General features: G+C 42.2%; 2 protein-coding genes and 1 pseudogene across 2 annotated transcripts; 1 reads left to right on the forward strand and 2 right to left on the reverse strand.

Moving 5' to 3' along the window:
* Positions 1 to 15,072: 15,072 nt before the first annotated feature.
* Positions 15,073 to 20,675, reverse strand: LOC123819590 (protein FAM205A-like). The gene is given in 9 exon segments (XM_045839998.1): positions 15,073 to 15,254; positions 15,257 to 15,815; positions 15,817 to 16,095; positions 16,097 to 16,237; positions 16,239 to 17,627; positions 17,629 to 18,865; positions 19,047 to 19,107; positions 19,626 to 19,671; positions 20,532 to 20,675. Coding segments are annotated over 9 exon segments (4,038 nt in total).
* A 13,770-nt stretch (positions 20,676 to 34,445) lies between these two features.
* On the forward strand, positions 34,446 to 35,883 carry LOC123820160 (annotated as a pseudogene).
* A 10,026-nt stretch (positions 35,884 to 45,909) lies between these two features.
* On the reverse strand, positions 45,910 to 52,287 carry FAM205C (family with sequence similarity 205 member C). The gene is made up of 5 exons (XM_045839999.1): positions 52,144 to 52,287; positions 51,593 to 51,638; positions 51,004 to 51,064; positions 49,500 to 49,987; positions 45,910 to 46,364 (listed from the first exon to the last, which is right to left on the reverse strand). Exons 1-5 carry the CDS (start codon positions 52,285 to 52,287, stop codon positions 45,910 to 45,912), a joined length of 1,194 nt encoding a protein of 397 aa, XP_045695955.1.
* Between the last annotated feature and the right edge of the window lie 19,802 nt (positions 52,288 to 72,089).

Raw genomic sequence — 72,089 nt, forward strand, 5'->3', positions numbered from 1 at the left:
TGTCCCTACCCTCCCAACTTGGCAAAACCCAAACTAGGAGTGACGTTAAAGGAAAAGAAATTACTCATGATAATTATTAAGGAATGGAAAGTCAGACTTTATTCAGGGGGACTATCACAATAGTGATGTCACTGTCACCACAGTGGAGTTTTGCAATAGGGGAGGGAGATTGGGCTCAACTCTGAATACAACATGGAAAAGTATGTTTTTATAGCCAAGGTGGACGGTGGGGTGGGGGACAGTGGGTAAGGAAATATTAAGGGGAAACATCAGTAAAAAAGAGGGGCAGGAGGATTCTGGCTAAACTAACCAAACAGGCTAGTTGAAGGCAGGCTAAGATTAGACATCATGTGGGGGAATACTGGAAAAGGGGGAATCTAATCAAATACTGAGGGTGATCAGATATCAAGGGTGGGGGAGTCTGGTTAAGGTGACTCAGCAGAATTCTTGCTAAACCTGGACAATGCCGGGATGAACACAAGAGCCCAAAAATCAGGGCTTAGTTGGAAAGAGAGTTCAGAGGAGCCTGACTAAAGTTTGGTAAAGGAGCGACTCTGTCAGTGAAAAGAGTCACAGAGAGGAAATTTGATCCAAGACTGGAGGAAAATTAAATCTTTTGTACATTTGAACCAGCTGTTACTGGCTTTTCTTCCTGTGGTTCCTTGGCGCCTCATTCCCACGCGAAGTCACCAGCTGAGCCAAGAGGGCCGCGCCAGGAGACGCGGGGGTCATGGCAGTGCGGGGTGCGCCCACAGGCCTGGAAGGTGGTCCCGCGATGGCGTGGAGGGGTCCTGGGAGGGTTGGCGTGCTCGGGGCACACCCCTCTGACACCTCAGCCTGCTGCTCACCTCTTGAAGTCAGCTTCCTTCACGGGTCCCAATATGCAGTCTATCAGCAGCCATGGGCAGCAGGGGGCTCGGGGGTGGGGCAGGGACCGCCCCCCCCCAAGCAACCAATGGGTCGGGTCTGCGGGCCTCGAACAGGTGGGAGCCGCCCCCAAAGGGGTGCCTGTGCATCAAGAGAGATTCGCAGGGCCCACTCTGCGTTTGCTGTCATGGGGAGGGTGGCCCAATGTGGAGGGGACCATCCTAGAGTGACGTCTGTGTAACTACTATTGGAATTGCCTTTGTGGAAAGACCATTTGGGAACACAGGGGAACCCCAGGAACCTGCGCGGTGGGGATGGACCCCCACAGAGGACCCCTATATAAAGGAGGACCTTAAAATGTGCCCTAGAACTGTCTGGAAGGAACCTCTGCTGGGAGGTGGGGATCCTGCCCTGGGACGCAGGCCAGCAATAACTTCCAATATGCTGGCCTCCCTTCAGACTCAATGGGCCCTAATTCATGTCCCTCCAATGTGGTCAAAGTCGGGGGAAGGAGGGACATCGTGGGACTGATGTTTTTGTCCATTGCCCCCATTAGGATTTTTATTGTAACTGGTAGCCCAGTTGGCTGCAAGCTGGATTTTAGTGGAGGCAAGAACTTCTACAAAAGCATAGGGCGCAAGGAAGGGGAGGACCAGTGAGGCCTCTGAAGCAAAGATAGCAGACTGAGGGCTCTGGGCCTGGCGATGCAGAGGGAGCAGCGGGGTAAGGTGGGATAATTGATGCTGGAAGGTCCTGGAAGAGAAATTCCTTTGAAGGAAGGAAGAGAAGAAATGTAGGTTTATTGGGCACCTATGTGCTTGGCACTAGACTAGCTATGTTTAAACATAAAAATCTTGCCATAGCCTTGTGAAATTATCTTCTGAGGGATAATTAAACTGAGATTCAGACTAAACAGCTTGAAAAGGGTATGGTTTGAATCATGAAATCTGTTTTTTCAGATTTTATTTGGGAAGAAATATCAAAGACAGGCAGAAGGAAGAATGTACGTTTGCCTAAGTTTAAGAGCTAGAACCATAAAACTCTTAGGAGAAAACAGGGGAAAATCTTCATGACCTTAGATTTGGTAATGGTTTCTTAAGTATGACACCAGAAGCCAGACAACAAAATAAATGAATAAATAAATTGGATTTCATCAAAGTGTAAGACTTTTGTGTGTCAAAGGACACTATCTAGAGAGTGAAAAGACAACCGATGGAATGAAGAAAATATTTGCAAATCATATATCTGATAAGGGATTAATACTCAGTATTTATAAAGAACTCCTACAATGAAAAACACCTGATTAAAAAATGGGGAAAGGATGTGAACAGACAATTAATTTAAAAAGACATACAAATGGCCAACCAGCACATGAGAAGATGCTCAGCACCACTAGGGAAATGCAAATCGATATCAAAATATGATTCAAAATATTACTGCACACTCATAGATGGCCATTGTAAAAAAAGAAGAAAGAAAGAAAGTAGTGTTTGCGAGGAGAAATTGATTAGAACCCTAGTGTGGTGCTGGTGGAAAGGTAAAATGGTGTAGCTACCGTGGAAAATGTTTTGTGGTTCCTCAAAATTAAAAAGAATTTCTGTATGACCTAGCAATTCTACTCTGAGGTACATATTCAAAAGAAATGTGATGTGGCATGGAAGCAGGCTAAATTCCAAACTTTGGTAGGTCTCTTGTGTGGTCGGAGAAGTCCTCCATATCTGTTACGTTGGTTACCTGTCATCACGCCTGCTAACCTCAATGCACCACTGAGGCTCTGCCCCTGAGGAAGCACAGTGGATATGACGAGCTCATTACTACATAGTGTGTAGAGGCGCATTCTGAAGAACAGGTCTTCTCAGCCCTCTCCGACCCACTTTGAACTAGAGAGAGGGTATTGACACTGTGATCTCCATACCCTTTGTTTCCCCAGTCATCTTTGCAACATTTCCTCAAGGAAGACTTATTGAACACTTGCCTTATGTAAAGCAGTGGGAATTATCCTGATTGTTTCTCCTTCCTGAACTCAAATAATAGCTAGAGCTCCTTTCTCTCCTTGTGAAACCCACTGACTTGGGCTGCTTTCCCCTTTCCCTTTTCAGAGGTTTCTTTTGTTTTATTACTGCCATGTTCTACAAGATCACTGTTAAGTTACATTTTTGGGCCTTTTACAAATATCTGTCACTCCCACATCAAGAATCAAATGAAAGCATATAAGGGTAAATTTACATTTAACATGAAGGATAAGGTGGTTCTAGCTAATTAGGAGGGCTGCAGATTCTTCACAGCTGTGTGTCTCTATGGAATGAGCTGAAAAGGAGAGGAGTTCCCTGGATGCCTTTTCCTTCCCTGGCTCATACTGTGGAACGGCCTGCACTCGCCCTTGTAAACCATCCCACTGCATTTTTAGCAGGTGCTCTACAGAGGACGAGTGTGTGTCTTGCACACTCACAAAGTCCACGCTGCCCACATACGCCTTATTACCTGACACACTTCTCTTATCTTCATGGCTACAGCAGTGTATTAATTTTCTGTTACTGTGTAACAAATGACCACCAATGTCACAGTGATTTAAAACAACACACAGTTTGTTATCTCACAGTCTCTGTGGGGCAGGAGACCAGCTTGGTCCTCTGCTTATTATGGCCTCACAGGCTGAATCAAGGTCTTGGCTGGGTTGTGTTCTCATGTGGAGGCTTGACTGAGGAAGAATCTTCCAAACTCACTCAGGTTACTGGCAGAATTCATTTCTTTGCAGGACCAAGGGTCCTGCCCTCTTGCTGAATATCCCCTGGAGGCAACCCTCAGCATCTAAAGACTACCCACAGTTTCTAGAGGCCAATTGCAGCTCTTTGCCACATCTGCTTTTCCACCATGGCTGCTTCCTCAAGCCAGAGAGGAGAGTCTTTAGGGTGATTATACTAGCGGACAGTCTGTAATGTAATGTAATGTAATGTAATGTAATGTAATGTAATGATGTAATGTATGCATGGGAGTGACATCCCATCACTTTTGCCTCGTTTTGTTGATTAGCATGAAACCTCAGGCCTGCCTACACTCAGGAGGATGGGGGTTACACAAAACATGAATGACAGGAGGTAGAAATCGTGGGGGAGAGACCATCTCCACAGACAGTACAAAGGGAGAGTTGAGGTTGTCATCTCTTCTCATTTCTTCCATTTCAGTCAGCCAAGTGGGCCTGTTCTTCTTTCTTGTTCCCACTCTTATTCATCACCACCTGCTCCCTGAAGTCTTCTCCACACCCTTCTCAAGTTACCACAGATTCACCAGCATTCAGATCGTCCCCAGGATGCTATCTTCTCTCTTTTCCTCCTTGATAAGGAAACAGAACACCCAATTCTACCTGCCAGTTAAAGAGTAAACGTGAAGCATAATTCACGTTTTTATTTATCGATTTCCTTTTTAACTTGAGTGTCTCTCCTAGATTTCTTTCAGCACAGGGAGAGCCTGTTTTCTTCTCACCAACCATCTATTTTTACCCATTGCTAATTACTGTTGGGAGAGGCAACCCACCATGGGTCTCGTGCATTCCTATATGTTCTTACTAGTATGCCAAAAATGCAAGGTCGAGAATGTTTCCCAGTCTGTTTCTCAGAATTGTATTTGCAACAAGCAACCTTGACAGATAACATAGTACATCCCCCCTAGACAAAGATCAGGCTTGCTTCTTCCTATAAGAGCAGTGAACCCCCAAACCTCAGCATTCCTGACCTGTAACAGCCCGCTGCATGTGCAGGCATCTCTCATAGATCCTGTGCCACCCTCATGGCACTTGGTACACATGGGGAACTGATGTAAAAAGTCATACAGGCTTTTGGTAAGGCTGTGCTACAATAAAGTCCTTTATATTTGACCCAGGAGTCTGCCAGCATTCATGAAACAATAACAAGATAACTTGTTAACTTATAATAAATAGAGTAAAATAGCAGACCCTACAGAGCTCTTGACAATTACTATCACTTGTTTTTCTAGAAGTTAAAGCTGATTTTATTCATTTTTATAGCACCTCATGTGTATATCTTGGAGCCCTGAACCAAGCCCCTGCCTTGGTGCTATGGCCAAACTAAATGCAGACTTTGGGGAACAGGACACAGAGACTCAGTGGCTGCACCTCTGAGGTGTGAGTGTCCACCCAGTATTGTGGGTGGAGGTATGGCTTGGTGAGCTCTTGAGAGAGCCTAGGAAGTATTCGAGTCTCTGGGGTAACAGAGGAGTGCTGCACTGGAGGGCCTGGTGCCTGGGGTGAGAGGTGAGGGGTGAGGGAGGTACATGTGGCTGACTTACCTCTACAGTGAGTGCAGAATGAACACACCTATCACAGGCTGAGATCCTGAAGGTAGGGAGAGCAGGTGTGCTAATTCACCCCTACTCACTCCCAGTGTCTGAAGACCCACTACCTCTTAGGACAGGCACCAGGGCCAGGCTCTGGGAGAGCAGCCCTAGGAGCAGTGTTGCAAGAGTCTGGAAAAGCCCACATTGGGAAGTGGTCACTTTCCCTTTGGCCCCAGACCTCAGGCCCATTTGCTTGGCCAGGTGGGGGGCTTCAAGGGCAACAGATGCTCCCAGCTTGGCAGGCAGGAGCTGGGGAGGGTTATGGCAGGAATTTTGGCCCAGAGCTGGGCTAGTCCCGGAACAGGGCTTGGGGTGGGCTGGACCACTGCAGACTAACAAAGGTCAAAGGGCTGGGCGCCTTGGTGCTCCTTGGTTCCCAGATGATCCTTGAACCCTCCAGGGACAGGCTACTCTGATACTGTGCATCTGTTACTGAAGGAGCCTCTGAATTCCTGGAGCACAAATGACCCATACCTTCCTAAGTGTGTGACATTTGTGTACCTAGTGAGGTTGAAGATACTAGCCATCGCGTAGCCATCTGGGGTTAGGGTTAGGGTTAGGGTTCTCCTTAGATCAGCATTGACACAGTGGTTACAGTGGGAGGTGGTAAGCATAGGGCTGTGTAAAGATTATCGGGGTAACACCCACCAGCATTACCTTGACAGGGTGTGTCTATCTGGCTCACTCTTTCCTTAGAGGCTGTGTCTGCTGTGTCAGAGGAGCTGGGGGATCAGGGCTCTGCAGTAAACTGGGGACACTTGGGGATGAAGATGGATGTGTAGGTTAAGGATGGGGCTGCTGGAGAGGACAGAGACTCACTTGCTGACCTTGACATTTTTTTAAAAGTACACGGCCAAGTTGTGGAGACCAAGTGTATGCATGTGAATCCCAGACTGTCCTTTAAATTAAAGGGCAGGCAATGGGGCAGAAATGAGAAACTGGAGTTTAGAGGAAGGATCAAGAGTCCTGGTCTGAGGTGGCTAAGGAGGATTTAGAGCAGAGAGCGGCTTTGAAGGATGGATTTGGAACGTGTTTGTGTTTGTGGGTCTGCAAGATGGGCTGTGCAGTTGGCATGTGTGCAAGGCTGTCTCAGTGTCTGCATGTGTGCTGGTGCCTGCTCAAGCGCATCCACCTCAGGGCATTCCTGCGTCTGTGTAGGTGTGTTTCCTGGACATGTCTCTTGTAACTCTAAACTGGTTTCTGTGTGGCATTGTTGAACTTGGGTCTTTCTGTTTATGTTATCTGCGTGGCTGGGGGTCTGTGTCCAAGTGTCTCTGAGTATGAGATTCGGCCTGGCCTCTCACTTTCCCCTGCCCTTTCCCCTGATGCACCCCAGCTGTGAGTGCTATTTACACAACGGATAGCTTCCCGTCTGGATTCCCACGGGTCTTGCTGTCTGCTTAAGGCCTTGCCCCTGTGGAAAGCCCCCAATATGCTCCTTGCTTGGCCATGGACCCAGAGAAGTTACAGTGCAGGAGAGGAACAAGGCGGGAAAGGCAGCCAGTTGGCAACACCCACCCTCCTTCTGGAAAGAAGTCTGCGTCTGGCCCATTCCCAGGCCCCCCATTGCTTCCCCATGCTATCTCATCCAGACCAAGTATTCAGGGTCCTGGCCTCACTGTCTCTGGGGATCTGGGGCATTATGTTCCCCAGCATCTCATGTTGTGCTCATTCCGCCATCCCCGCTTGGACTCAAGGTTGTTCTCCCTTCTTTCCTCTCCCTGCAGGGGACATAGGAACCATTCTTGTGCTTCATTCCCTGACAGCCCTGGCCTATGCCATGGGCCCCTGAGCCCAGGTAGAACACTAGACTTTGGATGGCTGGTTAAGAAGCTGAGGCCCAGCCCCTCTCACATGGTGCAGAAAGCAGTGTCTCCATGGGGTTTATCCCTGTGCTCATCCTGTGTTTGTTGGCCTCCCAGCATGGGTGATGGTGAGCAGGTACAAAAAGGAATTAGATGTGGTCTCTATCCTCTATCCTCAGTGTTTAACAGAAGGAGTAATTTAGTGGAGAAGCCACTGTCCTCCTCTGCAGGTGGTCAGTTGCCTGCAATTCTCTCTGTAGAATTCTGTAGTGCCCTGTGCAGAGGTCAAGGGAAGGACTTCAGAAGGACAGAGCCATTCACTATGATGATACCTCAGAGGGCCAGGGGCAAACTCCAGTGTTTCCAAGCAAGCATGGATGTATTCCTAGCACCGACCACCCATTCTGCAGTAGTAAATTCGAGTTTTGGCCCTCCTTCAGGTTTTTGTTTTTATCTCTTTTGAGCCTAGGTGACCTAGTGAGCAGGGTTCATGCTAGAGTTTGGGATGGGATGATCAAAACTTCATTCCTCAGGAGCCTATGTGAGTCACAGACTCTGATCATGTCTTCTCTCAGCTCTTGACTTTGCTGAGAATTGAGAATTCTGAAGGTCTTGATTCTACCTCATCTTTCTGCTCCTGGCTGTTTGTTACTGGACTTAGCAGCAGGAGCCAGTACTGACATGTGGCATGTAGGTTTTTCTGTATCCTAAGTTAGGATGTGTGCACATTAACCTCTCCTTCCCCCCTGACGCTGCTGTGACCTTCTGGGTCATTCCCTTCATTCTGGGCCTCCCTGTCATGTCTTTGTTCTGTGGCCCTCTGCCCAGCTCCCACCAGACAGGGAGTATATGCCTGTCACAAGACCTTCTATGATCTTTGGGGAGGCTTTAGGAGAAAACACCTGTGACTTCTTGTAGAGGCCACACTAGGGGCTAGGCCCCATCCCTTAGGCACAGAATCACCACCATTCAGAGGAGGACACATTCCTGCTTCTTCCCATCCTGGCTTTTCTGCATCTGCTAGCAATGAACACATTGTGCCAAGTGGGGTCCTATCAGAGGAAGGGAGTCCTGCCACCACCTCCTCCTCATCTGATGGAATGTTGAGTCATCCTGGATTTCCTTAGGAATCAGTGAGGCAGGGGCATCCTACAGTCCCCCCACCATGTTATAAGGAAGTGACAGTACTTCCCATGCTTCCTCAACTTTTGACTCCTCTGTGGTGGATCAGATGTCGGGAATGCAGTGGTGCCACCTTCTGAGAGATATGAGGTGTCCAAAACAGAGGTCCATCCTATTCACTCAGGGCAGCCACTTTGTCTTTCTGCTTCCCAGTTTTTTCCCCCCCAAAACTACATTGTCCCTTGCTGAACAGTAGGATGCCACACCTGCCCTCTTTCTGTGTCTCTATGCTCCTTGAATCTAGAACTTTTCTGCAATCTGTCCTGAGGCTCCAGTCTTCCAAGAGCACCTGCATCACATTTGTGATCAACTTCAATCATTTTTTATGCCTACCTGGACTCTCAGTTTGACATACACTCCTTAAGCCTAATAGTAGTCTGCTATGGTGACTTCCAGAATCCATTTCCACCTCTGGCTTTTGGTTTTTGTTCTCCATTTCTCTGCTTTCACCCACAGCCATGGTCCCTTCCCAGCTTTTCTCTCACCCATTTTTGTTTTTGTCCACACTCTCTTTCTACTTACCAGCAGCAAAGTGTCTGTGCTTTTAGCCAAGACCACCCCTGACCTGGGCCTTCCCTCCCAACTCTTATCTCTACACCACATTGCTCTAGCAGTTCTTGCCTTGCCTTCCTGCATCACCAGTTTATTCCTCTGGTCTACATAATTTTCAGCAACATTCAATGTTCTATGCCTGTCCCCTTAAAAAACCTTCTCTGGGTCTCACTTTCTCCTATAGCTGTTCTCTCATTTTTCTGCACCTCTGTGGAACCAACCTCCTTGAAAGAATTGATTATACTTTTTTATCACCAATCACTCTCCTTTCATTCCCTTTGAATTTATTCCAGTCACACCTACACCTCCCTCATTCACCTGAGTCTGTTTTTTTCGATGCCATGAGTGATCTCCATGTTGCTAAGTCTAATTATTTGGTCAGTTCATAACTTTTCATGCGTTCTCCTTGCAATACCTTGCTGTATTAGCTTCCAGTATTTTACATTATTCTAGTTTTCCTCCTTCCTCCCTGGCTTCTCAGTCTCTTCTGCTTATCTCTTCCCCTTTTTTTCTCCTAGTTTCTTAACATTGGACTGTCCCAGAGCCCAGTCCTTAGCTCTCCTTCATTTACACTCATTCCCTAGGTGATCTAATCTGGTCTTATGGTTTTATATACATTAATCAATCTATCAACCAATTATCTATAGCCAGGACCCTCCAGAGGACCATTAGGATTCTGTGGTGGCATAGGCTCTAGAAAAAGCAGGAAGATTATTTATACAATTATTGCAATAATTGTAGCAGCAGAGGAAGTAAGAAGTGGTCATGTTCTGAACTCATTTTGAAGGTAGAGACAACAGGATTTTCTGGTGAATTGAACGTGGACTGTTAGAGATAATACATCAAAGACATTTTGGGCCTGAACAGCTGGCAAGAGAAAAGTACCGTTAATGGATGTGGGAAATACAACAATGGGAACAGGTTTGGTATGTGCGATTGGGTGGTGGGGAAAGACACGGGAAATCAGGGCTTCACTTTTGAGATGACACCCTGGACCTCCAAGTGTTTATGTTGAATTAGACAATTTGGGCATGTGAGACTGTCTACCCCACAAGACAAGGATCTCCATAGAGGCAAGGCCTGTGTCTTGGTGACTGCTGTGTCTGGCATAGTTCCTGGCACATAGTGAATACTCAGATATTTTAATAATTGAGTGCAAGATGACTCTGAGGGTCATTATTTTTGTGAGCGTTTTATGTGACCCTAGGGTTCTTCTCATCAGTTGGACCCCACACGCCATAGTACTCATCATGCTGATGTAGTAATTGATCTGCTTCCTCAGTCCAGACTTTGGACTCAAGTACTATTACGATATTACTATATGCAGCCTATTTTAACCCCTGGGTATACAAGCATTACAGTAATTATTCTAGAAAGAAAGGATTAGAAAATAAAGTATAAGCAGAGGCATTAAAAGTAGAGGGAAGGGGACAACTTGAGATACACCAGAATTGGAACCTAGTGACTGACTTGATGTATGGTCTGAGCAAAACGGTGGATGTATAGTGATACCATTCCCTGACATTGGAAAATGGTTTGATGGAGTGGAGGGTGTTTGGAAATTTTGAATTAATTTACATTGTCTTTGGAACAAGATGGAGCTTCCCCTCTTGTTATTGGCTCTACAGGTGGAACTCAGAAGAAAGACTGGCAGCGAGAAGTGACTTTGGGAATCACCAGTACATTAATAGTAATTGAGGTTTGGGGTATGGATGTTCAGTTATCCCCTTTTCCCAGATGAAGAAATTAGGGCTCAGAAATGTTAAGTAACTTGTCAAATGTCAGGGTTAGGATTCTAACTCTGATGATTTTTTTCCATATTTCATTTTGTGACTTTGACTTTAAAATCTGCATTCTCTCCAAGGGTCACACATTTGGCTTGAAAATCATAAAAATACAGGCTCGAGGATTTTGTAAGGTTTTTCTTGTACTGTAGTTTTGCTGCCCTGTGTTCATGCTTATCATCTTTCTTTGAAATCATTCTCTGGCTACTTTAGCCAGAAGTTTCCTTCTAAAGAGGACCCAAATCTTTTACTCATACTTAAGCTTACATTGAGTGGAATAAGCACAGTCTTGAGCTCTGCTGTTCTGCTGTGGCCTCCTTAAGGGTCCAGGGTTCCAGTATTCCTTCCAGGGAGACTGATACCTGCTCCAGTCCCATTGAAGATAGGACAGGGTCCACTTCATGGCTCTTCAGGAGGTCAAAGGAATATGAATACAATGTTTACCATTAAGAGATCCACTCTGGGACTTCCAGCCAAGATGGAGGCATAGGTAGACACACTGTGCCTCCTCACACAACCAAAATAAGGTCAGCAACAATTTAGAAACAAGATAACAACCAGATATGACAGAAAATTGAACTTTATGGAAGTCAGACAACCAAGGAGTTAAAATATACATATTCATCCAGACTGGTAGGAGGGGTGGAGGGTGGAGAGGGGTCGTAGCACAAAAAAGTGGTGGCACTGGGCACATAAGGCATCCCAGGCCCATAAGGCATCCCGAGTGCAAGACTGCAACGGGTGGACCCTGGGCGTGCAGGCAGCTGGCAGACGCAGCGAGGCTGGGACTGTGAAGCAAGGCACTGCATGCAAGGCGCCTGGCTGTCTGGGCAATCCCACATTCATGCGCAGATAAACCAGGCAAAATCAGGCGTTGAGACAAACCGCACAACCCAGGGTCCCAGCGCTGGGAAATAGAACCTTGGGACACTGATTGAAAACACCTGTGGGAGTTGAGGCATAGGGAGAGACTCCCAGCCTCATAGGAGAGTGCGTTGGAGAGATCCACGGGGTCCTAGAATGTACACAAGCCCACCCACACAGGAATCAGTACCAGAAGGGCCCAAGTTAGCTTGGGAGAGGCAGCGGAAGGGACTAAAATCCCATGGAGAGAGGAGCAAGCACCATTGTTCCCTCTCATACCCCGCCCCCACATACAATGTCACAACTCAGTGACTGGGTTGTCCCGCCCTGAAGAACATGTAAAGCTCTGCCCCTCATATGTAACAGGTGCAACTAGAAAAAGAAAAAAAAAGGCCTGAACCAGAGAACAGATCAAAGCTCCACAGCAAATACAACTAAGCGATCAAGAGATAATCAACCTACCAGATGCACAGTTCAAAGCACTGGTGATCAGGATGTTCACAGAACTGGTTTATTTGGGTCACAAATTAGATGAAAAAATGAAGGCTACGATAAATGAAATGAAGGAAAATGCACAGGGAACCAACAGTGTTGGGAAGGAAACTGGGACTCAAATCAATAGAGTGGACCAGAAGGAAGAAAAAAACAAACAAACAGGAAAGAATGAAGAAATAAGAATTCAGAAAAATGAGGAGAGGCTTAGGAACCTCCAGGACATCTTTAAATGTTCCAACATCTGAATTATAGGGGTACCAGAAGTGGAAGAGGAAGAGCAACAAGTGGAAAAGTTATTTGAACAAATAACAAAGAAGAACTTCCCCAATCTGGCAAAGGAAATAAACTTCCAGGAAGTCCAGGAAGCTCAGAGAGCCCCAAAGAAGTTGGACCCAAGAAGAAACACACCAAGGCACATCATAACTACATTAGCCAAGGTAAAAATGAAGGAGAGAATCCTAGAAGCAGCAAGAGATAAGGGGACAGTCACCTATAAAGGAGTTCCCATCAGACTGTCAGCTGATTTCTCAAAAGAGACCTTACAGGCAAGAAGGGGCTGGAAAGAAGTATTCTAAGTCATGAAAGACAAGGACCTATATCCCAGATTACTCTATCCAGCAAAGCTCTCATTTAGAATGGAAGGGCAGATAAAGTGCTTCTCAGATAAGGTCAAGTTAAAGGAGTTCATCATCACCAAACCCTTATTTTATGAAATGTTAAAGGGACTCATCTAAGAAAAAGAAGATAAAAAACATGCATAGTAAAATGACAGCAAACTCACAATTGTTAACAATCGCACCTAAAACAAAAACAAAAACAATCTAAGCAATCAACTAGAACGGGAACAGAACCACAGAAATGGAGATCACATGGAGGGTTAGCAACAGGGGAGTAGGAGGAGGAGAGAAGGGGAAAGGGTACAGAGAATAAGTAGCATAGGTGGTAGGTAGAAAATAGACAGGGGGAGGGCAAGAATAGTATGGGAAATGTAGAAGCTAAAGAACTTATCACACATGGTCATGAACTAAAGGGGGGAATGTGGGTGGGAGAGGGTGTGCAGGGTAGAGGGGAATGAAGGCGGGGAATGGGACAACTGTAAAGCATAATCAATAAAATATATTTTAAAAAATAAAATAAAATCAGCAAGGTAAAAAAAATAAAAGAGAGAGATCCATTCTGCAGCCAGGGCTATTGAGGCAACTGGTGGTGGCAGATTACCTATTTGGTGACGGTTCTGGAGGTTGGGGTTGGGAGTGTAGGCCCATTGAACAGAAAGTAGGAAAGAGCTCTAGCTTTGTCTCAGTATGACAGGTTATTTGAGAGGCCTTATAAAACCGGTCTGAATGAGGAACTTCATTGAATCTGTGTGTGAGGGAGTGTGTAGACAAGATATAGTTTTGGGAGGGGCTTACATTTCTTAAAATCTGCTTATAGGTTTCAGCTTGCCTCATAGCCTTTAAGTTTTACCATTTCATATCATGGGTTTCAGAGAATTTCACATTATAGTCCATTAATGATAAACATTTCTCTGAAAAAGGAAATTTGAACATTCTGAGAGAGAGAGAGGCAAAGGGGCCACAGTCCCACTTTTGTTCTGAGCAGCTGATCTTGTTACAGGCTCATGTGTACCATTAAAGTCTAGATTCTTGGCCACTTTCTGTGTCTGGTTAATGGAACAAGACACATTTTAAAAGCCTTTAAAGTTTTCTTTTGACAGTCAAGGTGAATAGTTCTGGTGCTTTCTGAAATGTGGCAGGACGTTAATGAAGACATGAGAAAGGATGACAGGAACCAAGGACTGGAGCTGGTAGGCTTATATGATGCAGTCTTTGGTTGGGGAGAGGACAAAAGTCATCCTCAGAGGGGAAGGCACCAGGTTGATCCTAGGAGGGGATACGGAGGATTAAGCTCAATACCATATAATATACATGATATGCACTAAAAATATCTATGTGTATAAATATTCAGGGAGGCATGGCTGATGGAAAAGAAGTGGAGAAGGACCCCAGGTGTAGGTGGTGTAGAAATGAGACACAGTAGTAGGGCCAGGTACAAGCTGCTGATGGTAACTTGATAAGCCCAGATCATTTAGAAAACCCCTTCTGTCTGTGGTTCTTTCCCAGAACTCATTTCCCTTTATCAATTATAGACAAGCACACTGAAGCTCAGATTTAATTAATTCCCTCCAAAGCATGTGGGCCTTGGGTTGGCTTCCTGGCTCTAGGTTCTTTTGAGTATAAATCAAATTTGCTTTGTTCCCTTACATGCCTGCTCAGGACATGCCAGTATCTGTCCCAAATACTCAGACCTCTGTCTGTAAGCACCATTCGCTGCCTGCCCTTGGGGGTGGGAAACATGCCCCTCTCCATACGCTGCTGTGATCTTTCCAGGACTCATTCGTTCTATGCAGATGATAGGTGGCATAGAGGCAAGAGAGCTGCTGCAGCCTCCAAAATGAGTCCTCCAGAGAGATTTAACCAATAGCCAAGACAGAGAAAAGAGGGGGGGATTCCATCATTTGCTTTGACCTACCATCCCATTAGCTATGCGCTTTTGATACACACAAAGCACTTCCTCAGGACTGGACCACTGTGGCACTTTTCTAAAAAGCTCCCCTCCAGATGTGGCCATATGTAGAAGTCATCAATGAATTTTCCCTGTGGATTCCTGGCCACTCCTTCTTGTCAGTACTATCCTCATGACCACGTTGCTCCTCTGGGCCCAATGATACCATGGAAAGCCCAGATTGAATTCAAGTCTGATGTTTCCCTTCAATGCACAAGGGCCTTAGACAAGGGCCTTAGACAAGGGCCTTCCTTCTCTGCTCAAGTCCCTTTATCCACTGTCCAGGGAGGGGCTGGGAGGACTTGGTGTGAAATGCTGACTGTGTGTAAATGTGGGTTAAAGCTCCTTCCCTAGATAGGAAGGGCACATTAGTCTCCCTCATGCCTTCCCTTAAAACACCACAGTGCAGAGAAGGAGCAGACAGATGAGTCTTTGCTTAGACAAATAGCTGTATTTTGGGTGGCACTCTGTCCCACCTGCACATGAATGAAAATGACAGTAGCAGTGTTCTTCAAGGGACGCAGACATTGAAGAGCCTACACCGTCTTTGGATTGTGCTGGGTCCTCTTGAGCAGGCCAGTATTTCCTTCTGAGGTGAGAATTGAGAGTTAGGGTGGGTTCCCTGGTTGGGTGGCACAAGCCAGTAGAGGACAGTGCCGAGGGCAGTGGCAGGGATGGCCCAAGCCTGAGGCAGAGTGGAGGGGACTGAAGCAGGAGCGGTGCCGGAGCTTACTATTTGAGGAACGGGAGCCACCTGAGAAGTACAGGCCCACCTGCTTCTCAGTAGGGGAGATTGGGCCTTGAGGTTCCCTCTTGCCTTCTTCTCTGTCTTACTTCTGTCCATGGAGCTTCTGGCTGGAGCCAGCTTCTTTTGTACCTTTTCTTTTCTGGTGTGGGCCATTTTCTCAGCTGCCAAAGACATGGGTTCCTTGTGCCCTTTGCCTTTTGCCTTGGGGTTTAGACACTGCAGAAAGGACTTCATCGTATTTCTCAAGCCCGATTCTGGAAGGGTGGGCCTCATGTGACAATGGGCTGGCATCACCTGCCTCTGCAAAACCCGACCTTGCAAAATTTGTCCCTGTGATGGCTTATGCTGAATGAGATGGCCTGGGAAAGGATGGCCCTGTGACACCTGGAAGCCCACAGGCTGGACATTCTGAGGGATCCTTGCTGGGTTGAGGCTGACATTGAGCCTGGTTTGACTGTCTTGCAGGCCATTCTTCTTCGATTTCTCCCCTCCAGGGACTCCTGGAGGTGGCTCTGGGGGTTTGAGCTGAGGGCGATGCTGGGAACTGTGTTGACAGGGAGCATCAAGGTGCAAGCTATGTCTCCGTCTCCGGGGGCTTTGGGGGTGTCCTGTTCAGCAGCATCCCTTCTGGCCTCTGGGCTTCAGCAGAGTGGCTTTTTTCTCTTGCTGAGGAGAGCACAAACCCTGCATCTCCTTCTCCATGGTCTCCTGCTGATTTGGGTTTCCCTGGGTCCTTTTCCTTTTTAGCCAGCTTGGGCACTTGGGCTGAATACTTGCTCTTGCCAGGGCTTTGGGACTCAGGGCTCCAGGGCTGCTCCAGGCTGGGCTTGTTCACACTGGTCTCCAACTGAACACAAAGCACCTGGCCCTCTGTCATGTCCCCCACTGGGTTGTGACATCTTGGAGGACTTGTGGACAGAGGCATGGGGTGCTGCTCTGGAACTAGGTTGCTTCTGGTTCTGCTGCACTGCCTTTAACTCAAGGGCCAGCTGTCCTTTAAGGCAGAGCCATTTTGGATCTGGGGCATGGGGGAATGTTTGGTGGGATGGGGAGATCCTGGAGTGATGCATCTCCTCGATTGTTTAGACTCCCAAGAGACTCCTGTGTGGATGTGTTCTTTGGGATTACTGCAGTTTGTTTCCTGGACTCCCTAGCCTTTGTGGGAATTCCCCATTGTATCTCTAGCATTTTCCTTCTCAGATGGAAATTTAGTTTGGCCAGGATGGATTTCTTGAGGAGGTAGGGCTTGGTAGACTCTGTCTGGCTTCCTAGAGGCTCTGTCTCAATCATTCCTTCCACAGGCACTTCAGGCTGAGTATCATCTGCAGTTTCTGCACAAGTGTCATTGGCACCTTGGAGGCATGGCCCAGGGCTTAGTAGACACTTCTCTTCAGTATCAGAGGCAGCCCCCACCTCTGGAAATGCAGTCAGAGGTTCTGTTAAGATTTCAACAGGTTCAGGTACCACCTCTGTGACTATAGCTTCGGTAGTTATTGCTGGGGTAATGGCCTTGGAGAGAGCCACGTAATAAAGAGGAGGCAGCCCTGACAAGAAGGCCAGATACTTGTGCCGTAAAGTTGTCTCCAGTTTCTCAATGGCTTCCTTAGACAGGGCTCGAGGTAGCTTTGGATGTTCAGTGACAGCTACTGGTGAGGTCTGTTGCTGCTGATCTAGGGATGTCGGCATCCTGGACATAATTTTCGGCTGTAGGTCAGTGTCCATTGCTGCCTGTAACTCCAGGGGCTTGCTTTCTGGGATGCAGGTGAAGGTAGCCACTTCACGGCCCCCAGGAATGATGCACTCACAAGACCTATATACATGGTCAGGGACCTTGCCCTGGTGAATCTGCCCACTTTTGGAGTTGATATGGCTCTTCAGTATTGCCTTGACTTGGTCAAATAAGTGTGGCATGAGGACTCGGTCCTCAAATGTTGACAGAGTGTCACCAGCACCACCAATGGCCTCTAGGGCTGAGGGGTGGGGACCACTCACACTGGCTAGGGCTGTGCTGCTCCAGGATGGAGCCTGCTGGTGAGTGGGGGACAGGAGCAACTGGAAGGACTGCTGGATCTTTGGGGGCAGGCCCCAGCGATGGTGAATCAACTGCCTCTGGAGGTGGAATTCCAGCAGCCTCCGGGTATGGTCTGGCAAGAGGAGTTCTCTTGTGAGGATGGAGATGGGCTTTCCTGGCCAGGAAGTTTTCACAGTTTCTGGAGACTGGGCTGTGTCACCATGCTTATATGTCACAGGTCTCTGGGTATGCTGAGCTCTCTGGAAAACAGCTGGCAAACTGCACTGACACTGGAGCTGCCTCTGCAGTAGGTGCCACTCTAAGGCTTCACACTGGGCCAGAGTCAGAAATGGGACATTGGCCTGAGCTGGTGGATGGTCACAGGGCATGACCCAATTTGGGGATGATGGGGGGCGAGGCTGGGTGTGACTGGGGTGGTGTTTTAGGCAACAGAGGGAGGAAGGAGAGGTCCTTGAGGAGAAAAGGATCCTTCAAGGGGAGCCTGGGCAGGCTGTTGTTTGTGGAGTGACCTTGAGAGCCCAAGAAGGTGTCAGCCAGGGACTCACTGTGCAGAGAAGGGAGGCCACAGAATAGCTGGCTGTATTTCTGCTGCAAATGGCCCACAGAGTCCTCAGCATGTTGTCCAGGAAGTGGATAGAAGCCACTCAAGTCTTTAAGAGCTGCAGAGGGCAAGGCCAGAGCCACGTGGTTTGGGTTTTGGTGGTAGTGGTGTCTTTGTATTGGGTCTGTAAGAGACCACTGAGAAACCCAGAATGCCTGAGTTGCCTGGCCAGCCATACATGAACCCCAGGTCTGGTAGGAAGTAGCTGCAAGTTTCTCAGCAGAGAATTCATAAGTATCGTCTTGGATGAAAGAAACTGGTTGGTTATTCAGAGGTTGGTAAAACAATGGTGGGCTTGGCATAAGCTGCTTCAGGGACTCCTCTACACGTCTGGGCAGCCCCCACCTCTGGAAATGCATCCATTTTTTGACATGTACCTCCAGAAGCCTCAGAACTTTAGGACAGGAGAATGGCAGGTGGGTAGGGAGGACAGTGAGCATAGGTAAGGCTACAGGATGTGTCATGGTAGTGATATCTTGGTTCATGGTCAGCAGAGGGACCTGGGGATACAAGGGCTCCTGATCTTGGTTCCCACACACAAGGTCAAGGTTGCTCTTTAATATGTTCTGCTGGTTCACTGGAATCCTAGATTCCTCAAACTTTGAAGAAGACATAGTCACTGGGGCCCTGGGAATTTCTGGCACTTGAAATGCCTGACGTAGCTGTAGGTGGTGAGCCCAGTAATCTTGGATGCAAACTGAATTGGGTGACTGGGCAGCTGACAAGGTTAAGCATTTCTGATCCATTAATTGTGATGCTGAAGGGGTTGCAGGTGGAAGTGAAAACTCTTGAGTGCGTGTGGAATGATGCTCCAGACTGTGCTCGAAAAATAAATTGGACTTGGGTAAAATCTCCAGGGAACAGGAACTCTGTGATGGCCTCAGTGAAGTGGGAGATATCAGGGTGTTCTCACCCTTCAGCAGCTGCTGGATCTCCAGAGCCATGGTATTGCAGACTTGACAGCAGGTATCTGCACATAGTAGCCTCCGCACACGTCCCTCCTGGGGAAGCCAGCTCTGGCTGGAAGAGAAAACATGGCGACAATAGTGATAGAGTGACATCTGCCTCTTTGGAAATAGTGGTCTGGAGATTCGCCATGCCCTCCACAGTCCTACATGCCTTGGGGCCTTCCCCACACCCCCCAGTGTTTACTCCTCCAGTGCTGGCTGGAGATAGGATACCACAAAGAACAACTGATCACCTTTTCATGACAGACAGCAGCTCCCATGGCTTCTCAGCTTCTCTCCAGGAAAGTCTCCTAGCTGAGAAACCAGGAGACAGTGTTACATGGAATGAGAGAGGATTTGGGAGATCCTATAGAAGCTAAAGGCCTCTGAATGAGAAGAGACTGAAAACCCCAACAGTCGATGCCCTAAGGCATATCTGGGTACAACTCAACCAGTTACAGAGTGCTGTCCTGGACCTATCCCATTAGGTCTTCACAGCCACACTGCGAGTGAGGTGTGGTTTTCAGATGCCCATTTTATGGAGAAAAGACTCAGAGCTGGAGTGACCACCACAGGGTTTAATAACAGGTAAATGACACAGTTAAGCACTTTGCCCTATCTCCTCATTGTTCATCCCTGGTGTAAGGTGCAGGATTTTTGAACATTCCCAAGTTCAGACCCTAGAAAGTCTTCAGGGAGAATTTGTCAACTTGGGGAATTGGAACCTTTTGTGGTTAGAGTACCTGTTCCAGGCACCAGAGGTCAAAGAGGGACAAAATTCATGGGACCTCACCCACAGTGGAGGGGAGTCAGAGACAAGATTGGGACTTTACCTTTAGATACTGCATCTTTAGCTTTGTGCCTGAGTGTTCGGTGACGCTGAAAGACAAAAAAGTTAAAGTGTGAAGGTGGGACACTGTTTTCATCTTTATATCCCAAATGAGTCTAATATACATTTTTAATACCTTTCTAATTATCTGTCTGTATTTTTATTTACTTTTATTCCCATACTCCATCTTTTTCCACCCCTACATTTCCCTTCTCTGCTTACTTCTGTTTCATTTCAAGGCTCTTCCATACTCTATATCTTCCAGTTATTTTCAGGAGAAATTCTGTGTGAGGTTTATGATGAAACAGGAGAAAGAGTAAAGCAAATTAAAGGGTATGTAGGTCTAACATCCAAAGGACCTCTGGTAACAAATACCTTAATGGACCACTAACCAGAAGAATCTTCCTTATTGGGAGGTCTTCTTCTTCTTTTTTTAAAATATTTTACTTATTTATTTTAGGGAGAGGGGAAGGGAAGGAGAAAGAGGGAAAGAAACATCAGTGTGTGGTTGCCTCTCAGTGCCCCCTACTGGGGACCTGGCCTGCAACCCAGACATGTGCCCTAGACTGGAAATCGAGCTGGTAGTCCTTTGGTTCACAGGCCTGTGCTCAATCCGCTGAGCTACACCAGCCAGGGCATTTGGAGGTCTTCTGAGATCCAGTGATGTAGATTCCATTTCATCTAGGTTTCCACCCAAGTTGATAGAGAAGTTCTTGATCTTTCAGTTAGAATACATTGCAGGGATAGCTCAGTAAGGAATTGTTTCTCGCTTTGAGAAGAAAAGTACCATATCAGAGTAACTAAATGCATGGTATAAAAATTGCAGGGAGGATAAAAGAGAGGTTCTGAGGTCTTAAAACTTCTTATCTGAGGCTTAATTAGTTCCTTTGTAGTCATAGTGTTTCCCTACCTGGCAGCAGCTCCTTTTAGGTTCTAACCCTAATCCTTGGTAACTCTTTTTCACTTGCCAGATAATTAAGATAATAATGAAGATGGAGCCATAGGTATATAAGGGATGCATCAAATTCCACAGAACAAAAGCAGGGCTCATCATAATCTAAACCTCGTAAGCATGAGGAGATCAACCATCCGTACATCTAGGTGGTTAGGATCCTAGTACCTAATGATTCCTAATGCTCTGCCTTGTCATCTCCACCTCACAAACAATGGAACCAGGACACCAGACTGCATCACAAAGCCCTTCTGTTTTACAAGGTAGGTGTAGTGTTTGAGACCTTTATGTCTTACAAAAGTTTGTGTTGTGATTCAGTCTGTTGATGAGGGTGTCTTGTTTTCTTTAAGGGTTATAGAGCCAGAGACTAAAGGTGCTCACTCACAGGTAGTGTCTATGCTCCATCTTTGTCTTCACTCTTCACACCCTACACCAGTCTGATGGCTTGGCTCTTTCCTTCATGACAATTTCTGGCCACCCACTCCCAGAAAACTGAGTGTTTAGGGACACAGGACATCTATTGAGAAAGAGTGACAAAGGAATCTTCACCAACACCCCCACCTATACTGAAAATGTATCTGAGGAGCACCCACAAGCTTAGGGAGGGCAGAGTCTGGTTAACGGAGAGCTTTGATGTTCCAAGCAATGTTGATAGGGAATCAGAAGTACTTGAAAAGGACCATGGCTGATGTGGCAGGGAAAAGCCAAGGTGGTAGTATCTCTAAATGCCTTGTGAGAAGCAGGAAGGAGTGCCTCTCAGTCTGTGTGGCCTTGAACTTGCAGAGGGATGGGAAGAGATTGTAAACACTATCTTCCATGGAGATACACTAATGAGACTCACAAATGGAGTTATTTTAATAGTTGATTTTCTAGAGCTGTATTTTTTTTACCATGTTACAGAACTCTATCTGTTCATGGAGATGACTATCTACAGAGATGGGTTAGTGGCCATGTAACTACTGTGTTTTTAGGACTATAAGAGGCATCTAGGTTTTAGAGGAAAAGAAAAAATTTTGAAGCAAAAAATGTGGTAAAATATTTAATAACCTGTGACCCTGCTCCATGCTGCTGCCGCCGCACTCCCCCCTCAAGTGAGCCAGGTAAGCTACATTCGGACTATAAGACGCACCACTCTTTTCCTCCAAAATTTGGGGGGAGTACGTCTTATAGTCTGAAAAACACGGTAAATGCTGATCCTGCTGCCTACCATTTCAAAAGCCATTACTTAAGAGGCAGGTGCTGATGTAAAGGAAAGTAGTTTTATTCAGCTGCCAGCAACTTGGAAGATGAGGGACTCTCGTTTCAAAGCCCATCTTAGCATCTCAGGCACATGGCTAGTTTATATAGGAGAACTGTGGGAAGAGAGGAACTAAGGAATTTCTGGTAATGTGCAGTTTCTTAGCTCTGCTCTTGGGTAGTTTCAATGTTATATCTCATGTGTGAGTCATCACTTCATTTGCAGTTTCACTGCTGATATCTTGAACAAGACATGCAAGTAGTGTTTCTGCTGGTTCTGATATGTGTTGCTGATGCTTGCCCAATTTCTTGCGGTCAGGGTCATTCCTTGGTTAAACAGGAGCTGCAACTACTGATGTCTAAAAATATTTATAAAGAGACTTTTGATGTATATGAATCTTCTATGTTTCTTTGTATAAGGTATTCTATAATTACCACCTGATTAGTATGTTACATTAACTTCAATCACTGTTACAATTCTCCACTGTCAATTCTTCCTTCATATCTTTGGAACTATTGACGTCCTCTTAGTTTTCTGGGGGAATGAAAAACTTGAGCCTGTTGCAAAGTAAAATTTTGTGAGTTAGAAGCAGATATTTTTTTTAGAGGTACCTGTTGAATAGATACAATTTTTCTGGCATGGGAAAAGTAAGCCATATCCTCTCTAGATCTCTCTTCATAAACCTTCTTCAATTTGCACAGACTCTGCAATGAAAACAATCTTTCTACAATTTACATAGTACCTTTTAGTGTGCTTATTCTTAACCCGTTTAGAAATAACCAACTTTAGAACAAATTATTTTCTTCTTTTCCTTTAACAAGAGTCTTCATATTTTATACCTTCTATTCTTTTTAACTTAATTAGAATTCTTTAGATTGATACTTTTATGAATATATTTCATAACTTCTAGAAACAGGTTTTTTCCATTGGCAAACATATTCACATTTTCATGGGACATACTTCAAATAAATTATAAGATATATTCATTAACAGATCCAAGTCCATTTTCTGCAATAAAAAATCAAAGTAGGCAAACTGAGATCAATTAGTAATTTTAGTATCCTGTTATTTCAAAATACCTATATATTTAATAATTTTCACCAAACAACCCAGCAAAAGCCCAATGTCCCAAGTCACCCAAGACTTTGGAAAACTATATTTAGGTATATTTATAATCAATATCAAAAAGCTTATCAAAAGCTTTTCATTTTAGTTACATCTATTTATTGGTTCTTAACAACTTTATAAGACTTTAAATCATATATTATGCAAGTAATTTTTTGACAAATTCTGTAACAGAGATAACATGAACTTATTCCTGCAAACCCAGGCAAAACAAATATATATATATATATAATGTTAATAACTTTAAAAGATATCAACTAAACTTAAACCAGCCTCAATACCAAATATTTTTCCAGACCACATGATCCTGAAATAAAACATTTGATGTAGTTCTTATTTATATTCTTATGATATACATAAATAGTGTTATTAATAATTGTACAGAATGCAAGATTTTTTTTTTGTCCTTGACAACCTTAAGGAGGTTGGAGGAGAGGTGGGGCAGGTACCAGGCTTGGCTGGCTTTAGCCACTTGATTTTAAAAATGCCCGTTTTTTTCCCTTCATATTGAGGTGGGGCAGTTACCCCTGTTTCCACAGGATTTAGGGGTGACATTACATCCTCCATTGTTTCTGGGGCCACCATAGGTCCTGTACCTCCAGGAGGAGTACTTAAAGGACTTATCTCCTCAATTTTTCTTCTTTCTGCATTTACAGTCTGGAAGGGGCATGAGACCTTTTAACCCTCTTTGAACCATGTATATAAATCATTTCTGAGTAGAATCTTTATGATGTAGCAACATGAAAATTTGCACATAAGAGATCTTATTCCATTGACCAGACCTTTGGCAAAATAATTCTAATTAGTCACAAACTTAAAGCTGTAAGTTGACCATTCAGCTAAAATGCAACCTAATGCATTCTCTGATGGAAATGAAACCAAGCCGCCCATTTCACAACAGAACCAAAACAGACTAAAAAATGGAATTCCGGCCAAGATGGAGGCGCAGGTAGAAACCCTTTGCTTCCTCGCACAACCGAAAGGAGTATAACAGCCAATCTACAATCAATAAACAACCAGAAGTGTCAGAAAATCAAACTGCATGGAACTCTGACAACCAGGGAATTAAAGAAACAGTCAAACGGAACAACCAGACTGGTAAGGCAGTGGACAGAGAGAAACCATGGTGAGGTGGCAGACCATGTGGATGGGGCTGGCTGAGGTGAGGCAGCAGGCTGTGTGGGAGGGGCTGACTTAAGGGGAAACTGAGACTCAGAGCTGGCTGTGGACTATGGCAGATGCCACCATGGGAGAAAACTCCCAGTCTCACAAGAGAGTTGGTTGGAAAGTAGGCTAGAGACAAGCAGGCCAGCTGCATTGTTCCCTCTCTGGCCCCTCCCCCACTAGCAGTGCTGCAGCATAGCAAGGAGGGTTGCCTTGCCCTGGTGAATACCTAAGGCCCCATCCCCTTACCACTTAACAGGTGCTCTGAGCAAAGAAATAGGGCCACAATGAAAGAATAGAGCAAAACTTCAGAAAGAGAGCTAAGTGATGAGGAGATAGCCAACCTATCTGATAGAGAATTTAAAGCCCTGGTAATCAAAATGCTCACAGAACTGACTGAGCTTGGTTGATAAGTGGAAGAACAAATGAAAGATACCCCAAATGAAATAAAGCAAAATATTCAGGGAACCAACAGTGACAGGAAGGAAACCAGGACTCACATTAATGATTTGGAACAAAAGGAAGATATAAATATCCAACTGGAACAGAATGAAGAAACAAGAATTCAAAAAAATGAAGAGAGACTTTTGAACCTCTGGGACAACTTGAAACATTCCAATATCCGAATTATAGGGGTGTCAGAAGGAAAAGAACAACAGCAAGAAATTGGAAATTTATTTGAACAAATAATGAAATAGACTTCCAGGAAGTCCAGGAAGCCCAGAGAGTCCCAAACAAGTTGGACCCAAAGAACACACCAAGGCACATCATCATTAAGTTACCCAAGATTAAAGACAAAGAGAGAATCTTAAAAGCAGCAAGAGGAAAGAAAGAGTTACCTACAAAGGAGTGCCCATAAGGCTATCAGCTAATTTCTCAAAGAAACCTTATAGGCAAGAAGGGGCTGGAAAGAAGTATTCCAAGTCATGAAAGGCAAGGACCTACATCCAAGATTACTCTATCTAGCAAAGCTATCATTTAGAATGGAAGGGCAAATAATGTGCTTCCCAGATAAAATCAAGTTAAAGGAGTTTATCATCACCAAGGCCTTATTATATGAAATGTTAAAGGGACTTATCTAAGAAAAGGAAGATCAAAACTATGAACATTAAAATGACAACAAACTCACAACTATCAACAAATGAACATAAAAAATAAAAGAAAGAAAAACAATGAAAAAAACTAAGCAAACAACTAGAACAGGAACAGAATCAGAGAAATGGACATCATCTGGAGGGTTTTCAGTGGGGAGCGGGAAGGGAGGAATGGGGGGGAAGGCACAGGGAGGGAGAAGTGTAATTGGTTGGCATTAAATAGATGGGGAGAGGTAAAAAATGGTATAGGAAACAGAGAACTCAAAGAAGTTATATATACAACCCATGGACATGAACCAAGGCGGGGAGAATGCTGGAGGGCTGGGGGGTGCAGAGTGGAGGGGAATTAAGAGGGAAAAATTGGGAAAACTGTAATAGTATAATCAATAAAATATACTTAAAAATAAAATAAATGATACTAAAAAATGAAAACAAACAAACAAAAAAGCAGAACCAAACCTCAAACAAATGAGTACTCTTCAATTAAATCCTCTTAAAGAGGGAATGGGACATTAGTGTGAATGACCTTCACATGTTTTAAATGGCACAATGCCCAGATGACAAAGACAGAGGATTCCCTTTGTGAACAAAACAGCAAAGAGCAAACCAAGTCCTTTAAAAAAATAAGAAAGCCAGCAAAGAACAACCATAGCAAAGTTTCATTTCAGGCAGGCAAGAGCTATAACAGAGTTTCCAAACAGAAGAGACAGATGAGAGCTTTCAAATGGAACAAGTATTCAAACCCCAGAAATCCAAAAACCAGAACACCAAAAGCATGCTCCTAATCCCACAGCAGGGGACTGGCATTTTTCTTAGTGCTGAGCCATGCTTAGTGCTATATAGCATCTATTGATTCCCACAGAATCCCAGATAGTTCGAAGTACTGAGATGGTGAGCCTGGGGGCTACTACTTGTACACAACAATGACTTTACCCAGTTTGGGCTCATTCCCTGCTTCCTTTCACCAGCAAAGTGTTAAAAGGCAGTTGATGTCTTGAGAGGGAGAGCAGGGAAAGTCCCCCAGATAAAGAACTCTCAGCAGCTGCTGGGAAATTCCTGCAATCCCTGCCATGGGGTCAGCCTGCCATCAGCAGCTGGGACACCAGCTCAGGCCAGCAGTGCCTTACCAGGGTCCACATTGTCCTATCTGGCTCACCAAGTCAGGTCCGGCTGCCTGCATCTTTGAAAGGCATTACTCGAGAGGCAGGTGCTGATGTAAGGGAAAGTGGTTTTATTCAGGTGCTGGCAATCTGGAAGATGGAGGACTCTTGTCTCATAGCCCATCTTAGCATCCCAGGCATCCTGGTTAGTTCATGTAGGGGAACCGTGGGAAGAGGGCAGCTAAGGGATTTCTGACCATGTGTGGTCAGCTCCTCAGCTCCGCTCTTGAGTGCTTTCAATGTTATTTCCTGTGTGTGTCATCATGTAGTTTCATGATTCTATCCACAGGTTTCGCTGCTAATATCTGGGAACAGGACATGGAGGCAGTGTTTCTGCTGGTTCCGATATGAGTTGCTGATGCTTGCCCAATTTCTCATGGTCAGGGTCATTCCTCGGTTAAGCAGAAATTGCATATGCATGATCTTCTATGAGTTCATTACTACAGCCTATTCTATAATTACCACCTGATTAGTATATTATGTTTCTTCAGTCACTATTACAGCAACTTCTGACTTCAGATCCTACCAACATTTCCTCCAGGATTAATTTTTACTCACTACTGAGGCAAGACCTTTCTTGGTACTCTATCCAATGTCCCACTTATTATGAAGTTGTGTACTTTGTCTGTTAGCTAGGCACTCTGTCTCCTCTGTGTGTGATCTTTGAATATGATGCTATTATATCTTTTCAGGTGTTTTTATAAAGTCACACCTGAGGTACTTTTCCTGCATGGATGTAGCAGCCAGTCTTCTGCTAAACACTACAGAGAAACCCTCTTCCGACTGGAAGAGTTCTATGTCCAGCCCTCTCTTCTCAGATACTTTGACCTGCATATTCTAGCTGCATTGGCCTTCTCTGACTCTCAGCTTCAATCTTCTCAACTCATAGACTGCTAGGTTCTACCTGGGTTCCTCTTCCCTATACCATAATCTGGGAACTTTGTCCAGGCTATAAGCAGATACCATTGTATGGCTCACCTCATTGGTTTTCAGTCTCTCAGTGATAACTGTCATTTGTTGCTTGATGTCTAATGCCTTAAAAGTCATTGTATATTTTGTCTAGTTCTGTAGTGTTGTTACAGATAGTAGGGATATTTGGGCCCTGTTACTCCATCTTGACTGAAAGTGGGAGTCAAAGCAGAGTTGTAATGGTTCCTTTCTATGTTTTCTGCTTTATTTTAATTAGGTTTATTCCTATGTATTTTATTTTTTCTATTAAAAATAAATTATCCTAGAACATATTCTTATGCCATAAAGTACAAGAATGTTAAAAAATCATAAAGGCATATCAAAAGGACACAGCAGCCAACTTAAAGGGGTACCACCAGCCAAGTATGAGATAATCTGAGCATTGAAATAAATAATGATAATGATGGGTTAGAACATACTGAATTAATAAGAATCAGTCCATACTGATACAAATAAATATGAAAGGAGGAAAAGCTCTTCCTTATAGAAGAATGCCAACTTATAACTATAGAAGGAATGATGATGTTAGGAAGTGTATAATGTTTGCTTACAACTAGTGAATGAAAGTCTGATGAGGAACAGAATATTTTCATAGACTCAGAGTATCTTCTAGCAAATTAAGGCACCACCTTAACATCATTAGTATTGTAACAAATTGAATCATATGCCTCCTGATATAATGCACTGAGAAGAACACAATATCACTTTGGTTGTATAACTGTAAAAACTGCATAACTTGAATCTGATTATGAAGAAACACTGGGCAAATAGAGAAATCTGGCCTGTATTTTTCCATCAATAAAACAACTAAATACAATGCATGAGGGAAAAATGAGCTATTATGGACATCAAGGGAGTTTTACTTTGTTGGTTTTACTTTTTAGAAAGATCATTTCAGTTGCTTTATGGGGGTAGGCTTTAGGGAAACAAGAAGAGAAAAGAAACTATTAAGATGCCATTGTCTAGCTTAAGACTATTAGGATGCTTACCTAGCTCAAGCTAGTGATAGTTGGGGCTTAGACTGGGTTTTTAAGATTGGACTTGGTAAGAAGTTGGGCAATTTAGGATATATTTTGGAAGCACATCTATGGATGGATTGAATGTTAGTGGGAAGGTAAAATGAAGAATTATTGGTGAAAGGAAAAATCAAAAGGGAAGTTAAAAAATATTTTAAATGGAGTTTTAAGATATAGTTTGATCGAAAATTAGGATAAAACTTGTGGGATTCAGGGAGAAATCTATAGTACAAACCAGGTATATTAAAAAAGAAGAGAGATCTCAAACAACTTCTGTGTTCACCTTGAGCAAAAGGAAAAGAAAAGCAAATAAAATTAAAGTAAGCAGAAGGAAGGAAATAATATGAGAACAGAAATCTATGAAATAGAAAATGAAAACACAATAGAGAAAATTCATAATTCCTATTTTTTGAAGTGATTAATAAAATTGATAAACTTTAGCCAGACTGACCAGGAAAAAAAGAGGATAGAAATTATCAATACAAGGAATGAGGAAGGGGAGAGCCACTAACCCAACAGATAATAAAATAATAATAAGAGACTGTAATGAACAGCTTTATATTAATAAATTCAACAACTTAAATGAAAATAACAACTTGCTTGAAAAACACAAAGTACCAAGGTTCACTCAAGAAAAAATAGACAAATGTAGTGGCTCTAAAATGGAAATTGAATTTTTAGTCAAAAAACCTTCCCACAAAAAAAACTCCAGGCCCAGGTGTCTCCATTGGTTAATTCTACCAAACATTTAAGGAAAAAATAATACCAATTCTCTGCAAACTCTTTTGTAAAATTGTAGAAGAGAGAACATTTCCCAATTTGTTCTATAAGGTCAACTCTAGTTTGATGCCAAAACCAGACAATAACTTTACAAGAGAAGTAGACAACTATTCCTCATCAGCACAGACACAGTACTTTGAAACAAAACTTGAGCAAACTGAAACAAAAATATATGAGAAGGATAATAATACATCATGACCAATGAGGCTATCCTAGGAATGCAAGTGACATAGTGGGAGAAAATATTTGCATATCATATATCTGCTAAAGGACTCAAATACAGAATCTATAAAGAACACTCAAGACTCAACAGTAAGAAAGGAAACAATGCATACATAAAAAGAAGAAAGGATTTGAATGCACACTTCACCAGAGAACTGGTGAGGCACAGGAATGTTGTGCACACGTATTGAGAGCCCTGGAACTAATCACGGCTTCCCCACTTCTGTTTCTATTACTATTGCTGTGTAACAAATTACCTCAAATGTAGCTTGTTATAACAGCACATATTTATTATCTTACGGTGTCTGTGGGTTAAGAATCCAGACAGAGCTTAGCTGGATCCTCTCAACCCTCATGGTCTCTCATAAGGCCAAAATTGAGGTATTAACCCAGGGTCTGCAGTTTCATCCTAAGTTTCAACTGGGGATCTGCTTCCAAGCTCACTCAATGGTTGTTGGCAGAATTTAATTCCTCAGGTTCTTTTGGACTGAGAACTTCAGTTTCTCACTGGCTATTTGTTCCAGGGCACCCTCAGGGCCTTGTCATGTGAGCCCCTCCAACATGGCAGCTTATGCCATAAAAGTGTGTATACCAACAAGACATTGGAAGGATTTGGCTAGCTAGATGGAAGTATTGATAACAATCTTTTGTAACTCAATGTCAGAAGGTGATACCTCTCAATGTTGCCATAATCTATTGGCCACAAGCAAGATTCTCAAGGGGAGGGGATTATACAATGCCTCAAATGTCAGGAGGCAAGGCTCAATGGGAGCCATGTGAGAGGCTGCTTACTACACTGGCCTCAGAAAAATCAAGTTCTCTGGGTCAGTTTATTTTTAATTCCTGAAATTTAAAGACATATTTTCTTCTCATTACTTTATATTATGCCAATCAATTCTTTGGGCTAATGATAATTCTGTGTGCATGCAGGTTTCCTTGCCTATTTCTACCCAGCACCCGATCTGGTCTCATGCTATCTGAGCCACAGTAGGGTTCCTGTAGATCTATGCGCCTGCCTTTGTGTGTGTTTTTGCCTCCTACTGTATGTGTCACCTGTTGTCATTCCTGCTGGCCCTGACACACCAGTCAGGCTCTACCTCTGGGGAAGTAGAGTACATGCAAGGTGATGGATCAGCTGGTGATTGCATATTTTCTAGAACTAAGTTTTAAAGATTTGTTCTCATAAGTCTTTCTGGAACATTTTGAGGAAAAAAAATGGTACTAATACTATAATCTTAAACATTTTCTGTTGCCCAGTCATTGATACAGTATTCATTCAACAAAGACACATAGAACACATGCTCTGTGGAAGGCAGCGATGACCATCTAGATATGTTTTCCTCTCTCCTAATCTCAATGAAAAGTTAGGGTTTCCTTTTCTACCTTTTGAACCCTTTTTGGTTGCTTCTACCCATTCTCCCTTTCAGAGGTTTTTTTTTTGCTTTGTTTTTTTTTTTTTCCTAATGGCGCCCTCTCACTTCTCAGGAGATTGCTGTTATTTATCTTAGAGTCTTTTCTAAACAGTTTTCACTCTCACATTGACAATCAAGTGAAAGCAAAAGCTCATCTTTTTATTTGTATTTAACCTAACATGATGAGACACATCGGCTGGCAGCCAATTAGGAGGCTGCTCCTTAGGCTTTCTAAATTATTTATCTTTGTGTCTTCTGATTTCCTCTGTTCATTCTCCCCCTGCACAGCAGCTCCCCCTTTGCCCTTATAAATAAGCAAGTTCTCTGCAGAGAAATAGGGCACATGTATACACAAAACCTGAGTTGCCACATATATCTTACTACCTTACAAATACATCTAGACAGCCTATTTGCTGCAACAGTACTAGGGAAAGATTCAGGCTGTCATCTGCTTTCATTTTCTCTAGTTCATGCGGCCAGATGCCCCTTTTGGTCCTTCTGACTTTGTCCTTCTCCTTCAAAGTTGAGTTGGCTATTTGGGGTATTTTTGTCATTTGTGAACAAAGAGAGTTTGATTTCTTCCTTCCCACTGAATATACCTTTTAGTGGCCTATTACATTTGCTAGGACTTCCCCAGCCATTTGTTTTTACTTGCTATTGAAAAATACCGCTTGTTTTTCTGGAAATGAGAGCTGATTTTGTTAAGTTCTCAAGCATTCCATGGGCAGATGTTAGATATTTGAGAACACCCACTTTTAACCAAGGTATCTTTTGTATATAAATTTGATCCTTTCCTCCTTAACCACTAAAGGTTTTGGCCTCATTCACTAAACTGAATTCTGCTGTGTCCTCACACTTTACTCTCAAAATCAAAGCCACATCAATTCAAAATGACTTGGGATTTTGTTGGGATTTTTGATGTTTTCGTTTTAAGGTTCTATTTTACACTGTTTGCCCTTTGAGGGAAAAAGGTGGCCTAGAAAATGGAGCCATCTCAGGTAACGAGAACAGAAGTGCTCTCAGAGCCTGTGGTCAGGCTTGGAATGCATTGGGATTTTGGGGCGGTGGCAGGGTGGGTGGTGTTGCAGAAGCAAGTTGTTTTGTTTGTTTATTTGCTTCACTGATGGATGTCAGCTTCAGTTCATTAAAATTCCTTTAAAGACAGACTCCCCAAACCACTACAATGACAAGATTAACAGTTGAGATTGATACCCTTATGGAGAATAGTGATTGTAGCAGGACTACAGCATATTAGAAGGTGCCTGAGGTAAGTCTGCTGATACACTCTTCATGAGTCTGTTCACTTACAGAGTAATCTTCCTAATTATTTAGTCTTTGTTCATAATTGTTATGTTGTCCAAAAAAGCCAAAAAGAACCAAATTCATAGTATTAATTTTCCTCCAAGGAATCATTTTTGGAAAGTTAATTTTACAAGTATGTTTATATCAGGTCTTCAAACAGTGTTTCTCCATTTTTTTAAATGTAAAAATCTTATGACTGTTCTAAACTTCTGATACAACATCTGGCAGAGGCTCCCCCAAACTGTTTGAAGAGCTGGTGCCTTCTATGTATCACTGAGAACCAAGGAGATACTGTAAACCTCTGATGTTTTGTAGTCTGTGTTACAAAAAAAGGGTAATGGCTTATAATATTCATTTTTCAAATATAAATATGCATATTATAATTGTTAATCCAGCCAGTTCACCATTAAAAATCATTGCTCAGACTTTTTTTCCTATTGAGGTTGTTCCCACCTTTAAATCACTAAACAAGGCTCCAGAAAATGTTCTTCTAAATATGTCCACAGGTCAGAGAATCAGCCTCTCAAACAGAGTAGGGTTTTCTTCAGTCATAGGTACATTAGTAGCTGTCCATCTCTGCTAGACCTTTCAACCACACAGACTTTTAAGACAAGCTTGAGAATTCTATTCTTACATCACTCCAGCCAAGGGAAATGTTACCTTATACTCCACAGAGTTGTCCTTGTCTTTCATAGGTAACTATCTTTAAATCAAAAGACAAAAGTGTATACCATTTTCAACAACATGGATGGACCTATAGGTTTTTATCCTAAGTGAAATAAGTCAGAGAAAGACAAATACTATATGATTTCACTTATATGTGGAACCTAAAGAACAAAATAAATGAACAAACAAAACAGAAATAGATTTGTGAATGCAGAGAACACTCTGATGATTGCCAGATGGGAGGGGGTTTGGGGGCTAGGTGAAAAAGATGAAGGGATTAAAAGTTACAAAATAGGCATGGGGATGTAAGGTACAGCATAGAGAAAATAGTCAATAATATTATAATAACTATCTATAGTGCCAGGTGGGTACTAGACTTATTAGGGAGGATAACTTTATAAATTATATGTGTCTAACCACTATAATCATTACTTTAGATTACCTTAGATTAAATAATCTAAAGTAATACTGGATATCAACTATAATTGAAAAAATTTTAAGGAAAAGGACAAGTGTGGTTCTCTAATGAAAAATGTAAAATGAGAGGGATCCGAAGTTCCAGCCAAGATGGAAGTATAGGTAGATACACTGTGCCTCCTTGCACAACCAAAAGAAGGATAACAACACATTTAAAAACAAAAAAAATAACCAGAATTGACAGAAAATCAAACTATTTGGAAGTCCAACAACCAAGGAGTTAAAGAAGAAACGCTCGCCCAGACTGGTAGGAGTGACGAAGATGGGCAGCTGGGGTGGAAAGGAGGTGCAGCAAGGTTGAAGCTGGAGGACCAGGGTGGGTGAGGCGGTGGCTGGTGAAGCAGGTGGTCCCATACTTGCGTGCAAGTAAACTGGGAGGAACAACTGGGGAGCAAGGCAGACCACACAACTGAGGGTTCCAGCTCAGAGGGAAATAAAGCCTCAAAACCTCTGACTGAAAAACCCTGTGGGGCTTGAGGCAGCAGGAGAAACTCCCAGACTCACAGGAGATTCCGTTGGAGAGACCCGTAGGGTCCTAGAATGTACACAAACTCACCCACCTGGGTATCAGCACCAGAAGGGCTCAATTTGCTTGTGGGTAAATGACCAGAGAAGTGACTGAAAGCCAGCAGAGAGCTGAGCAAGAGGCATTGTTTCCTCTCAGACCCCTCCCCCACATACAGCGCCACAATGCATGGAGGTAGGTTGCTCCGACCTGGCGAATTCCTCAGGTCTGCCCCTTATTATATAAAAAGCACAACAAGACAAAAAATATGGCCCAAATGAAAGAATAGATCAAAGCTCCAGAAAAAATTCAACTAAGCGATGAAGAGATAGCCAGCCTATCAGATACAGAGTTCAAAACACTGGTGATCAGAATTGGCCTCATCCACCACTATAGCCCTTGCTCAGACAGCCCATGCAAACCTGCTGGAGGAGGAAGAAAAAGGCAGGGAGAATTGGGTTACAAGATAGCAAATGTGTAGTAGTTACTGCAGGGGCAGGAGAGCAAGTGAGCTCCGGGGGGAAGCAAAGGGGAGGGTGGGTATGTGGAGGGGTAAAGTGAGGTAACCAGAACTCTGGTCATAGAGGTCTTGGTGGTTTTTGTTGCCCCTTCGTGTGGCTGAACCATGGGAGCCATGGTGAACTTGGGCCAAGCGGAGCTGGAGCTGCCACCACTGCTGCTACCATCTCTCAAGAGTGAGAGGTGTGGACAAAGTGAAAGTGGAGGTGGTGGCCAGAGCGGTGGGGACAGCAGCCACAATGTCGGACACAAAGCGGCGAGTGAAGGTCTGTACTCTGAATGAAGACCGGCAATGGGATGACCGAGGCACCAGGCACGTCTCTCACTTGTGGGGGGAGCTTAAGGGGAAGTTGCTGCTGGTTCAGGCAGAGTCCCACAGATCCCTACTCTTGGAATCAAAGATAAATCAAACACTGCATATCAGAAACAACAGGGTACATTAATTGTTTTGTTAGAAGCTGAAAACTATGATTTGGCTCTAAGTTTTCAGGAAAAAGCTGGCCATGATGAGATCTAGGAAAAAATTTGTCAGGTTCAAGGTAAGGATCCATCAGTGGAAGTCACACGGGACCTCACTGATGAATCAGAAGAAGAATGGTGTGAAGAAATGCCTAAAACCAGTCATCTGAGTGACCTGCCCACATGTGAACTCAATAAACTTGAAGAGCTTGCTGACTTAGTTACCTCAGTGCTCCCCTCACCTATCTGTAGGGAAAAGCTGGCTCTGGCCTTGGAAAATGAAGGCTATATTAAAAAACTACTGCAGCTATTCCAAGCTGTGAGAACCTAGAAACCACTGAAGGCTTATACCATTTGTATGAAATTATTAGAGGAATCCTATTTCTAAATAGGGCAACTCTGTTTGAAGTCATGTTTTCTGATGAGTATATCATGGATGTTGTGGGATATCCCTTGAATGACCCTGCTTTGGCTCAGCCAAAAAGGCATAGAGAATTCCTGACCAAAACTGCAAAGTTTAAGGAAGTTATACCAATAACAGACTCTGAGCTAAGGCAAAAAATACACCAGACTTACAGGGTACAGTACATTCAGGACATCATTTTGCCTATGCCATCTGTTTTTGTTTCTTTTATTTTCTTCAACAAAGTTGAAATAGTCAGAATGTTGCAGGAAGGTGAGAAAGTTTTGTCTGAAGTTTTTGCATAATTAACAGATGAGGCCACAGATGACGATAAATGGTGTGAAGTGGTTAATTTTTTCAAGGAATTTTGTGCATTTTCTCAGACATTACAACCTCAAAACAGGGATGCATTTTTCAAAACTTTAGCAAAATTGGGAATTCTTCCTGCTCTTGAAATTGTAATGGCCATGGATGATTTGCAACTCAGATCAGCTGCTACAGACATATTTTTTTATTTAGTAGTATTTAGTCCATCCATTGTCTGAGAATTTGTCATGCAAGAAGCCCAGCAGAGTGATGATAAAACTGAAAAAAGTAAATTTCTGAATTTCTTCTACAACCATTGTATGCATGTCCTCACGGCACCACTTTTGACAAATACTTCAGAAGACAAATGTGAGAAGGGTAATATAGTCAGACCTAACAAAAACTGTACGATTTGTCCTGATAATTATCAAACAGCACAGCTGCTTGCCTTAATTTTAGAGCTACTCACATTTTGTGTGGAACATCGCACATAAAAGGAAAAAAAACATTGGTAATCAGGATGCTCACAGAATTGGTTAAAGATGGTTGCAAAATAGAGGAAAAAGTAAAGGCTATGAAAAGTGAAATAAAGGAAAATGCTCAGGGAACCAACAGTGAAAGGAAGGAAACCTGGACTCAAATCAATGGTTTGGATCAGAAGGAAGAAATAAACATTTAACCAGAACAGAATGAAGAAACAAGAATTAAAAAAAAAAAAAAAGAGGAGAGGCTTAGGAACCTCCAGGACAAATTTAAACATTCCAGCATCCAAATCATAGGGGTGCCACAAAGAGAAGAGGAAGAGCAAGAAATTGAACACTAATTTGAGAACATAATAAAGAACTTCCCTAATCTGGCAAAGGAAAACTTCTAGGAATAGAAGTCTTCTAGGAAGTCCAGGAAGCTCAGAGATTCCAAAGAAGTTGGATTCAAGGAAGCACACACCAAGGCACATCATAATTACATTAGCCAAAATTAAAGATAAGGAGAGAATCTTAAAAGCACCAGCAAGAGAAAAGGAGACAGTTCCCTACAAAGGAGTTCCCATAAGACTATCAGCTGATTTCTCAAAAGAAACCTTACAGGCAAGAAGGGGCTGGAAAGAAGTATTCCAAGTCATGAAAGGCAAAGACCTACATCCAAGATGACTCTATCCAGCAAAGCTATCATTTAGAATGGAAGGGCAGATAAAGTGCTTCCCAGATAAGGTCAAGTTAAAGGAGTTCATCATCACCAGCCCCTTATTATATGAAATGTTAAAGATACTTATCTAAGAAAAAGAAGATAAAAAATACGAACATTAAAATGACAGCAAACTCACAACTATCAACAACCAAACCTAAAAAACAAAAACAAAAACGAACTAAGCAAACAACTAGAACAGGAATAGATTCACAAAAATAGAGATCACAAGGAGAGTTATCAGTGGGTAAGGAGAGGGGAGAGAATGGAAGAAAAGGTACAGGGAATAAGAAGCATAAATGGTAGGTATAAAATAGACATGGGGAGGTTAAGAATAGCATGGGAAATGGAGAAGCCAGAGAACTTATATGTATGACTCATGGACATGAACTAAGGTGGGAATGATGGTGGGAGGGGGGTTACAGGGCAGAGGAAAACAAAAGGGAGAAAACAATAGGACAAGTTTAATAGCATAATCAATAAAATATTCAATAAATATAGAATAAATTAATAAATAATAAATAAATCAATAAAATAAAATACAGTAAAAATAAAAAATCAAATTTAAAAAATATAAAATAATCCTCAGGCTATGTGTTTCAAATTACAGGTCCAGACCCATCAGGAAGTCATGAAATTATTTTAGACAGTCACTGTCAGGGTCATTTTCATGAAATAGAATAGGGAGACTAAATAATCTCAGGGAGCATCATGTCTACTAAAAGTAGGATGGTTTCACAAGACTTTGAGTACAGTTACAAATCTATGAACATGTGTTCATACCATATATGTAGAGGGTCACATTGTAAACTATATTTTTTATTATGGGTCACAGTAAGAAAATTTGAAAGCCAAACCATAAAAGTTTTCTGAGGAACATACTGTGGCCTTGGCTATAATAATTGATCATGAGGAAGGTCCACAGTGAAGGGTGTGAGTCAGTTTTGCATTCTCCTTCTTGGTGTGGTGGGCCTGTTCCTCTCACTGCAAGTCAGGGACTTGCTTTCCCACCCAACCACACAGCATAGCTGTGTCTTTGAGGTGTGAGGCATGGGGACCATGTCTGAGGACCATAGGCCCACCTCTCATTTCAAGAGACTTCTAGGTGAGAGAATACAGTCTGAGTGGTTAAAAAAAAGAAACTTCTAGGTGAATAGCCTTAAAAAAGCTTACATACACACACACTCCTCCCCTGCCCTGTGGTTACATATCCCTTGGTAGGATGCTCCAGTTAGGTCCATTAAAATAAATTAAAAAAAAAACCCATGAACATTCTAGAAGCTTATGACAGAAAGGGAACTCTGACGCTGTGTTCCAATGCTCACCAATAGAGAAAACAAAAGCCAGACCAGTAAAGCTGTTTTCTGGGTCACAGAGTTTTACATATAAAACTAAAATAACCTACTATGTTGCCAACCCTGGGTTTTTTTTTACTATACAATAAAATGTATAATTAATTTGTAATATAATAAAATTAGAAAGTGCAGATTAACAGTGGATGAAAAATAAAGCCATACATACCTTTTTTTCTTTCGAGAATGAGATTATGAGAAAAATTTATATTGGGGTTGGTGATGACTTTTTACATACATGACCAAAAGCACACTCCACAAAAAAATTGTTAAGTTGAACTTCATTAAAGTTAAAAAAACTTCCGCTCTCCAAAAGACACTGTTTAGAAAATGAAAAGACAATCCACACTTAAAATCTTTGCAAAACACCTACCTGATAAAGGACTGTTAAAGAACTCTTAAACTCAACAATAAGAAAATAAACAAAGAACTCTTAAAACTCAACGATAAGAAAAAAAAACCCAATTTAAAAATGGTCATAAGACCTGAACACTCACCAAATATTTACAAATGGCAAGTAAGCATATCAAAAGATAGGCAACATCACATGTCATTAGAGAATGGAAAGTTAAAGCAACTATGAGAGATCACTGCACACCTATTACAATGGCCAGAATCTAGAACCCTGACAGCACCAAATGTCGGTGAGGGCATGGAGCAACAAGAACTCTCACACATTGCCAGTGGGAATGCAAAATGGTATTGCCCTTTTGGAAAACAGTTCAGCAGTTTCCTACAAAACTAAAATACTCTTACCACACTATCTGGCATTTGTGCTCCTTTCTATTACGCAAATTTACTGAAAACATGTGCACAAAAATACCCTGCACTCAAATGTTTACAGCAGCTTTACTTGTCATTGCCAAACCTTAGAAGCAACCAATATATCCTTTAATGGGTGAATGAACATAAAATTGTGGTAAATCTATAATGCTGAATATTATTCAGCATTAAGAAGAAATAAGCTAGCAATCTCTTTAAGACACAGAAGAAATACATATTGCTAAGTGAAAAAAGCCAATCTGAAAAGACTGTATACTATATGATTCCAATTCTAAAATGTCCTGGAATAGGCAAAACTATGAAGACAATGGAAAGATCAGTGGTCAACACCAAACAAAGACTAACAAAATAAAAACAAACAAAAAAATTAAAAATGGGCAATGGACTTAAGTAGACATTTCTTCAGAGAAGATGTATAAATGGCCACTAAACACATGAACAAATGCTCAACATAATTAGTCATCAAAGAAATTCAAATCAAAACCACAACGAGATAACATTTCATACCCATTAGCACGGTTATTATTCTTAAAAAAGAGAGAGAACAAGTGTTTGCTCTCAAGAGCAAAGATCTGGAAAAACTGGAACCCTTATGCATTGCTGCTGGGAATAAAATGTTGCAACTGCTGTGGAAAACAATTTGGTAGTGATTCCCCTGAAAATTAAACATAGAATTACCATATGATCCAGCAATTCCACTCCTAGGTATATACCCAAAGGAGTGGAAAGTAGGAACTCAAAACATATTTACACACCATGTTTATAGAAGTATTTTTCACAATAGCCAAAAGGTTGAAACAACCAAAGTGTTCATCAACAGATGAATGGATAAACAAAATGTGATATATCCATATAATGGAATATTATTTAGCCATAAAAATAAATTAAGTTCTGATACATGCTATAACATGGATCTACCTTGAACACATTGTGTTAAGCGAAATAAACCAGACACAAAAGGGCAAGTAATGCACGATTCCACTTATATGAAGTACCTAAAATAGGGAAATTAATAGAGACAAAAAGTAAAATAGAAGTTAATAGGTCCTAGGGGAGGGTGGGGAAATGGGGAGTTATTGTTTAAATTGCTTGGGTTAATGAAACATTTTGGAGATTGTGGTATATACAACATTGAGAATGTACTTAATGCTACTGAATTGAACACTTAAAATTGTTAAAATGGTAAACTTCATGTTGTGTATATTTTTCCACAATTAAAAAACAATCAGTGGGTTCCAGGGATTGAGTGAAGGGATAAAGGGATGAAGAGGTGGGACATAGGATATTTTTAGGGCAGTGAAACTATTCTCTGTGACATCATAATGGTAGATGCATGTCACTATACATTGGCCAAAAGCCATAGCATGTGTAACACAAAAGTGAGCCCTACTGTAAACTATTAACTCTAGTAATAATAATGTATGAGTATTAGCTCAGCAATTGTAACAAATGCACCACACTAAATGCAAGATATTAATAATACAGGAAACTGTATGTGGCTAATGGCAGGAAACGGGTATATGGAAATGCTGTGTACTCGCTGTTCAATATTTCTGCAAACCTAAAGCTGCTCTAAAAACATTCTTACTATTTCAAACATTATACTATAATATAAATATTTTTGTAACTTGCTTTTTCACTATACGAAGTCTGTCTGGAAAAAGTTCAGCCATTTTTAATATAACAAGAATGGTTTGTGCAACATCGATATAACCTGGCAGCCAAGGGAAGTGGATGGAAATGCACATGTGTGAACAACAATGACTTCACTGTACTAGTCAGTGGGGGTGGTAGATGCTGTTGAATGAGCATGTGTACTGTGTAGTGTTGCATTCACAATGACTAAGCAAGTAGAGCAATGAATCTGCATCAAATTTTTCATTAAGCTTGAACATTGCTCCACAGAAACTATTCACATGATTCAGAAGGCTGCAACTATGGGCACCTGGTGATTGTCAGCTTCATCACGACAATGTACCCGCTCATGCATCAAGTCTCATGCAGACTTTCTTCATGACGTCAAATCACCCAGGTGACTCAGCCCCCTACAGCCCAGATGTGGTGCCCTGAAACCTCTGACTTTTCCCAAAATTAAAATCACCTTTGAAAGGGAAAAGATTTCAGACTGTCAGTGAGATTTAGGATAATATGGCAGGGTAGCTGATGGCAATTGGGAGAACTGTGTGAGGTCCCAAGGTGCCTACTTTGAAGAGGACTGAGGCATCATTGTCCTATGTACAATGTTTCTTGTATCTTGTATCTTCTTCAATAAATGTCTCTATTTCTCATACTACACAGCTGAATACCATCTGGGCAGACCTTGTATTCATACATTACTAACATCTTCCTAGGGATTCAGCCTGGATGGGGCAAGTATAGGGTGGCAATGGAAAGGTTAGCCAAAATAAGATGAACCTGTGGAAGGAGGTTAAGATTCAGAGGATGTGGGAATTTAGGGGTAGGGGATGTTGTATTCAAAGACCCACAGAGAAAAGGGACTAGAATTTGAGTGGACAAGCAGAGATAACTGAGCCCTTGAGTAGGAGCTTTCGAATAGGCTGGGAAGTCTAGCAGGGCAGGGAGTTTCAGTTCAGGCTCAGAGAATCTGGGTCCCCTGCTGGCAAGAGGCTGGCATGACAGGATTGAGCAAGAGCAAGGAGATGGTCTCACACACTCACTTGCTTGGCATATTCTATGACTTCCCATTAGGGTGGAGTGAACAGGTACAAAACTCAGGCAACTGGTGGTGGTCAGTTGTCTGAAATTCCAAGATAGAAATCTGCTGGGGCAGGTAGAAGCCTGTGAGGGCCATGGGAAAGACCTGCTCCGCCTAAGACAGGATGTGTGCACATTAACCTTGGCTTCCCACCTGGTGCTCTGGTGACCGACCTGCGTCACTTTCCTTCTCCTGGGCATCCTTTCACATGACTCTGTGCCCAACTCGCTCCAGGCAGGGAGGATGCACCTGTCACAAGACCTCCAATGATCTTTGGGGAGGCTTTAGGAAAACACCTGGAGGGTGTTGGCTCAGCAGGCCTGGGCCTTGTGCCTCCTCATCCTGGAGGCCACACTAGGGGTTAGGCATCATCCCTTGGGCACAACACCACCATTCAGAGGAGGACACATTCCTGCTTCTTCCCATCCTGGCTTTTCTGCATCTGCTAGCAATGAACACATTGTGCCAAGTGGGGTCCTATCAGAGGAAGGGAGTCCTGGTGACCTCCTCCTCATCTGATGGAATGTTGAGTCATCCTGGATTTCCTTAGGAATCAGTGAGGCAGGGGCATCCCACAGTCCCCCCAACCATGTCATAAGGAAATGACAGCACTTCCCATGCCTTGGTCCTTCATTTATACTCATTACTTTTGTGACCTTATCTGGTCTCATGGTTTTATATACATCAGTCAATCAGTTAATCAACCAACCAATCAACTGTAGCCAAGACCCTTCCTGAGGACCATCAGGGTTCTGTATTGAGGATAGACTGTAGGAGATGGGGTATCAGGAGGAAGTTGGGAGATTAGTGGTGATACTATTTGCAGTAATCATAGCAGCAGAGGAGGTGAGAAGTGGTCATGTTCTGCATTTGTTTTGAGGCAACAGGATTTTACTGATGGATTGGAAGTGGACTGTTAGAAACAAAAGAAAAGTGGTTTTGGCCTGAATAACTGGCAAGAGAGGTGCCATAACCTACGTGGGAAATACTACGGTGAGAACAGATTTGGGTGGGGGAGCGGTGCAGGGAGTCAGGAATTCACTTTTGAGATGACTGTTAGATGTACAAGTGTATATTCTGACAATTATATGTTAGACAATTTGGGCACGTGAGACTGTCTGCCCCGTGAGGTGATGATCTCCATGGAGGCACGGCCCATGTCTCGGTGACTGCTGTGTCTGGAATAGGTCCTGGAACACAGCAAGCACTCAAATATTTTAATGGTTGAATGCATGGTGCCTCTTAAGGTCATTTTTATTTTATTTTTATTTTTTAAGATCATTTTTATTGTGACCACTTTACATGACCCTAGGGTTCTCCTCATCAGCTGAGTACTTCCTCCTGTGGCAGGACCCCACACGCCATAGCACTCATCACGCTGATGTAGTAATTGATCTGCCTCCCCAGTCCAGTTTCATGGTTCGTGGTTTTATATCTATCTATCTATCTATCTATCATTTATCATCTATTTATCCATCTTTCTATCATCACCTATGTATATCTATTTATCTGGCTGGCTGCCTGCCTGCCTAAAGCCTGGGCCCTTCCCTGAACTCCAGGGTCACATACCCAAATTGTCTAATCAGCATGTACACTTGAATGTCCAATATCCATCTCTAACTATACAAAACTGAACTCCTCATTACCCAGCACCCCCACATACCCAATCACACACATCTCCAGCAATTTTCAATGTTTTTCATCTCATGGCACACATAAACTAATTACTAAAATTCTGTGGCACACCAAAAAAATATATTTCTTGCTGATCTGACAAAAAATAGGTATAATTTTGATTCATTCAAACTGAAGAGCTATTGTGCTGGCTGTTGTCATTTTTTAATTTGACAATCTAAGGGAGAAGAGATCAGTGCCCCTGCCTATAAAAAGTCAGGTATTACATGTTTTAACATGTTTTGCAGCACACCAGTGTGCCTGCCTCAGCACACCAGTTGAAAATTGCTGCCCTACTCCAACTACAGTATTTGTCACCACAGTTAGTGGCAACTCCGTCTTGCCAGTTGTTTAAGCCAAAAACATTGGTGTCGTCCTTAACATTTGTTTCTCTAGCTGTCCACATCTGATCTATCAGTAAATTGTGTTCTGTCTACCTTCAGAAAGAAACCAGTGTCTAAATACTTTCAGTCTCCTCTGCTGCGACCATGACTGGAGTAACCTCATAAAGAATCTCACTGCTTCTACCCAAGTCCATGGCCCCAACCCTCTATTAGCACCTCAGCCTAAGTGACCCTTTTAAAATATAAGTCAGATCTAAGAAGATCCTCTGATAGTTCCCCCATTTACTCAGAGTCAATGTCTTTACTACAACCTTCTAGGCCTTACCTCGTCTGCCCCCTCACTGTTCTGACCTCACCCTCTAGTATTTTATCCCTTGATTATTCTGCTTCAGGCTCATTGTCCTTGCTCCTTGGAATAGACCTAGCATGCCCCAGCCTCCAGACACGTGCACTTTCTGTCCGGAATGCTCTCCCTCAGTTATCCATGTGGTTTACTCTCTCTTCTCCCTCTAGTCCATGTTTACATTTCAATGTCTTAGGGACACCTTCCCTGAACCCCCTATTTACAACTGTACCCTACCTATGTCTTCCCCAAGACTCTTACCATGATTTTTGCATGTATTTGGCCACCTTCTATATACTATATTTTTCTATTTATGCTTCTTTATCTCCCTTTTGAGAGCACCATCAATGTAAGCTCATTGGTGACAAAGTTTTCTCCCTCTTTTGTTCACTGCTATTTTCCCAGTGCCTATACAAGTGCTTGGCAAGGAGTAGGTTCTCAATATTAGTTGAAGAAATGAAAAAAATGGTTGAGTGAATTCCATTCATTCTCCAGCTTGGCAACATCATTCCAAACCTTCAAACATTTTAATATACTTTTTTTATTATTACAGTTACTTCTCTAGCAAGTCACTGTTCTCTGACATGATAGGTAAGCCCATTGGTTTGACACCATGCCTTTGCTTATGTTGTACTCTCAGCCTGGGAAACTCTCTCTACCCCACAACCTCCTTGCTGGCTAACTTCCGTTCACACTTTGCAACTGTCTACATGTCATGTCTTCCAAGAAGATTTCCATGAATCACGCCTCCCCCAAACTAGGTTAAATACCCTCCTGTGTAATTTATTTCTTTAAAAAATATTATTTTTATGCCAATTGGTGTGGCTCAGTTGGTTGGGCATTGTCTCACAAAGTGAAAGGTCACAGGTTCGATTCCTGGTCAGGGCACATGCCTGGGTTGTGGCCAGGTCCCTGGTTGGGGGTATGTGAGAGGCAACCAATCAATGTTTCTCTTGCACATCAATGTTTTTTTCTCTCTCTTTCTCCCTCCCTTCCCTCTCTCTAAAAATAACATCTTTAAAAAATAATTTTTATTTTCAAATTACAGTTGATATACAATATTAGATTCAGGTACATAACCCAGTGATTAGACATTATATAACTTACTAAGTGATCACCTCAACAAATCTAATACCCATCTGACACCATACATCATTATTACATTATTATTGACTATATTCCCTATGCTGCACTCTACATCCGTGGGTGACTGACTTCTTCTAACCAGCTCTTATCACATTGCTTTTAGTGACTTCTTATTTAACTGTCTATTCCATGATTCCACAAGCTCCATGGGAGACGGCCTGTGTGCTGTTCACTGTTATGTCCCTAGGGTCTGTGATAGTACCTAACATGTAAAGTACTCAGATACTTGAATTGTTGAATGCAAAACTCAGCTCAAAGTCATTTTTACTGTGATGTTTTTGGGGACCTTCCTATCAACTGTTCTTTATTTTAGGAGGCATTCATTACATACTGATGAAAGGCAATGAGGGTCCAAGAGACAAAAGGGCCACAGCAGGTTCCCATATGGCTTACCTCTTAAAGAGCTAATCACTAACAATAGGGCACAGAGAGGGGAGATGTTATCACTTGCTTTTGACGTCTGTCATACTAGCTTTCTGCTTTTGATAAACATAAAGCACATCCTCAAGGATGGTGCACACTCCTCTAAAAACCTTCCCTCCAGACTGTGGGCATGTACAAAGGTTATCTATGAATTTTGCCAAAGGACAAAAATGCACCAGACTCCTGGCCACTACTTCTTATACTGTTCTCATGTCCACATTGCTCTTCTGGGGCCCAAAGACACCATAGGAAGATTTCAAGCCTGATCTTTACCTTCAATGCATCTTAGAGGAGAGTCTTCCTTTTCTGCTCAAGTCCTTTTATCTGCAGTCCAGAATAGGGCTGAAAGAGTTGTATGGAATGTTGACCCACCTGAAATATGAGTCTAAGCTCTTATACCATGTGGGAAGTATTATCTACACACTTTACTCTCTCCATCACATACCACATTGAAAATAAGGAGACAAAAACAGGTGGTTCTTTGCTTAGAGGTATAGAGTATATTTGGAGAAGGTGCTGCCTCATCTGCATAATAATGGAAATGATGACAGCCCTTTTCAGGGAGATGCAGAGGTTTGAGAGACTTGGAATTCCTTTTTTCTGGAATGGGTATTCTCCTTGTATAGGCCAGTGCCTCCTGCTGAGGCGAGAGTTGAGATTTTTAGTTGAGTGGCACCAGTTGATTGAGGACAGTGCTTAGGGCTGTTGTGGGAAAAGCACTGGAATGAGGAGCGCCGGGGCTGAAAGCGGTGTTGCTGGACTTCATTGTCTAGGCATTGGTGGGCATCAAAGAAAGTGATACCCTTGTCCTCTGTTGTCTTCTCCAACTTAGCTAGCCTCACAGGGCCTTTGGTGGAGGGCGGACTCTTCTCAACCTTTTGTGCTGTGGTTTTGACCAGTGTTTCCTCCTTAGAGAGGAGAACGGATTCCTTATGCCCTTCACCTTTCACCTTGGGGTTAATCCAGTGTGGAACATGCTTCCTCTTATTTTCCAAGCCAGCTTCTGCAGTTTCTGGAAGGGTAGGGCTCTTGTAAGTATGAGCTGCCTTTACCAGACCCTATAGCTCCTGGCCCTAGAAAGTGTGACCTGACAAATTTTGGATCTGCAAAGTTTGGATCTGAAAAATGTGGTCCCTTCAAATGCTGGGCTTTCAAATTTTGGCCTAGTGAATGGTGGCCTAGTAAATTGATCCTGTAAGGCCAGGTTGTTGAAGCTCTGGGCACTCCAGAGTTGACATTCTCAGGAATCATTATTTGGATGAGGTCATTCAGCGTGCTCTAACAGCCTTTTTTATCTTTATTTTTATTGTTGACACTATTACAGATGTCCCTATTTCTCCCCCAGTCCGGCCTTTGCCCACCTCCACTCAGTCCCCACACCCCGCTTCCCTCTGGCCATCACCACAACTGTTGCCTATGGGTTATGCATATATGTTAAGAGCATCCCTTCACCTTCTTTCATCCAGCCCTCCCTTCCTTCTGACAGCTGTCAGTCTGTTCCATGTATCCATGCCTCTGTTTCTATTTTGTTCATCAGTTTATTTTGTTCATTAGATTCTACTATAAGTGAATATTTTTATCTGAATCTTTGTCCCCAGGAATGCTGGAGGGTACAGGAGGAACTCAAGGTGAGGGAGAAGCTGGTGAAGGTGCCGACAGGGAGCAGTAAGCTGGGAGGATGAAGATGGTGGCTCTCTAGATCCAGACACACCCTTGCTAGTCCCTACTCATTTAAGGCAACCATGTTTGTCAAACTAAAATTCTACCTGAGAAAGATCCTGGAGATACATCAGGGGCTTTAGAGGTCCTACTTAGAAGTGTCTTTACTGGCCCCTGAATCTTGGCAGGTTAGATGTTCTCTCTTGTTGGGGAGAGCCTCAACACTGCATCCCCTTCTCTGTAATTCTCTGCTATTTTGAGTTTCCCTTCAACATCTGTTCTCTCTGCTGGAATAGGGAGTTGTCTTTACCCTTGTAGAAACCTGAGGTTAAGGAGCTCAGGGCTCCTTCAAGCTGGGGTTGTTCACACTGGCCTTCAGCTGAACACAAAGCACCTGAGCCTCTGTCATGTCCCCACTGAGTTGTGAGATCTTGAAGGCCCAGTGGGCAGAACCATAAGGAATGCTCTGGAATGAGCCTGCTTTTGATTCTGCTGCACCTCTTAGTTTAGTTGCAAGCTCTCCTTTAAGGTGGGACATTCTGGGGCACATGGGATGCCTGGTGGGCTGGAGAGTTCCTAGGGAAATGTTTTCCCTTGATTGTTTAGACTCCTAAAGGACTCCTAGGCACAGACATTCCTTGAGACAGCCAAAGTTTCTTCCCTGGACTTTTCAGGTAAAAATTTAGATTGGCCAAGATGGGTGTATTGAGTGAATAGGGGCTACTAGGATCTGTCTGGCTATCTAAAGCACCATCTCCATTCATTTGTGGTTAAATCTGGAATGCTTGAGCACTGTCTGCACAAGTTTCATCAGCATCTTGAAAGTGTGGCCCAGGACTCATACATTGCTGTTTAGATGAGATTGAGCCAGAGGTTCTCTTTGACCCCTGCAACAGGCCCAGGCACCATCTCTGTGATTGCTGATTGGCTAGTGATTGCTGGGACCATGGCCTTGAAGAGAGCCACATAGTAAAGAAACAGTAGCCCTAACAAAAAGGCCAAAACTTGTCTCAGTGACTCAGTCTCTCAGTGACTCTCTGAGAAGGTATCCATGCAGGTGCTGATCAGGGTGATCAGTGACAGTATCTGGTGAGGCTTGTTGCTGCTGATCAAGACCTGTCAGTATTCAGGTGTCACTTTCTGGTCCATGTAAGGACTGACTGCTACTTCCACGCAGGGCTTACTTTCTGGGGTGTAAGGGAACCAAGTTGCTTCCAGGGGCCCTAAAATACTGCAGTCCCACCAGTGCAGATATGGGCAGGGACAATGATCTAGCTGATCTTCCCCATTTGCAGTCAATATGGCTCTGCAGCACTGCCTTGGCCAAGGCAAGCAACTGTGGACTGGTCTATCTGCCTCAGTGGATCAGGACAGGTCCCTATCTCCACTGGCCTCTAGGCCTGCAGACTAGGGGACACTCACATCGGTCAGGGGACAGGAGAAACTGGAAGGACTGCTGGCTCTTCTGGAGCAGGCCCTAGCAATGGTGAATCAACCTGCTCAACTGACCACTTCTGAAGGCGGTACTCCAGCAGCTCTGGGCATGCTATAGGAAAACACTACCTGCCTCTTCAGGACTGAAACAGGCTTCCCCACACAGGTAAGACCCTGGGTCTCAGGGGACTGGTTGATTAACATGTCTCAGGGCTTATGTTGTATGGTTCTCTGCATCTACAGAGATCTCCAGGCAACAACTGGCAAGCACCACTGATGCTGGAGCTGCCTTTGCAGCAGGTGCCACCCCAAAGCTTCACACTGGGCCAGAGTTGGAAATGGAACATTGATATGGGCTTTTTGACAGTCAGATAGAGAAGCCCAAATCCAGATGGGAAGAAGGTGGAGCTAACAGATAGTACAGAGATTAAGGAGAAATCATTGAAGAAAAAGGTACTGAGGACCCCACTTTGTGGAGAGATCTCCAGGGGCAGACTAGGGACTGTGCAGAAAAGCAGAACCATAAACAAACAGCTGTGCTTATGCTGCAGATAACACTGAGTCCTCAGTGTGTCCCCCAGGCAACAGAAAGAGGCCATTTAGTAACCAAAGGGTGGTAGAGGGTAGAGTCGGAGTCATGAAGTTTGGGACTCACTTGCAGTGATATTTGCTCTGGATCCTTAGTGGATCCTTCAAAAACCCAGACATTTTGGGTGGACTGGCTGACCTCCTATGACCCAAGATCAGGGAGATAAAAGCCTATCTTTTCAAAAGAGGCCTTAGTGGTAGCATTATGATGAAAGAAATGTTGTTTTTTCCCTCTAGGCTTGGAAAATATTTGAGGCAGTGTGATATAAGCTGCAATAGGAACTCTTCCACAGATCTTGAAAGCCCTCAGCTATAGAAATGTATGCATTTATATACCTGTACTTAAACATAGCTCACAGCATTTGTGACACAGGAAGAACAGGTGAAGGGAACACAAGGCCATGGGGTGTTTTAGGTTTGTCAGTTCTGGGTTGAAGGAAAGAAAGAGTACTTAAGGGCTACTGACCTTGTTTCTCCCAGAGACTTTGGGTGTTGCTCTTCTTCTTGTCCTGCTGGTTCACAGGAATCCTGTTCTCCTCAAGGCTTGAAGAAGACAGAGCACCTGCATCCCAGGACACATCTGGTGCTTGATATCCCTGCTTTAGCTGGTGGTCAGCCCAGTAGTCTTGGATACTGACTGTACCGGTTGACTGGGCAGCTGACTGGGTTAAGGATTTCTGATTCATTAGTTGTGATACTGAGGGGGTTGCAGATGGAAGTGAAAGTTTTTTGTTGTGCTGGGAACCCTGCCTCTGATCAAAAGACAAGCTAGACTTGGGCAAAATCTCTAGGCAAGAGGAGTCCTGTGATGGCCCTGATGAAGAGGGAGAGACTGGGGTGTTCTCACTAGCCAGCCACTGCTTGATCTCCAGAGCCACAGCATTGCAGATGGGGCAGGAAGGATCTGCACACAGGAGCCTCCGAACACTTCCCTCCTGAGGAAACCAGCCCTGGCTGGAAGAGAAAACAGGGCAGCTGTTACTGATGGAGTGACACCTGCCTCTCTGGAAGTGTGTTGCCTGGAGATTGGCCCTGCCCTCTCTAGTCCTCTATGTGCTGGGGCCACCTCCCCTTTCCCCCAGTGGTTACTCCTCTACTTTTCTTTCTATGAAAATGCCATTTGGCAAGTTATGGAGTGCTGAGCTGAGGACCTGGGGCTTGTTGGGCAAGGTCTCAGACAACCCATGGGAATGCAGGGTCATGAGCAACTGGGAGGTGGGTGAGTTGTCACTGCCCTGTGCTAAGAAGCTTAACCAGGAGATGGGAGATGGGGTACCAATGGTTTGCTGATAGGGCTTCACCAGAGCCATCACCAGGTAGAACCTGGACTCAGTCTCATTTGGGGCTAAGAAGGCCACAGCATGGTATTCAGTACTTCCAAGCTGTGGAAAATGAGGTCCTTGTGGGAACTCTGCTTCCTGGGGACTGTGAGGTATACACAACGTCTCTGGGGAGCCAATCTCATTTTCTAGAGTCCTTAAGAGGAGGATGAGACATCAAGCTCCTGGCTGAGGGCTGTCCCAGGAACTGAGCTCCCTGGACACAGCAGCAGGGGAGGTAATGTCAGCAGGGCCCAGGGGTCTTCCCTTGAAAGGGTGTGGCTGTAAAGAGACTATAACAATGATGACTTATTTATGCACTATTCACGCATTCTCTTAGCTGGCTAACTGGTCTCATGGCTGAGTACAAACCCATATAGGTTTTATGAATTAAGCACTAGTCAAATTCTGAATTCTGGAGCATCATGACCCTAGCATCGTGAGCATCAACAGAGCAGAACTGGGAAACTCCTCCCTCCTGAGTTGTCTGAGTCCCCTTTGCCCTGGTAACCCTCTCAACCATGCTGCAGCCCCCACTGTGTCCGACTCCCTCCCAGCCATTATCCCTCTCCTCATCCCTTTTCCAGGCCAAGCAGAGGAACCAACATGATCCAGGCTGGAGCTGGGACACCACAAAGAGTGAGTGATCACCTTTTCATGACAGCCAGCAGTTCCCATGGCTTCTCAGCTTCTTTCCGGGAAAGTCTCCTAGCTGAGAAACCAGGAGACAGTGTTACATGGAATGCGAGAGGATTTGGGAGATCCTATAGAAGCTAAAGGCCTCTGAATGAGAAGAGACTGAAAACCCCAACAGTCGATGCCCTAAGGCACATCTGTGTACAACTCAACCAGTTACAGAGTGCTGTCCTGGACCTATCCCATTAGGTCTTCACAGCCACACTGCGAGTGAGGTGGGATTTTCAGATGCCCATTTCATGGAGAAAAGACTCAGAGCTGGAGTGAATTCCACAGGGCCATGAAACTAGTAAATGGCACAGCTAAGGACTTCTGCCCTACTTCCTCATTCTTCCTTCCTTGGGAGAGGGTAGAGGATTTTGGAACATTCCCAGGCTCCAGTTTCCCAACCTAGAAATTCTTCTGGGAGAACTTGTCAGTTTGGGAACTGGAAGCTTTAGTGGTTAGAGTACCTGGCCCCCCCACACCAGAGGTCAAAGAAGGGCAAAATGCATGGAACCTTGCCTACAGTTGGGGGGAGTCAGAGATGAGAGGGGGAGTTTACCTCTTGATGTTCTATCTTTAACCCTTTGTTTGACTCTCCGTTGATGCTACAGACAAAAAAGTTAAAGTTTGAACCTGGAACATGCTTTTCTTTTCATGTCTAAAATGAGACAAAACCCACAAATATTTCCCAACCTTTCTTCTGTATACCAATTTTACACATTCTTCTACCTTTCTTTTCCCTATACTACCTTTTCACCCATCATTTTCTTTCTCTTTTGTTTCTGACTCGTTCTGAGGCACTTCCTTACTCCACACTTCCACCCTCACTCCCTGAGCAAGTTTTGTGGAGAGATCAGAATGAGACAGGAGAGAAAGTGGAACAGATTAAAGGGTGGGTGGTCCAGTAGCCAAAGGCCTTCAGCCATCTGAGGCTCTAAGTGTCTACCAACCTGAAGAATCACCTAAATATGGAGCTGTTCTGGGATCCAATGGGGATACCCCCATTAAAAAAAAAAAAGAGCAGAGAGTAAGAGCAACAAGAGAAAGTAAGGAGATAAAATCTCATTTGAGACTTAAATTGGTTTGGTCATGGTCATAGTGTTTTCCTACCCGGCAATGGCTCCTATTAGATCCCAACTTCAATTTTTGGCGGTTCTTTTTTGCTTGCCAAATAATCAATGCAATAATGATGATGGAGCCATATGTGTATAAGGGATATCCAATTTCCCACAGAACAAATGTCGGGCTCAACATAATCTACACCTCACTAGCCATCATCTTTCTAGTCTTTCAAGGTCCTGAAACCTAATGCCTCCACATGCTAGACCTTGTCACGTCTGCCTCACAGAGGATGTAACCAGACCACCAGACTGCATCACAAAGCCCTCCTGTTTCACAAGGCAATGCCGAGCATCACAGACCTTTATCTGTCTAGGACAGTGATTTTCAACCTTTTTCATCTCATGGCACACGTACACTAATTACTAAAGTTCTTCAGCACACACACACACACAAATATATATTTTGCCTATCTGACGAAAAAGAGATATAATTTTGATTCATTCACACTGGACAGCTACTGTTGTGTTGGCTACTGTCATTTTTTTAATTTAACAATCCAAGGGAAAAGAAGTCAGTGCTTTTGACTAAATAGGTATTGCATGTTTTAAAAATTCTTGTGGCACACCGGTTGAAAATCGCTGGTCTATGAGAAGCTCATGTGATTCAGTGTTGAGAGGAGGGTGTCTGGTTGCCTGCACAGGCTGCAGAGCCTAAAGGTGCCAAGGTTGTGGGCAGCATATATTCTTTCATGCTCTTTCTATTTCCTGTGCCCTGATGGCTCAGCTCTCTCCTTGAAGACAGTAGTTGGGCATCTCTCCCCAGGTAACTGAGTCTTAATGTATGCCCTATAAGAGAAATAATGGCTAGGCCAGAGGAACTCCATAAACTATATGACCCGTAGTGGGAAGATAACCAAAAAACACACAAGAGGACAAAGCTTGCAATGTCTTGTTAAGACTCGGAAAGTGCGGGTTTTGATGTGTCACAGGCAATAAATAAATAAGCGGTCAGTATGGAGAGGTTCAGGAAGAGGACTGGGTGTGATGTGGCAAGGAAAGGACGTAACTGCTGTCCTTTTAAATAACTTTGTAAGTTATTAAAAAAGGATTCCTTCTGGTGTGTATGGTCAAGCTTGAGATGAGCAGGAAGAGACTGTCTTTCATGGAGGCACATGAACGATGCTCACCTCTGGAGCTTGATTTTCCAGAACAGACACTACAGATCTTAGAGCATCCTATTTAGGGAGATGGATTATTGACTAGACTTTTGATTAAGGGCCCCAAACTTGTGGCTCTTTGGTTGATTCCATCATGGTTGGAATGTTTGGCTGAATGTTTTATGAAAATCTGAATTTGTACACATTTAGGCAGAGCAGGCTTTTTCCTGTTCAACTTCAATGCCCACCACACTCTAATGTCCACTGATTCACTTAGTAATGTTAACGCCATGGCCCCTGTGGACGTTGTGGTATGCCTCCAACATTCCAGAATTTCTGAATTTCCTTAAGATGTACTTGCCCTGATGAGTGGTTCCACAGCCCAAATATTCTTAGGCCCAAAGTCTCTGAAGAGGCTGTTTGGTCCTGCATCCAGCATCCACTCTTCTGTTGAACAGATGTGGTGAGTACACATTCTGTGCTCAGCCGCAAGCTGGGTAGTGTCAAAAGCACAGAGACATTTCAGTTGTGTTTCCTGCCTGGTCTCAAGACCCTTAAAAATCTAGTTTCAAGCCCTGGCTGGTGTAGCTCAGTGGATTGGGCTCGGGCTGCGAACCAAAGTGTTGCAGGTTCGATTCCCAGTCAGGGTACATGCCTGGGTTGCAGGCCATGACCCCCAGCAACTGCACATTGATGTTTCTCTCTCTCTCTGTTTCCCTTCCTTCCCTCTCTAAAAATAAATAAATAAAGTCTTAAAAAATACATTAAAAAAAATCTAGTTTCAAAGACAAGACTAATTCACATGAATCAAAAACTAATCTTACTGGGGGTTGGGAAGAGGAGACCAGGGAGTTTTTATTTAATGTGTACAGAGTTCCTGTTTACAATGATGAAAAAAGTTCTGAAAAGGATAGTGGTAGTAGCTGCACAACATTGTGAATGTACTTAACGACACAGAACTATACACTTAAAAATGGTTAAAATTTGCCCTGGTTGGTGTGGCTCAGTGGATTGAGTGCTGGACTGAGAACCAAAGGGTCACAGGTTCAATTCCCAGTCAGGGCACATGCCTGGGTTGCAGGACAGGTCCCCAGTATGGGGTGCATGGGAGGCAACCACACATTGATGTTTCTCTTCTCTTTCTCCTTCCCTTCCCTTTCTCTCTTCCCTTCCCTTCCCCTCTCTCTAAAAATAATTAAATAAAATCTTTTAAAAATGGTTAAAATTTGTTAAGTATATTTGACCACAGTTTAAAAAACAAAAGGCCAAAAACCAATTATTAGCATGAGAGACTTTTTACTACTACAAGGAAGAATATTCTGAAAATTATTTGATAAAGAAATGGATTAGAGAATGTTTTTCTTGAATACTCTTTTTATGTAAAACGAAATTGAAAAATAGAACCTGACATTCAAGATAATCCTTACATCCCTGAAGATGTCAAAAGGGGGTCATTTCGACATCTTTTCTGAGTTTGCCAATTCCATAATACAGGAAAGAGGTTTTTTTCAACCAAACAGCACTGAATGACACGTTCACAAAAATCCATTTAAAAGCTCCTTGCATCAGTTTTTCAGTAGAAGGGCAAGATACCTACAAAGTGGCTTGAATCTTTTGTTACTTTTATTGTTACTACCCAACCTGGTCCTGCTTCCTGCAGCTACTGCCATCCCCTATGCCACTGCAATAGTTCTGTCTCCCATTAGCCTGACCCAGTGGGTGCCACGAGGTGTTCGTGTCCCCCTCCCCTGGTCTCTGAATACATGTGCTTAATAAGCTGCTGTCAGTCTCATAGGTCCAGCATTGGTGTCATGCATTCAGCCATTCCCAGAACCCTAGGGCTGGACTGTCCCTCACCAGTGAGCAGGAGAGGTGAACAGAATACTTTATATCCTGCCCAACCAGCGCCAGCTTCCTGCAGCTGCTGCCACTTTTGCTGCTGAACAGCTCTCAGTCTCCATGAGCCTAACCACTTACTTCAGTCAAAACCATCAAATTTTGCAAACTTCACACGTGCTCTGACCAGTGCACTTACCTTACAGATAACCCACAGCCACTGTCAACCCACTAAGCCACAGGTAGCAAACACAAGGCCCATGGGCCAAACCCGACCCTCCACCTTGTTTTATCTGGCCCAGCACCTTGTTTCTACCGGGTGGCAGAGCCAAGCTCCTTGCCCCTAGTTAAGGAGTAGTTACAATTACACAGTCCTAAAATTACATTTGGCCCTTTGAAGGCAACTTCAAGGTTGATGTGGCCCCTGGTGAAAATGAGAACCACCATTAGAACCACCAGCTGAAATCTCCTCTCCACCAGCTCACCCAGCCCTTGCTCCTCTGTCTCGGAGCTGTGGAGTTAGAACCAGAGATAATCTTATGCATTTTTGCAGAATTGGCCTTTGGTGCAGGTGTTATTGAGTTGGCACTTGTTGATGAAAGGTGGTTGTGTGGCTTGGATGTGAGATTAGGGTCTTCCTAAATAAGGGCACATTTACATGATGGACATACTGTGTGTGATTTTTAATGATGTGGGTGGGGATAGATCTTCACACTTGCCCTTCCTGCCTCATGGTTTATAATGAACAGCAAACAAGGGAGGTGAAGTACAGGGAAAGGCTCTGTGGACTCTGGAGGACTACACAACTCCAAGGGATTCCTGTTCATGTGTTTCTAGAAGACTTGTAAAGCCGGACCCTGCTTCCATTATAATGCTACAGCATCACAATTATTGTAGTAGCAGAATTTCCTCAGGAAACTGTTCACAGGTATTGATTCCTATGTACCATGGGTCACACAGATGTGCCACTTACATGAGTTGTCCCTCCTGACAAGCCTTATTAAGTTTTGCTGCATCTCATTCTCAGAAAATATCATGGCACACTCTAGTTATGCCAAGGTGCTTGGTCAGAGAAGCACAGTTGCTGCTATTCAGCAGCAACATTGTTACACATGAACATTTTTATCAGCGCCCAAGATCTAAGATTTCCAGAGTGTTGGACAGGAAGCCCCAGAGTACTGTCAGGCAGCAAGACCACTGGTGCTCACACAGTGGGTTACTACACTGTGCAGAGGTGCAGCAAGCAGCCAGAGACACTAGAGGGCAGCACATGCCCACTCAACGCGCCCAGTCTGGAGGACTCATTGACAGGAACAGTCAGCTGCCCCAGTGGCTCTGAATCCTGGCTTTGCAATAGAATAAATGGGAAGATTGTAGAAGTATAGATTTCCTGGCCTCACCCAGGCTTAATGAATCAGCATCTCTAGGGGCAGAGCCCAGCAATTCATATATTAAGAAAGAATAAAAAATAATCCTCATACAAAAAAGCACTGGCTCTGGATGTGTATTTGGAAACAATTGGTCTTCAAAGAGACATAGTCCCCCCACCCTGCCCCAGTTTCACTGAGATATAACGGACATACAACATTGTGTCAGTTGAAGGTATACAACATAAGGATTTGATATGTGTATGTATTGGGAAATGATTACCACCATAAGTCAATATCCATCACCTCACATGTTACATTTTTTTCTTGTAATGAGAACTACACTTTCAACAACTTTCGCAACTTTCAAACACTGTACAATATAGTATCGTTAACTGTAGTCACTGTGCTGCACATCAGATCTCCAGGATCTATTAATCTTATAACTGAGTGTTTCTACCTTTTAACTTGTCCATTTCCCTCACCTCTCACCCCCTGCTGCTGGCAACCACCAATCTGTTCTCTGCTTTTATGAGTTTAGGCTAGATTCCACATATAAGTGAGATCATATAGTATTTGTCCTTCTGTCTTATTTCATTTAGTGTAATGTCCTCAAGGTCGCATCCATGTTTCTCCTCCTCCTTCTCCTCCTTTCTTTTTCTTTTCCTTCCTTCCTTCCTTCCTTCTTCTCATCTTCTTCTTCCTCTCCATCTTCTTCACCTCTTCCCTTTCCTTCTTCCTTTTTATTCCTTCTTTACAACTGAATAATATTGCAGTGTGTGTGTGTGTTTGTGTGTAACCCATCTTCTTTGTCTATTCTGCCATCAACAGACACTTAGGTCTTGGCTATTGTAAGTGGCATGTTCATGCCAGCATTGTAAATAATGCTGGCATGAACATGTGGGTGCAGATATATCTTCCAGATAGTGATTTGGTTTCCTTCATATATATATATCCAGAAGTGGGGTTGCTGGATCATATAGTACTTATATTTTTAATTTTTTAAGTAACTCCATCCTGCCAATTTATATTCCCACCAACAGTGCACAAGTGTTCTCTTTTCTCCATGTCCTTGCCAGCAGTGGTTGTATCTTGTCTCTTTTTTTAAAGTAAAAACACCTTTATTTTAGCATTCATAGAATGAACAGCTCTTTTTTCCAAGATATTCATAATTACAAAAATGGCATCTTCAAAACATTCCCTTTAATGGGAAACTTAGGACTGGGGGATCACATGCACCTGTGCCCAGACCAGGGATTGAACCCACAACCCAGGGATGTGCCCTGACTGGGAATAGAACCCACAAACTTTCAGTTACAAGATGATGCTCCAACCAACTGAGCCACACCAGCCAGGGCAAAATGTGGTCTAATTTAGTAACCCTTCTCTGGCTGGTGTGATTTCGGTTCTTCCCCAAAGACAACCGAGTAGACTGACTGGCCTAAGATCCACATCCACTAGGGCTGATATCCATAAAAGAAAATGAAGCTTGTCAAGAAGATTGACAAAGTCTTAAAATCCTAGAAGGGTGCCAACAATTTCCTTATCACTGTTCATCACAATGTGAATTCTTTATCCTCTACACTTGCTCACAAACTCCAGAGGCAGCAGCTGCAATGTGTTAGTGGTAGCATTACCTGCCTCTGCCATACCTTGTCTTGTCTTTCTTTTGTTAATTGAATTTATTGGGGTGATGCTGGATCACAAAATCATACGGGTTTCAAGGATACAACTCAACAGAACATCATCTGCATATTGCATCATGTGCCCACTACCGCAAGCAAAGTCTTTTTCCATCCCCATTTATCCCTCCCTTGCCCATGTCCACCTACCCCCACACCTCTGTCCCCCTGGCCATCACCACACTGTTCTCTGTGTATGTGTTATGTATATATGTTTTTTTCTTAATCCCTTCACCTGCTTCCTCCCAGCCCCTCAACTGGCCTCCCCTCTGACAGCTGGAGTAGTGTCCATTGAGGTCTTTGTCCACGTGTCCATGCCTGTTTCTGTTTTAATCATCAGTTTATTTTGTTCATTAGATTCTACATATAAATGAGATCATATAGTATTTTTCTTTCTCTGACTAGCTTATTTCACTTAACATAATAATCTCCAGGTCCATCCATGCTGTTGCAAAAGGTAAGATTTTTTTTTTTGGCTGAGTAGTACAGTGATCCCTCACCCATCCCAGGAGTTATGTTCCAGAGACCCCCACGATAGGTGAAAATCCACGAAGTAGTGGTACTATGTTTATTTTATTATTTATATATACATTTTAAGGCTTTATAAACCCTTCCCACACTCCTATAAACCTTTCTCACACTCTTACAAACACTTCATATGCTCTTAAACACTTTCTATACTCTTAAACCTACATAATTTTAACAACATATAAAATTCTATATGGGTACTCACAGTGAAGTACAGTCGTCCCTTGCTATATGGAGGTTCACTTAACTGAGATATAGTGAGGGGTGAGTGTATTCTATTGTGTAAATGTACCACAGCTTTTTTTATCCATTCATCTATTGGCTTTTTCCAGATCTTGGCTATTATAAATAATATTGCAATGAACACAGGAGTGCATATATTCTTTCAAATTAGTGTTTTGGGTTTCTTTGGATATATTCCCAGAAGTGGGATCACTGGGTCAAAAGGCAGTCCCATTTTCCATTTTTTGAGGAAACTCCACAGTGTTTTCCACAGCAGCTGCACCAGTCTGCATTCCTACCAACAGTACACAATGGTTCCTTCCCTTTCTCTATGTCCTAGCCAGCACTTGTTGTTTCTTGATTTATTGATGATAGCCATTCTGACAGGTATGATGTGATGTCTCTTCCTGGTTTTAATTTGCATCTCTCTGATAATTAGTGACATTGAGCATTATTTTATGTGTCTACTGACCATGTGTATGTCCTCTTTGGAGAAGTGTCTGTTCATGTCTTTGTCCATGTCTTAATTGGGTTATTTGTCTTCTTGATTGAGTTGTATGAGTTCTTTATGAATTTTGGAAATTAACCCCTTATCAGATGTATCATTGGCAAATATATTCTCCCATTCAGTGGGTTCTCTTTTCATTGTGTTGATGGTTTCTTTGTTGTGCAAAAGTTTTTTAGTTTGATTTTTAGTCCCATTTGTTTTTTAATTTGTTTCCCTTGCCTGAAAAGATATATCAGAAAAAAATATTGCTATGACAAATGTCTGATATTTTACTGCCTATATTTTCTTCTAGGGTTTTCATGGCTTCATGACTTAACATTTAAGTATTTAACCCATTTTGTGTTTACTCTTGTATATGATGTAAGTTGGTAGTCTAATTTCCATTTTTGCATGTATCTGTACAATTTTCCCAACAGCAATTGAATAGAACATCTTCACTCCATTATATGTTCTTGTCTCCTTTGTCCAATATTTTATTTTATTTTTTCTATTACTATTTATCTCCCTGTACCCTCTTCCGCCTCCCCCCAATCCACCCCCTCACCCCCCACAATCACCACACTGTTGTCCATGGCCATGAATTCTTTCTCTTTTTTCTTTTATGCTCAATCCCTCCACTGCCCCCCTCCAGAGCTGTTAGCCTGCTTTCTCTCATTGAGTCTGTCTCTATTTTGCTTGTCAGATCAGTTCGTTCATTAGATTCCACATATGAGTGAAATCATATGGTAGTTGTCTTTCTCTGACTGGCTTATTTCCCTTAGCATAATGTTCTCCAAGTCCATCCATGCTATATTGCAAAGGGTAAAATTTTCTTCTTTTTATGGCCGAGTAGTATTCCATTGTGTAAATGTCCCCTAGTTGTTTTATCCACTTATCTACTGATGGACACTAGTCTGCTTCCAAATATTGGCTATTAGAAATAATGCTGCAATGATTTTAGGGTTGCATATATTGTTTCAAATTAGTGTGTCAGGTTTCTTCAGATAAATTCCTAGAAGTGGAATCCTGTGTCAAAAGGCAGTTCCACTTATAATTTTTTTAAGATTTTTTAATAGATGTTATTTATTTACTTTTAGAGGGCGGGGAAGGGAGGGAGGAAGAGAGGGAGAGAAACGTCAATGTGTGGTTGTCTCTCACACATCCTGTACTGAGGACCTGGCCTGCAACCCAGGCATGTGCCCTGACTGGGAATCGAACCTGCGACCCTTTGGTTTGCAGGCTGGAACTCAATCCACTGAGCCATACCAGCCAGGGTCACTTTTAAATTTTTGAGGTAACTCCATACTGCTTTCCTTAGTGGCTGCACCAATCTACATTCCCACCAACAATACACAAGGGTTCCTGTTTCTGCACATCCTCACAAACACTTGTTTATTGATGACAGCCATTCTGACAGGTGTGAAGTGATATCACATTGTGATTTTATTTTCATTTCTGTGATGACTAATGAAGTTGAGCATCTTTTTATATGTCTGTTGGCCATCTGTATGTTCTCTTTGAAGAAACGTCTATCCAAGTCCTTTGTTGTTTTTAAAATTGGATTGTTTATTTTTGGGGTGTTGAATTGTATGAGTTCTTTATAAATTTCAGATATTAACTCCCTTTCAGATGTACCAGTGAATATGTTCTCCCATTCAGTGGGTTGTCTTTTCATTTTGTTGATGATTTCCTTTGCTGTGCAAAAACTTTTTAGTTTGATGTATCCCATTTAGTTTGTTTTCTTTTGTTTTTCTTGCCTAAAGAATTATATCAGAAAAAAATACTACTATGAGAAATGTCCAAGATTTTAATGCCTACATTTTCTTCTAGGATTTTTATAGTTTCAAGTCTAACATTTGAGTCTTTAATCAGTTTTGAGTGTATTCTTGTTGGAGGCATAAGAAGGAGGTCTAGTTTCATTATTTTGCATGTATCTGCCCAATTTTCCAACACTATTAAGTAGACTGTCTTTAGCTCATTGTATGTATCTGCATCCTTTGTCAAATATTAATTGACTGTAAGTGTGTGTTTATTTCAGGGCTCTCTATTCTGTTCCACTGATGTATATGTGTGTTTTTATACCAGTGCCATGCTGTTTTGAATACTATGGTTTTATAACATAGTTTAATGTTAGGTAGCTTGATTCCTCCAACTTTGTTCTTTTTTTCTCAAGATCACTGTTGCTATTTGGGATTTTGAGTGGTTCCATATAAATTTTTGGAATATTTGTTTTAGTTCTGTGAAATATGCCATTGGTATCTTGATAGGAATGGCTTTGAATGTATAGATTGCTTTAAGTAGTATGAACATTTTAATGATGTTAATTTTTCCAGTCCATGAACATAGTATATGCTTCCACTTATTTGTATCTTCCTCAGTTTCTATCTTTAGTATCTTATAATTTTCTAAGTACAGGTTTTTCAACTTCTTGGTTAAATTTACTCCTAGGTACCTTATTTTTTATATTGCAATAGTAAATGGGATTGTTTTTTTAATTTCTCTCTCTGATAGTTCATTATTGGTAGATAAAAATGCCACTGAATTCTGAATATTTTGTGTCCTGCTACTTTGTTTAATTCATTATTAAATTGGTTTTTAATTTAATAAATGCTGCATTTTAATTTAAAAATGCTGGTTTTTTGGTGGAATCTTTATGGTTTTCTATGTATAATATCATGTCATCTGTGAATAATGTTTGACTGTTTTATTTCCTCCTTTTCAATTTGGATGACTTTTATTTCTTCTTCTTTCCTGGTTGCTGGGGTTAGTACTTCCAGTACTATGTTGCATAAGAATGATGAAAGCAGACATCCCTGTCTCATTCCTGATCTTAAGGGAAATGCTTTTAGTTTTTGCCCATTGAGTATGATGGGGTTTTGTTATACATGGCGTATGTTGAGGTATGATCCCTCTATCCCCACTTTGCTGAGAGTTTTTTATCATAAATCTGTGTGGGTTTTTATCAAATGCTTTTTCTGCATCAATTGATATGATAATGTGTTTTTTATTCTTCATTTTGTTTATGTGGGGTATCACATTCACTGATTTGCAAATATTGTACCAACCTTGCATTTCCAGAATAAATCCCACTTGATCATGGCATATAATCTTTTTAATGTACTGCTGGATATGGTTTGCTAATATTTTGTTGAGGATTTTATCATCTATGTTAATATTGGCTTATAGCTTTCTTTCTTTGTAGTGTCATATCTGGTTTGAGAATTAGAATAATGCTAGCCTTGTAAATAGAGTTTGGAAGTCTTTCCTCCTCTTGAATGTTTTAGAATAGTTTGAGAAGGACAGGTGTTAGTTGTTCTTTGAATGTCTGGTAAAATTCACGTGTGAAGCCATCCAGTCCAGGACTTTTGTTTCCTGGGAGATTTTTTTTTATTACTACTTTAGTTTCATTAGTTATAATTGCTCTGTTCAGATTTTCTGATTCTTCCTGATTCAGTTTTTGGAAGCTTATATGTTTCTAAGATTGTATCCATATTGCCCAGGTTGCCCAATTTGTTAGCATATAGTTGTTCATAGTATGTTCTTGCAATCCTTTGTATTTCTGTGGTAGAAATTATTACTTCTCTTTCATTTCTGATTTTATGTATTTGGGTCCTCCCTATTTTATTTCTTGATGAGTCTGGTTAAAGGTTTGTCCATTTTATTTATCTTTTCAAAGAATCAACTTTTGGTTTCATTCTTCTTTTGTATTTTTTTTTAGTCTCTATGTCATTTATTTCCACTCTAATCTCTATTATTTCCTTCCTTTCACTTATCTGAGTGGACTGTTCATATGTCCAGTAGTTTTTTAAAGAAAGATCACCATAATAAAAGGAATCTAAAATAAGATCCAAAGAGCAAGGCTGGGTCCAAAGGTCTCCATTGTCATCCAGGTACATACCTACTTCCTCTCATCAGGTGTGTCCCCAGATGCAACAGGCATCAGGCTCTCACAGTCCAGTGACATTAGCACCTGAGATCGTCCCATTGTAATCAACTCACACTTCTGGCTTGATTACAGGCTCATCATTCTGACTAGAATGTAACTTTCAGTATAGACAGACCTATAAGAAGATAATGCCCTGGCTAACAGGTGGGAGTATGCCAGGTCCCTTGGGATTATATTGCCAGTAAAAATTAGCAAATTAGCGTTATGATTTATGCCTCAGACTGTTCAGTTTAATTACAGCTGGTCCACTCTGAAGAAACCATTGGCTCAGAGAACATTGACAAGATTGAGTCTTTCTATTTTTGAAGCTGGGGAATGCTCTTAGTTCTCTTCCTTTCTGTTCTTCCTACTTAGCCTCCACCCTCAGGACCAGTGGCAGAGACAGGGAGAGCAATCCAAAACACTGGGCTGCTGCAGTGACCACGATCCTGTCCCCTCACAGAGGAGAGTGGGTGCCACTATTTCTTAGGACGCTGCCTTACTGTTGTGTGTCTTAGTTTTCTCCCCTTAGGAGGAAGTGGTATCTATTAAAGGTTATTTATTGCATAAAGTATGGGGGGAGGGTTATAAATGTTATCTAGAAGGGAATCCTGATAAAAGTGTAAAACAATAGTTACACAAAAGTACTCAGAATATCTCAGAGTGTGCCTGGTACAGATACACTGCTATCTAAATCTATAAAAAGGAGAGAGATTATTTTTGGCTAAGGTGATCTGAGGAAGCTTCATGTAGAAAATGGCATTTAAACTTGTGCTTGAAGCAGATGATTTTAATACAAGTAATTAGAAGACAGAGTGATCCAAATGCAGGAATCAGCATGTGTGAAGCTTCTAGTGTGTCTGTGTAACAGTACATGGGGATAACAGAAGGACTCCTGAAATATTTTACTCTGGGTACATTTTATTTTGTATATATTCAATCTCAATGAAATGAGGTTTACATGTCATTTTGCCTTTGTGTGGAAACTGTGATTGTGCATCTTCTTGCGGGTGTATTTTTCTGCATCACGTGGACATGAGCTGTGGAGATGGGTCTCCTGAATCTGACCATATGTGTTTCTTGGTATAAACGTCTGTGTGGGTGCATTTCTCTACAGATTTTTAAATTTTTGTGGGTGTGTGCACATGCAGTCCTGAAGGGTTGAAAAGGAAAGAGGAAGAACTAGAGGGGAGGAGGAGAAAGAAGGAGAGGAAAGGCAGTGAGAGGTTGCTGAGGAGGACTTCTGAAGCCCAAATGTGAAACTAATATACATCATGAGTATTTTAAGTAGGTGATAATTGATTGTTCCGTTGACTTTAGAAGTTCTTTTTCTAATAATACAATATTTATTGGTTACAGGCTAGTGTTCCAAAATGCCATCTTTTATCCATCACATTCTCTTTTCATTTGTCCTTTTTTCATCTAATTTAATCCTCTGGTTTTTTTCTTTTAGTATTCTTTTTCTTTCTTTTCTTATTCTTCAAGTTACATTTCTTTCTTCATTTTACTTTTCTTTCCATAAGGTTTTTCTTTCTCTTCTAATTTATGGAGCTAATATACTCCACCAACATCCCAGAAACAAATGTTTTTAAATTGGGAAAGGGGTACCTCTTATAGTAAAGTAGTTGAGGCTCAATCTTAGGCTTTTGTCTTCACTGTCACAGCCACAGTCAATTCATTAACTGATTTCACAAATTTTTTAAAGATTTTATTTATTTATTTTTAGAGAGGGAAGGGAGGGAGATAGAGAGAGACACACAGAGAAACTTCAATGTGCGGTTGCTGGGGGTTATGGCCTGCAACCCAGGCATGTACCCTGGCTGGGAATCGAACCTGGGACACTTTGGTTCCCAGCCCGTGCTCAATCCACTGAGCTATGCCAGCCAGGGTGATTTGACAAATTTTAATTGGGTGTTTTTATATGTTAAAGGCATTATTCTAGTTACTGGAGAAACAGAAAAAATACCTAGCACAGTCGGCCAATTATATTAATTATCTCTTTTAACTAAGTTAACCAACTTTTCTTTTCTCCAGACATAGGGGAAAGCTAGAAAACAGAAAAACAAGAACGATTTAGCTACTTTTTTCCATGGGTATCTATCACATGCCATCTTAAGAAAATTTAGTAGCAAATAATCATCCAGTGCATTTGCATATTTTTCATATTTGTTAATATAATGCCATTCTAAGAAATTAGAGTAAATAAAAATTATGTTTAGTGAGAAATATTTTTGCATCTGCTTCTTTTTTAAAATAATTTTTAGGACCTGGCTAGGTAGCTCATTTGGTTATAGCATTATCCTGATACACCAAGGCTGTGGGTTTGATCCCTGATCAGGGCATTTACAAGAAGCAACCAACGAATGCATAATAAATAAGTGGAACAACAAATTGATGTCTCTCTCTTTCTTTCAAAATCAATTTAAAATTCCTTTAAAAATAATAATCTTTTATTTTTAATACAGTTGATGTACTATATTATATAGGGTGGGGCAAAGGTAGGTTTCTAGTTGTTGATATGGAAAATAATACAATAATTAATAAATAAGATTACACCCTGTGTTTTGCACACTCACAACTATAAACCTACTTTTGTCTCACCCTGTATTACGTTCAGGTGTACAAGCCAGTGAATAGACATTTATATAAATTATGAAGTGATCATTCCAATAAAACTAGTACACATCTGATATCATACATAGTTACTACAATATTATTGACTATGTTCCCTATGTTATACATTACATCCCCATGACTATTCGGTAACTACCAATTTGTACTTTTGAATCCCTGCACCTTTTCACCCACCCCCCTGACTCCTCCCATCTGGCCATTGTCAAACTGTTCTTTGTATCTTTGAGTGTGTTTTTATTGCATCTGTTCTTAGAAGCAGTTTAGGCATCCAAAGATTATTTAATAATTAACTTAATCATTTGTTTGATAATTAAGCTCTTAAAGTTAGTTAAACTTCTGAAAATAGAATTTTAACTATGATATCCTGGTGAGTACCTCAAATGTAAGAATTTCATAAAATTAAACCCCTTTCAGAAGATATCAGTTATCACCATTTCATTTAGTCTAAATCACATGCACATATAAAATTGGCACAGAAAATATATTTGAAGAAATAATGGCTGAAAATTGCCCATATCTAATGAAAGTAGAAAAATTTACTAATTCAACAAGCTCAGTGAAACCCTATTGGGTAAGTGGAGGCAGGCTGGCTTCCTTACCCAGGTGTCTGGGCAGCTAAGGGAAGCAGTGTTCCCATAGCCTTGGAGGGGCCTGGCAACCACTGTTCTCATAGCCTTGAGACTGGGTGAGATAAACTCTTCCAGTCATGTGAAGTGGCCTTGCATGCACAGAATTATGTTATGTTATGTAATGTTCTGCCATTTTTCCAGCTTTGTTCCCCTCTAGTACTTAAACAGGTAGGGACTCCCTGCTGGGGACGATGATGATGGGAGACACACACAAGGGGACAGGTGCCACTGGAGAGCAAGGTCCACGACATGAGACATGCAGATAGATACGTAGCTTGCAGCGTGCGTGGCTTGCCCACCTATGAATAAAGGCATGCCAGACATCCCCACGGCTCCGTGAATATTTTTCCATTTGCACGAATACCATGAACCTACCTGGCCTTGAAGGGTGGCAACACAAACCCAAACAGAATAAACTAAAAGAAAACCATGCCTAAAAGGACCCTAAATAGATGCTTCCCCAAACAGGACATTCAGATGGCCAATAGACATATGAAAAAATGCTCAACGTTACTAGTTGTTAGAGAGATGCAAATTAAAACCACAAGGCAATATCACCTCATGTCTGTCAGAATGGCTATCTTCAATAAATCAACAAACAACAAATGCTGGCAAGGATGTGGAGAAAAGGGAATCCTCATGCACTATGGGTGGAAATAAAGCCTCAAAACTTCTGACTGTAAAAACCTGTGAGGATTGCGGCAGTGGGAGAAAATCCCAGCCTCACAGGAGATTCTGTTGGAGAGACCCACAGGGTCCTAGAACGTACGCAAAACCACACACCTGGGAATCAGCACCAGAAGGGCCCAATTTGCTTGTGGGTAGCAGAGGAAATGACTGAAAGTAGCTGGAAAGCTGAGCAAGAAGCATTGTTTCCTCTCTGCCCCCTCCCCTACATGTAGTGCTACAACGCAGCAACCTTGGGTTGCCCCACCTTGGTGAATACCTAAGGCTGTGCCCCTTACTACATAACAGGTGCACCCAGACAAAACAAATGGCCCAAATGAAAAGAACAGATCAAAGCTCCAGAAAAAAATACAACTAAGAGATGAAGAGATAGCCAACCTATCAGATGCATAGTTCAAAACACTGATAATCAGGATGCTCACAGAACTGGTTTAGTATGGTCGCCAAATAGAGGAAAAAGTGAAGGCTATGCAAAGGAAAATAAAGGAAAATGTACAGGGAACCAACAGTGAGAGGAAGGAAATCAGGGCTGGACCAGACTCAATGGTTTGGATCAGAAGGAAGAAATAAACATTGAACTTGAACAGAATGAAGAAACAAGAATTCAAAAAAAGGAGGAGAGGTTTAGGAACCTCCAGAATTGTATAATTCTAAATTTAATAATCTAAAAATTGTTTGTAAATTCCTTTCAATGTGTGAAGAGTGAGGAATAAATTAGGAATCTGCATCCCAAGTTAGATGTATGAGGGAACCCCCCAAAACCAGAATTATCTTCTGGAGGGTGGGCCCCTTGAAGTACTGGCTTCCCCAGCTTGGTGAGAGCTCTAAAACCCATCTGTATCAGAGTACCAGCTGGCATGGTTGTGAGAGGCTGCATTCAGCTTCAGTGTATTTTTTTTAAGAGTCTTTCATTGTGTTTGCCCATTTCATGATGGGTGATTTAAGAGCACACCTGCCTACACCATGCTAACTGTTCAGCAGTTTTTGGTCAGAAAACAGCATGACCCCTGTGCCCCACCCTCCCTATTTATCAGATCTCACCCCAAGCAATTTTTTTTTGTTTCCCTGGATAAAAGAAGTCCTCAAAGGGAAATGTTTTGCCAGTGTGGAAAAGGTGAAACAAAAAATAGCAGAAGCACTAAAAGGCATCAAAATCGATGAGTTAAAAAACTGTTTTAAGCAGTGGGAAAAAGTCTCAGGAGGTGTCCCAGCCTTGAACGGCTGCAGGACAAACACTAAACAAATATTGCATGAACTGTTAAAGGGTCTTCTTTAAGAAGAAGAAGAATATCAAAAACACGAACAATAAAATGTCAATAAATACATATCCATCAACAATTGAATCTAAAAAACAAAATAACCAAACAAGAAGAACAGAAACAGAATCATAGATATAGAGAACGTTTTGCTGGTAGTCAGATGGGAGGGGAGTTGGGGAGATAGGCAAAAAAGGTGAAGGGATTAAGAAGTACAAATTGGTTGTTAGAGAATAGTCATGGGGATTTAGAGTACAGCATAGGAAATATAGTAGCCAAATAATACATATGCATGACACGTGGACATGGACAATGGTGTGGGGATAGGCTGAGGGATGTGGGGGGTCTGGGTAGAGGACAAAGGTGGAAAAAGTGGGACAACTATAACAGCATAAATAATCCTGTTTCAGTCTACTATTCTTTTTTTTAATTGTTGTTCAAGTACAGTTGTCTCCATTTTCCCCCCACACCACTCCTGCCCTCCACCCCACCTATCCCGACCTCCTACCCTCAATCCTACCCTGCTTTGGCTTTTTCTGTGTGTCCTTTATACTTTCTTTGACTTACCTGCTCTTTTCAGCATGGCCAATAGTCCTCTTCCTCTATCTCATCCCTTCCACGCAGGCCCTGGGCTAAGGAAGTTCAGAATGCCTCTATGTGATATTCTCTCCCACTGCTGTCATCCCACTGAACTGTCTGCAACCCCCAGCCACACCCAAATGTCAGAAAACTGAGCCCAGTTTTTCTATGCTGAAGCAGCATGGGAAAATGCTTGGTAAATGGGTGCTAAATAAACTGTGTATAAATATATGCTAAGACAATTTATAAGGAATGACATTGAAATGAAATGTTGAATAATTTTCCTATTTTTTAAATTTTTAGCCGTGGCTGGTGTAGCTTAGTGGACAAAGTGCCAGCCTGTGAACCAAAGGGTCGCCAGTTTGATTCCCAGTCAGGACACATTCCTGGGTTGCAGGCCAGGTCCCCACTAGTGGGGTGCATGAGAAGCAACCACACATTAATGTTTCTCGCCTGCTCTTTTTTCCTCCTTCACATCTCTCTAAAAGTAAATAAATAAAACAAACAAGCAAGCAAAATGTAACCAGAGACACTGAAATAAAGAACAGACTGACAGTAACCAGAGGTGGGGAGGGATAATGGGGGAAAATTGGGGGAGGGCCATCAAGGAACATGTATGAAGGACACATGGACAAAGCCTAATGTTGTAGGTTTGAGGGTGGGAGGTGGGGATAGGGTGGCTGGGGGTAGGGGTGCATGGTGGGGAGAAAATGGAGACTACTATACTTGAATGACAATAAAAAAAAATAAAATAAAATAGCCCTGGCTGGTGTGGCTCAGTGGATTGAGCACCGGCCTGTGAACCTAAGGGTCGCTGCTGGTTCCATTCCCAGTCTAGAGCACATATCTGGGTTGTGGGCCAGGTCCCCAGTGAGAGGTATGTGAGAGGCAACCACACATTGATGTTTCTCTCCCTCTCTTTCTCCCTCCCTTCCCTTTTCTAAAAATAAATAAATAAAACCTTTTAAAAATAAATAAGTAAATAAATAAATAGAATTTTCAGTGTAGTGGTATTATAATTTTTATTATAATATATAAAACAATATTTTATATAATAAATTCATAAGTATATTTTAAAATAAAATGTACAAATATATATTTAAATACTTTTATAAAAATGAGTAGCTTATAAATTTGTACTTATTTCTATGAAAAATACTGTTTTAATATGAAAATTCAGGCAAAAATTCCCCACACATTTTCTAAATATACCCTAATCATGCATCTGTTGTTTCTACCCCTTAGAATGTAAGACCCTCCACCATGATCATGTGAGTCCTCCCCCTGCTGCCAGAATGTCAGATTCATGAGAGCAGGATCTCCTTTTGTTCACCACTCTATCCCTCGCTCTGAGAACAATGCCTGATAAATGGTAGTCGATAAAGAATGCTGAATAAGTGAATGTACATCTGCATCTTTATCCAAAGACAGCAAGAATTCAAGCAGTTAAGTGGAGGCAATAAGAATGCATATGATACATGGGTTTTATTATAGTATAAATAATGGATAACATTTATAAAGCATTTATTAAGTAAATATGCTAGGCACAATGCTAAGCATTTGATATACAAAAAATACAATATAGGCATTATTATTAATTTTATATTTTCAAAATATGGAAGAAATTGAATTTTAGAGGGGTTAGTTATTACATATATACATAGGGTACCTTTTTTAATTTAGCAGAGCACTGAACTATCTTCATGAGTTATTCATCCTAATAAAATTATAGAGTAAGACAACGTTCAAGTTCTCATTATTTGCCTCCTCAAAGTCACACAGTAAGTAAAAAGAACTGCAATAAGGATTTTGATTCCTTAATCCTAGTATGCATGCAAAGCAGCTCAAATTTCTCCCCAGAAGACAAATACAAACATCTGTAGTAATGTTGCCCATGTCACAAGGTTCTGATGGGGAAGAGTTAATAACTGATTACAGAATTCTTTGTAAATACAAAGTTCTGTAGAAATGCAAAACATCTACAACAACAGTAATTAATTCTAATCACCATCTTTTTTCTGTGTGCAGCTGTCTCTCAAATTCACTTTGGGAGTTTAATCACCCCATTTCAACAAATAAAGTAACCTCCCTCTCTCTCAGACCCTACTAAGAAGCTGTCTCTCATTCTCCACCAGCTACTAAAGCTCTTCCCTTCCTCCCCCTGCACACTTTCTCCTCCCAGTTGATTAACAAAGACTGAATGCTGACATTAATAAGAAAAATGTTCAGTTTGAGCCTTTCAAAATTCCCAAATAAAACTGGGCACATGAGAGAAATGGACAGATTTCAAAATAGAGTTCCCTTTCCTCCCCTACACAGGAAGGAAATTTTTCCTCCCTCTGAGCTCCAGTTATGCTCAGGTAACTATGCTGAAATACCAGGTTGACAAATTGTTTATTTAGCAACATGAGGCTTATAATAACACTAACGACAATGAGCATTTCAACATTCATTTATGCCAATGGCTTCTTGAGTAATTGTAACAGAAACCACATGGCCCCCAAATTGAAAATATTTACTATCTGGCCCTTTATAGAAGTAGTTTGCCAACATCTGATAGGCTGAGTCCTGAGTTCTGGGGCACTCCAATATAATAAGAAAATGACATAAGAACTTTGAAAAGGAGCAGTTCATGATATAGACAGAAAACCAGAGGAATGTAGTGTCTCAAAAGTCAAATGAAAATAATTTTTAAGGTAGGAAGGAATGATCAACAAGCAAGATGGAGACTGAGAGTTGAATGTGAGATTTCACAACCTGAAGGTTATCGGGGACCTTTATGAGAGCATTCTCAGTGGAATGGTAGGAATGAAAGTCTAACTGAGGCGGTAGGTTCATGAAGTAATGGGAAAACAGGCAGTGGAGACAAGTAAGAGTTTTGCTGGAAAGGAAAACAGAGAAAAAGAGCCATAAACTGAAAAAGGTTATAGAACACAGTATGCTGATCTTGTGGTTGTTTTTTGGTTTTTAGATGGTATATCACAGCATGCTTGTGTGCTAGTGAGA

Source organism: Phyllostomus hastatus, unplaced genomic scaffold, assembly GCF_019186645.2.
Source record: "Phyllostomus hastatus isolate PE091 unplaced genomic scaffold, TTU_PhHast_1.1 phas_contig_34, whole genome shotgun sequence".
NCBI classification, from domain to species: Eukaryota; Metazoa; Chordata; class Mammalia; order Chiroptera; family Phyllostomidae; genus Phyllostomus; species Phyllostomus hastatus.

Excerpts from the sequence above, each read along its gene's own strand:
- FAM205C (XM_045839999.1), bottom strand. The coding sequence starts at position 52,287 with ATGTTGAGCCCGACATTTGTTCTGTGGGAAATTGGATATCCCTTATAC. Across the intron at positions 51,065-51,592 it reads TAAAGATAGAACATCAAGAG|CTAGGAGACTTTCCCGGAAA; the intron begins GTAAACTCCCCC and ends CTGGTTTCTCAG. Across the intron at positions 49,988-51,003 it reads CTGCTGGCTGTCATGAAAAG|CCAGGGCTGGTTTCCTCAGG; the intron begins GTGATCACTCAC and ends TTTCTCTTCCAG.